Genomic DNA, 71,536 nt, shown 5'->3' on the forward strand with positions numbered 1-71,536 from the left:
TTCCCTTTCATAAATCCATGCTGACTTGGACCAATCCTATCACTGCTTTCCAAATGCGCTGCTATTTCATCTTTAATAATTGATTCCAACATTTTCCCCACCACTGATGTCAGGCTAACCAGTCTATAATTACCCGTTTTCTAACTCGCTCCTTTTTTAAAAAGTGGTGTTACATTAGCTTCCCGCCAGTCCATAGGAACTGATCCAGAGTCGATAGACTGTTGGAAAATGATCTCCAATGCATCCACTATTTCTAGGGCCACTTCCTTAAATACTCTGGGATGCAGACTATCCGGCCCCGGAGATTTATCGACCTTCAATCCCATCAATTTCCCTAACACAATTTCCCACCTCGTAAGGATTTCCTTCAGTTCCTCCTTCTCACTAGACCCTCGGTCCCCTAGTATTTCTGGAAGGTTATTTGTGTCTTCCATCGTGAAGACAGAACCAAAGTATTTGTTCAACTGGTCCACCATTTCTTTGTTCCCCATTATAAATTCACCTGAATCTGACTGCAAGGGACCTATGTTTGTCTTCACTAATCTTTTTCTCTTCACATATCTATAGAAGCTTTTGCAGTCAGTTTTTATGTTCCCAGCAAGCTTCCTCTCATACTCTATTTTACCCTTCCTATTTAAACACTTTGTCCCCCTCTGCTGGATTCTAAATTTCTCCCAGTCCTCAGGTTTTCTGCTTTTTCTGGCCAATTTATATGCCACTTCCTTGGATTTAACACTATCCTTAATTTCCCTTATTAGCCACGGTTGAGCCACCTTCCCCGTTTTATTTTTACTCCAGACAGGGATGTACAATTGTTGAAGTTCATCCATGTGATGTTTAAATGTTTGCCATTGCCTATCCACCCTCAACCCTTTAAGTATCATTCGCCAGTCTATTCTAGCCAATTCACGTCTCATACCATCGAAGTTACCTTTCCTCAAGAATTAACTGTGTCACTTTCCACCTTAATAAAGAATTCTACCATATTATGGTCACTCTTCCCAAGGGGCCTCGCACAACAAGGTTGCTAATTAGTCCTTTCTCATTACACATCACCCAGTCTAGGATGGCCAGCCCTCTAGTTGGTTCCTCGACATATTGGTCTAGAAAACTATCCCTAATGCACTCCAGGAAATTCTCCTCCACCGTATTGCTACCAATTTAGTTCACCCAATCTATATGTAGATTAAAGTCACCCATGATAACACTGGTCCGGGAGCATTTGAACCCGAAGGAAAGCATTCTGATGGCGAGGTACTGGTTCTACACCAACCAGAGGTCTGAAGGCCAGGAAGTGGCGAGTTATGTCGCCGAGCTAAGACGCCTTGCAGGACATTGCAAATTTCAAGGACATTTGGAGCACATGCTCAGAGAATTTTTCATACTTGGCATTGGCCACGAAACTATACTTTGCAAACTTTTGACTGTAGAGACCCCAACCTTGAGTAAAGCCATAGCGATAGCCTAGGCGTTCATTGCCACCAGTGACAATACTAAGCAAATATCTCAGCACACAAATGCTGCTACAAGTACTGTGAACAAAGTAATGTTGTTTTCAAATAGCAATGTACAGGGCAGGTGTCTCAGAGTCAACCATCAAGGGTGATGAATGCAAGGCCATTAACACCTTGTTGGCGCTGCGGGGGTGATCATCGTTTCCATTCATGCTGCTTCAAAGGGTACATTTGCAAAGGCTGTGGAACAATGGGACACCTTCCACGTATGTGCAGGTGAGCTGCAAATCCTGCTAAACCTGCAAACCACCATGTTGCAGAGGAGGACAGATCCATGGAGGATCACGACAAACCAGAGCCTCAGACCAAGGAGGCAGAGGTACATGGGGTGCACACATTCACCACAAATTGTCCCCCGATAATGTTGAATGTTGAACGAAATGGACTCCCCGTGTCAATGGAGCTGGACACGGGCACGAGCCAGTCCGTCATGGGCAAAAAAACTTTCAAGAAATTGTGGTGCAGCAAGGTCTCAAGGCCAGTCTTAAACCCCATTTACACGAAACTAAGAACCTACACGAAGGAACTGATTCCCGTAATCGGCAGGGCTGACGACACTTCATGTACCCAGGTCTTAAAAAAGTTCCCTTCGCTGTTCGAACCAGGCATCGGGAAATTCCAAGGAGCAAAAGTACAGATCTACCTAATTCTGGGGGCGCGACCCATCCATCACAAGGCGAAAGCAGTACCGTACATGATGAGGGAAAGGGTAGAGATCGAGCTAGACTGGCTGCAAAGAGAATGCATCATTTCACCGATCGAGTTCAACAAGTGGGCCAGCCCGATCATTCCTGTCCTCAAGGGAGACGGCACCATCAGAATCTGTGGCGATTACAAAGTAACTATCAATCGTTTCTCCCTGCAGGACCAATACTCGCTACCAAAGGCCGACGACCTCTTCTCAACGCTTGTGGGAGGAAAGACGTTCACGAAGCTAGATTTGACTTCATCCTACATGACACAGGAAATGGAGGAATTATCGAAGGGCCTCACCTGCATCAACACGTACAAAGGTCTTTTCATTTACAACAGGTGCCCGTTTGGAATTTGATCAGCGGCGGCGATATTCCAGAGAAACATGGAAAGCTTACTGAAGTTGGTCCTGCACACCGTGGTCTTCCAGGATGACATCTTGGTCACAGGTCGGAACACAGTCAAGCACCTGCAGAACCTGGAGGAGGTCCTTAGTCGACTCAACCGCATGGGGCTCAGGAGTCTGTCTAAGGCTGTCTAAGGCTCAAAGTGCATTTTCCTGGTGCCTGAAGTGGAGTTCTTGGGAAGGAGGATCACAGCGGACGGCATCAGGCCCACCGATTCGAAGATGGAGGCAATCAAGAACGCACCAAGGCCACAGAACGTGATGGAGCTGCGGTCATTTCTAGGACTCCTGAACTACTTTGGTAATTTCTTACTGGGTCTCAGCACACTGTTAGAACCACTGCATGTCTTACTGCGTAAAGGGGATGAATGGACATGGGGCAAGAGCCAAGAAAATGCCTTTGTAAAAGCTACAAAATTGTTATGCTCAAACAAATTGCTTGTGTTGTATGATCCATGTAAGCGTTTGGTACTAGCATGTGATGCATCGTCATATGGCATCGGGTGTGTATTGCAACAAGCTAATGATTTCGGGAAATTGCAACCGGTTGCTTATGCATCCAGAAGTCTGCCTAAGGCTGAGAGAGCCTACAGCATGATTGAAAAAGAAGCGTTAGCGTGTGTCTACAGGGTAAAGAAAATGTATCAATACCTGTTTGGGCTAAAATGTTAATTGGAAACTGACCATAAGCCACCTATATCCCTGTTTTCCAAGAGTAAGGGGATAAATACGAATGCATCAGCCCGCATCCAGGGATGGGTGCTCACGTTGTCCGCATACAACTACGCCATCCGCCACAGGCCAGGCACAGAAAATTGCACCGATGCTCTCAGTAGGCTGCCATTGCCCACCACGGGGGTGGAAATGGCACAGCACGCAGATTTAGTCATGGTTATGGAAGCATTTGAGAGTGAGCAATCACCCGTCACTGCCCGGCAGATCAAAACCTGGACAAGCCAAGACACCTTATTGAACCTAGTCAAAAACTGTGTGCTTCACAAGAGCTGGTCCAGTGTCCCAGTGGAAATGCAGGAAGAGATAAAACCATACCAGCAGCGCAAAGATGAAATGTCTATATGGGCAGATTGCCTTCTGTGGGGAAGTCATGTAGTGGTTCCCAAGAAGGGCAGAGACACCTTCATCAGTGACCTCCACAGTACCCACCCAGGCATCGTAATGATGAAAGCGATAGCCAGATCCCACGTGTGGTGGCCCGGTATCGATGCGGCCTTAGAGTCCTGCGTTCACAGATGTAATACATGCTCGCAGTAAAGCAATGTACCCAGGGAGGCACCGCTAAGTTTATGGTCTTGGCCCTCCAAACCGTGGTCTAGGGTACACGTCGACTATGCAGGCCTGTTCTTGGGTAAAATGTTCCTTGTGGTTGTAGATGGATTGAATGTGAGATAATGTTGGCGAGCACGTCCGTTGCCACTACTGAAAGCCTGCGGGCCATGTTTGCCACACACGGCCTACCCAATGTCCTGGTGAGTGACAACGGGCCATGTTTTACCAGTGCTAAGTTCAAAGAATTCATGACCCACAACGGGATCAAACATGTCACATCTATCCCGTTTAAACCAGCGTCCAATGGTCAGGCAGAGAGAGCAGTACAAACCATCAAGCAAGGCTTGAAGAGGGTAACTGAAGGCTCACTGCAGACTCGCCTATCCCGAGTCCTGCTTAGCTGCCGCACGAGACCCCACTCACTCACTGGGATCCCACCTGCTGAACTGCTCATGAAAAGAGCACTTAAGACAAGGCTCTCGTTAGTTCACTCTGATCTACAGGAACAGGTAGAGAGCAGGCGGCTTCAACAAAGTACATACCATGATAGCGCAAACGTGTCACGCGAGATTGAAATCAATGATCCTGTATTTGTATTGAATTATGGACAAGGTCCCAAGTGGCTTCCCGGCACTGTTGTGGCCAAAGAGGGGAGCAGGGTGTTTCAGGTCAAACTTTCAAATGGACTCATTCACCGGAAACACTTGGACCAAATCAAACTCGGACTATCCTGAGCAACCCACCTTGGACCCTACCTTTTTTGACCCCCAACACACACACCAGTGGCAACCAGTTGGCCACGAAGCGGAACCCATCATCCACAGCAGCCCAGCAAGGCCCAACACACCAGGCAGCCCAGCAAGGCCAGCTGCACAGCAGCCCAGCGAGGGCCCAAAAAATGATTCAACAACACCAGCTTTCACACTGAGACAATCAACCAGGGCAAGAAGGGCCCCAGATCGACTCACATTGTAAATAGTTACACTATTGACTTGGGGGGGTGGGGTGAGTGTTGTTATATATGTAAACTTGTATATACTCTGTACAGCCACCAGAGGGCTCATCCCCTGGAATCCCAAGTGATTCCATAATCCCTTGGGAGCACAGGTATTTAAGGAGGCTTCACAGGTTGGAGAGGCACTCAGGGGCCCTGCAATAAAAGACTGAGGTCACACTTTATTTTGAGTCCACAGTGTTCAGTCTGACTCTTTCTCCATACACAACAGCCTCAATTTCAAAATTCTCATCCTTGTTTTCAAACCCCTTCATGACCCTCGCCTCTCCCTATCTCTGTAATCTCCTCCAGCCCCACAACCCCCCGAGATCACTGCATTCCACCAATTCTCTTGCGCCTCGCCCTCATTTTAATGGCTCCACCATTGACGGCCGTGCCCTCAGCAGCCAAGGCCCTATTCTCTGGGATTTGCTCCCTAAACCTCTCTGCCTCGATAATCAAGCTTTTGGTCATCTGCCCTAATATCTTCTTATGTGACTCGAGGTCAAATTTTGTTTGAAGACGCTCCTGTGAAGCCGCTATATAAATGCAAGTTGTGGTTGCCATTGAATAGCTCTGCCCGCAATAGAGGAAGTGTGCAGTGTGCCAAAAGTTGCATTCATATGGCAGGATTCATTCCCCAGTCTGTGTTGAGTTTGGCTGGGCAGCCGGAAGAGGACACTGTGATTGGCCTGAGCATCACGTGTTAGGGCGGTCAGCCGTGGCTCAGTGGGCAGCACTCTCGCCTCAGAGTCAGAAGGTTGTGGGTTTGAGTCCCACTCCAGGAGACTTGAGCACATAAATCTAGGCCGACACTCCCAGTGCAGTGCTGAGGGAGCGTCGCACTGTCGGAGGTGCCGTCTTTCAGATGAGACGTTAAACCCAGGCCCCGTCTGCTCTCTCAGGCGGATAGAAAAGATCCCACGGGCACTATTTCGAAGAAGAGCAGGGGAGTTATCCCCAGTGTTCTGGGGCCAATATTTATCCCTCAATCAACATAAAATGAAAACAGATTATCTGGGTCATGATCACATTGCTGTGTGTGGGAGCTTGCTGTGCACAAATTGGCTGCTGTGTTTCCCACATTATATAGAAAATAGGTACAGGTGTAGGCCATTCGGTCCTTCGAGCCTGCACCACCATTCAATATGATGATCATGCAACTTCAGTACCCAATTCCTGCTTTCTCTCCATACCCCTTGATCCCTTTAGCCACAACAGTGACTACACTCTAAAAAAGTACTTCATTGGCTGTAAAACGCTCTGGGGAGTCCGGTGGTCGTGAAAGGCGCCATATAAATGCAAGTCTTTCTTATAGCGCCTTTAACGTAGCCAAACATCCCAAAGCGCTTCACAGGAGCTATCAAGCAAAAATTGGACTCCGAACCACATACGGTGACATTAGGACAGGTGACCGACAACTTGGTTGAAGAGGTCGGTTTTAAGGAGCGTCTGCAAGGCGGAGCGAGAGGCGGAGAGGCCGTGAACCCCGCCGCAGAGGCCAGGCGTCCGAACGCTGGCCCTGAACACGATCGGGTTTGGGGGGGATATACGATGCCCCCCACAGTCGAATACTCTGTCGATAATCGCGGTAGGGGCTGACAGCGCCCCGGCGAGAGCCAGTGTTGTTGGTGGGTGGGGGGGGGGGCAGAGAGATGAGCACTGCGGGAGGAGGAGAAAGAGAAAATTAAAATCAAGTGAAAAATAAACCCCACCCCCCCCCCCCCCAGATATCACCTTGACATTGTGACTGCTCCTCATGACATCAGCCCCTCCCATGTCATGAATCAGGCAGCTAAAGATGCCTTGATTGACCATTCTGCGGCAGTCATTGACACAAAATACCGGAGAAGACACGTTTTCCTATTAAAGCGGCGCATGACAATTTATTGAACATGGAGGTGTCGATTGGCCCAGCCAGGTGATGATACTGGAGGCTAGGTAAATGCAGGAGGAAAAAAAAATCCTAAATGCTTCACACATTTATGACACAATAATGACTTGCTGAAATGAGGAGATGGCTTGAGCTCCTGTTTTAAGGAGTGGGGGGGAGGAGAAGGGGGAAGAGTTTTACCAAAGTTGCTGCCTCCAGCAAAAAGTTGAGTGTCTGCAACTATTTCAGGAGAGAAGCTGCGTGACATCACAACCCGATGACGACAGAGGACTGCGTCACTGTGCAGGCTGGGTTGGGCGGGGCCGATTCCCCATTGACGTTAACAACTTGCTGACAAACTTGGTGGGTTTTAAAATTATAATAATCGGAGTTTTGTTCTCCCGCTATCACACCCGCCCCCCCCCCCCCCTGCTCACCACCCCGTTAACCCCCCCCCCCCCCAACCCCCCGCTTCCCCCTCCCCCCCACCTTGGCTCATGGCAGCAGCAACTGTCGCAAACCCGACGCTACGTGCGCCAGTCGGAGCGGCTCCTTTAAGAGCGTGTGAGTTTCCTCCGCCTTTCCGCCGGCGTTTCGTCCCCGCCGGAGTTTTTGGGGGGGGGGCGCGTGTGTATCTCTCTTTCAAACGTTCTCTGTCGGCCCAACTTTCTCTGTCCTTTTTTGTTGTTCTTGTTGCGACGTTTGAGATAAGTCGGGTGGCGGCCCCTTTAAGAATGAGGGAGGAGGAATTCGCGGGCGTAATTTCGGCGCAAAGTCCGTTTTTTTAAAGACCCTGGGAAGGGGGGGGAGGGGGGTCTTCTGCCAAATTTGCGGAGAAGCCTCGATGCAATTATTCCCCACCCCAATTATCCCTTCTCAAATTGACTCCCTTTATATGCTTTATGTGTGTGTGTGTGTGTGTGTGTGTGCGTTGCTTAATCTCAATCCCAGGACCACATTTGGGCAATGCTATGATTGATCTCAGTGCCCTTGGGCTCTGAGAGAGAGAGCGAGAGTGAGAGAGAGGGTGGATGGTTAGGATTTGGCATGCATTGCCTGATAGGGTGGTGGACACCTTCAAAAGGGATAATTACTTGAGGATTGCAGGGATATGGGGAAAGAGTGGGGGCAGTGGGACTGACTGGGTTGCTCTGCGATGGGCCGAATGGCCTCCTTCTGTGCTGTACTAGTCTACGATTCCACGATTAGATCCCCTGCTATCCCGTGTCCCCCTACTGGAATGTGCGCTTGTGGAGAAATCTGATTGTGATGCCCTCCATTGTGCAATAGCCCTTGCCAGCACTTTACCGTCTAAGTTCGGACACAGTGCACGGCCACTTGGCCAAGTGCTGCTGGGGCCTCTGCCCTCCCGAGGCAAGAGTCGTTGTCACAGGGGCGGTGGTGGGGGGGGGGGGGGTTGAGGGAGGGGGGCGGGGAGGATATGGAAGAACATTGGCCAAACTGGCAATGAATCAGTTTTATTGGGCATTGATTAACCGATCAACTTGATCGATTGTGTATAAGACTCAGGGTCTGTTGGTGCCAGCTGCCCTCTGATAACCTCGCCCACCCTTCATCCATCAGCCTCCATGGGCTATTCCACCAGGGAGGCCGTCGCAGCGAGCCCGATCCTTCCCCTCTCCCACGCACAAACTAGCCAGGGTCACTGGGCCCGTCGCAGGAACCCTGGCTATATTTTGTTTGTCCCTTAGGTGACACGAGGACAGTGTTTAGGATTAGGAACACACTGCCCGATAGGGTGGTGGATACAGATTCAATATTAGCCTTCAAAAGCGAGTTGGATAAATACTTCAAGGAGGAAAAATTGCAGGGATCTGGCGAGACTAACTGGATTGTTCTTCGAAAGAGCCGGTGCAGATTCGATGGGCCGAATGGCCTAACCTCTGTGCTGTCCTATTCGCTGATTCGGTCAGCACTCAAGCTTAACTCAGATCACAGTAGTCTGTACGGCGCAATCTGTAAGAGTACAGTCACTGAGTTGTTTCTCGGTACTGATCTGTACAACCCCGGAGTTCCAACCCCACTGTGGCCGCGATGAACTAAATCTGCCCATTTTCTCAGCTAAAAATGATCACGAAATCCGCACGGCTGTTCTTAAGAAAGACTTGCATTTATATAGCGCCTTTCACGACCACTGGACGTCTCAAAGCGCTTAACATCCAATGAAGTACTTTTTGGAGGGTAGTCTCTGTTGTAATGTGGGAAACACAGCAGACCAATTTGCGCACAGCAAGCTCCCACAAACAGCAATGTGATACTGACCAGATAATCTGTTTTTGTTATGTTTATTGAAGGATAAATATTGGCCCCAGGACACCAGGGATAATTCCGCTGCTCTTCTGTGAAATAGCACCGTGGGATCTTTTATGTCCACCTGAGAGGGCAGACGGGGCCTCGGTTTAACGTCGTGTCACGAAAGACAGCACCTCCGACAGTGCGGCACTGCCTCAGCACTGCACTGGGAGCGTCAACCGAGATTTTTGTGCTCAAGTCCCTGGAGTGGGACTTGAACCCACAACCTTCTGACTCAGAGGCGAGGGTGCTACCCACTGAGCCACGGCTGACACTAAAGGAACCCGACTGGGGAAAGGGACCGACCCAAGCGCCTCCACCTGTTCTGGTCTGCGCGTGACTCCAGTCTCACCTTGCACGGTAGGCCCTGAAACCCCTCGAGCCCTGTCGGGATTGGCCAGTGTTGTCCACAAGCACTGGGCTATGTACAGCTATGGTTCTGTAAACATAGAAACATAGAAAATAGGAGCAGGAACAGGCCATTCGGCCCCTCGAGCCTGCCCCGCCATTCAATATGATCATGGCTGATCCTCTATCTCAACACCATACTCCCGCTTTCTCCCCATACCCCTTGATGCTTTTTGTGTCTAGAAATCTATCTATCTCCCTCTTAAATCTATTCAGTGACTCTGCCTCCATTGTGGCAGATAATTCCACAGGTTCACCACCCTCTCAGTGAAAACATTTCTCCTTATCTCAGTCCTAAATTTCCTACCCCGTATCCTGAGACTGTGACCCCTTGTTCTCGACTTCCCAGCCCCGGGGAAACATCCTCCCCGCATCCAGTCTGTCCAACCCCATTGAGTCTGTTGAGCCAGTGGCCTACTGGTGGAATGGGCGAACAGTACTGAAATTGTTGCTTATTAATTAGAGGGGAAGAGTCTACAGGAACACTTCCTGTTGGGACCACTCTACACTGGTTTTATCTTAATCCGTGCATTTTTTACCTCCAGAATTGACTATTCCAACGCACTCCTGGCTGGCCTCCCACATTCTACCCGACATAAACTAAAGGTGATCCAAAACTCGGCTGCCCGTGTCCTAACTCGCACCGAGTCCCGCTCACCCATCACCCCCTGTGCTCACTGCTCCGTGTCCTAACTCGCACCAAGTCCCGCTCACCCATCACCCCCTGTGCTCGCTGCCCCGTGTCCTAACTTGCACCAAATCCCGCTCACCCATCACCCCCTGTGCTCACTGCCCCGTGTCCTAACTCGCACCGAGTCCCGCTCACCCATCACCCCCTGTGCTCACTGCCCCGTGTCCTAACTCGCACAGAGTCCCGCTCACCCATCACCCACTGTGCTCGCTGCCCCGTGTCCTAACTCGCACCGAGTCCCGCTCACCCATCACCCCCTGTGCTCGCTGCTCCGTGTCCTAACTCGCACCGAGTCCCGCTCACCCATCACCCCCTGTGCTCGCTGCCCCGTGTCCTAACTTGCACCAAATCCCGCTCACCCATCACCCCCTGTGCTCACTGCCCCGTGTCCTAACTCGCACCGAGTCCCGCTCACCCATTACCCCCTGTGCTCGCTGCCCTGTGTCCTAACTCGCACCGAGTCCCGCTCACCCATCACCCCCTGTGCTCACTGACCTACATTGGCGCCCGGTTAAGCCATGCCTCGATTTCAAAATTCTCATCCTTGTTTACAAATCCCTCCATGGCCCTCGCCCCTCCCTATCTCAGTAATCTCCTCCAGCCCCACAACCCCCCGAGATGTCTGCGCTCCTCTAATTCTGCCCTCCTGAGCATCCCTGATTATAATCGCTCAACCATTGGTGGCCGTGCCTTCTGTTGCCTGGGCCCCAAGCTCTGGAACTCCCTCCCTAAACCTCTCCGCCTCTCTACCTCGCTTTCCTCCTTCAAGACGCCCCTGAAAACCTACCCAGCTTTTGGTCACCTGTGCTAATTTCTCCTTATGCGGCTCGGTGCTAACATTTTCATCGCATAATGCTCCTGTGAAGCGCCTTGGGAGGTTGCACTGCATTAAAGGCGCTATATAAATACATATTGCGTCTGTAAGCACTCTAGTAATGACTCCATGAGGTAAGGTATTGTACTTGACCTGCGGTGACCTTAGTCCATTTATTGCAGATCCTGAGTGAGGGTACAGTATGGTGAGCTCCCTTTTATACCTGGTTTACCTGTTGTGTACAGGTGACCCCTAGGTCTCCACCAGTTGCACCCTCTGGTGGTACAGGCATAGTGTATACAGTGTGATGATGCATCCAGTAGTCTTATATAACCGTACATTGAGTGTACAGGGTATATTGTTGTTTTGTTGTTATTCACGTCGTCTATTTTGGAGAAAATAATTCATCCCTGTTCATTTTCATCACCCTGTCGGATTAGGAATCAAAATGGTCTCCCCGGATAGTGAAGGAACAAAGCTGTGCAGCCCTCTCGCCAAACAGAAGATCTGCACCGAATCCCCGACACCTGGGGCTCTCCAGCAGCACCTCTTCTACGGCGAATATGATCCCTTCAAATACGCGCCCATCTTCGAGAGCGACTTTGTGCAGGTAACATGTCACCAAATACCCTGCCCCTGCCCGCACTGAGGTGGTTACACCGAGGGTACCCCGCAGAAACAGGCCGTTCGGCCTGACAGGTCCGTGCCGGTCTTTATGCTCCACGCCATTCTCCGCCCGACCCCCGTACTTCATCTCACCTTCTCGGCATATCCCACTATTCCTTTCTCCCTCGTGCGCTTATCAAGCTTTCCCTTAGTGGCATAGGAACATAAGAAATAGGAGCAGGAGTCGGCCATTCGGCCCCTCGAGCCCGCTCTGCCATTGAATTCGATCACGGCTGATCTTCGACCTCAACTCCACTTCCCTGCCCGATCCCTTGATTCCCTTAGACTCCAAAAATCTAGCGATCTCAGCCTTGAATATACTCAAAGACTGAGCCTCCACAGCCCTCTGGGGCAGAGAATTCCAAAGATTCACCACCCTCTGAGTGAAGAAGTTTCTCCTCATCTCAGTCCTAAATGGCCGACCCCTTATCCTGAGACTGTGACCCCTGGTTCTAGACTCCCCAGCCCGGGGGAAACAACCTCTCAGCATCTACCCTGTCAATCCCCTTCAGACTCTTGTATGTTTCAATGCGATCACCTCTCATTCTTCTAAACTCCGGAGAGTATAGGCCCATTCTACACAATCTCTCGTCATAAGACAGCTCTCTCATCCCAGGAATCAATCGAGTGAACCTCCGTTGTACCGACTCCAAGGCAATTATATCCTTCCTTAGATAAAGAGAACAAAACTGTGCATTGATACGTCCTTACTATACAGTATAAATGTACACGAGGCCCATGCTTGAGAGGTCAGTCTGTGACCTGTCCTTTATTCCATAGCACTCAAGTGATGGAAGTGGGTGGAGCTTCCCCTTTTATACCTGAAGGTCCAGGTTAGGAATGTCTCCCACAAGTTCACCACCTAGTGGTCATTGTTCTCACAGTGTACAGCTTAGGTCAGATTATACATGGGTTACAATGCTGGTTGAATACATGACATGCGTAGCACTCCAGGTGTGGTCTCAGGGCCCTGTACAATTGTAGCAAGACTTCCTTACTGTTATACTCCAACCCCCTTGCAATAAAGGACAACAGGCCACTTGCATCTCTGCTACTCGCCTCAACCACTCCATGCGGTAGCAAGTTCCACATTGTCTGGGTAACAAAGTTTCTCCTGAATTCGCCATTGGATTTATTCGCGACTATCTTATATTTATGGACCCTAGTCCTGGTCTCACCCACAAGTGGCAACATCTTCTGCGTCGACCCTATCAGACCCTTCCACAATCGATCAGGTCACACCTCAGCCTTCTCTTCTCTCAAGAAAAGAGCCCCAGCCCTGTTCAGTCTGATGGGTATCACCTCTCAATTCTGGTATCACCTTTGTCAATCTTTTTTTGCACCTTCCCGAGTGCCTCGATGTCCTTGACATGGTTGCTTGGATTTAGGAACGCAGGAACAGGAGGAGGCCATTCAGCCCCTCGATCCTGTTCCACCACCCAATCACAAGATGGCTGATCTGCATCTTAACTCCATCTACCTGCCCTGGTTCCGTAATGGGGAGCGGGCGGGCAAGTGGAGCTGAGACCATGATCAGATCAGCCATGATCTTATTGAATGGCGGAGCAGGCTCGAGGGGTCAAATGGCCGACTCCCGCTCCTATTTCTTATGTTCTTATGTAACCCTTGACTAACCAAAGTTTATCAGTTTTGATATTTTTAATTGACCTCCAGCCTCAACTGCATTTTAAGATGAGAGAGAGTTCCAGATTCCCAGCACCCTTTGTGTGAAGAAGTGTTTCCTGACATCACCCCTGAATGGCCTGGCTCTAATTTTAAGGTGACGCCCCCGTGTTCTGGATTCCCCCCGCCAGAGGAAATAGTCTCTCTCTATCTACCCTATCAACATCTTTAACCATCTTAAACACCTCAATTAGGTCACCGCTTAATCTTCTATATTCCAGGGAATACAAGGCTAGTCCACGCAATGTGTCCTCTTAATTTAACCCTTTTAATGCCCGGGATCACTCTGGGGAATCTGGGCTGCTCCCACTCCAAGGCCAATATAGCAATCCTGGGGGACGGGGCCCAGAACTGGACACGGATGGGGCCTAACCAGAGCTCGATATAACTGTAGCGGCATTTCCACACCTTTACATTCCAGCCCCCTGGAGACACAGGAAACATCCCACTGGCCTCGAGCTGTCCACCGGCGTTGAGTGAATTCTGTACCTGGGCCCCTAAATCTCTCGGCTCCTCCACAGTCCTCGCTCATCGATCTTTCTTGGGTCCAAAGGGGATGAGCTCGCACTTCTCCACATTGAACCTCTGCCACAGGTTTGCCCACTCACTGAATCTATCCAACGTCCTTCATTGGTAGAGAAGCCCGAGGGTTCCTGAGGCCCTGAAAAGTGCAATATGAATCTCTCTTCCTCCCTTTCTGTCAATCTCTCCTTCTCTCTCTCTCTCTCTCTCTCTCTCAATCTTGTTTTTTCTTTCTTTCTTTCTTTCTTTCTTTCTTTCTTTCTTCTCGTTATCCTTCTCTCTTTCTCTCTTCCTCTCAATCGCTCCTCTCTCTCTCTGTCACACTCCTCTCTCTGTCAATCTCTTCCCCTCTCTCTCTCAATATCTCCTCTCTGTCAATCTCTCCTCTCTCTCTCTCCCTCAATATCGCCTCTCTCAATCGCCCCTTATCTCTCTCCCTCTCTCTCTCAATCTCTCCTCACTCTCCTCTCTGTCAATCTTTCCTCTCTCTCAATCTCTTTCTCTCTCTCTCTCTCTCAATATTTCTTTTCTCTCTCAATCTCCCCTCTCTCTCTCTCTCTCAAACTCTCCTCTCTCTCTCTCTCTCAATCGCTACTCTCTCTCCATCTCCTCCTTCCCTCCCTCCCTCGCTCGCTCCGTGTGCCGTGGAGCACCCCAGGGGTAGGTGCGGTGGGACACCCCGGGGACAGGTGCAATGGGGCAGCCCGGGGGCAGGTGCAGTGGGGCACCCCAGGGACAGGTGCAATGGGGCAGCCCGGGGGCAGGTGCAGTGGGGCACCCCAGGGACAGGTGCAATGGGGCAGCCCGGGGGCAGGTGCAGTGGGGCACCCCAGGGACAGGTGCAATGGGGCAGCCCGGGGGCAGGTGCAGTGGGGCACCCCAGGGACAGGTGCAGTGGGGCACCCCAGGGACAGGTGCAGTGGGGCACCCCAGGGACAGGTGTAGTGGGGCACCTCAGGGACAGGTGCAGTGGGGCACCCCAGGGACAGGTGTAGTGGGGCACCCCAGGGACAGGTGCAGTGGGGCACCCCAGGGACAGGTGCAGTGGGGCACCCCAGGGACAGGTGCAGTGGGGCAGCCCGGGGGCAGGTGCAGTGGGGCACCCCAGGGACAGGTGCAGTGGGGCACCCCAGGGACAGGTGCAGTGGGGCACCCCAGGGACAGGTGCAGTGGGGCACCCCAGGGACAGGTGCAATGGGGCAGCCCGGGGACAGGTGCAGTGGGGCACCCCAGGGACAGGTGCAATGGGGCAGCCCGGGGGCAGGTGCAGTGGGGCACCCCAGGGACAGGTGTAGTGGGGCACCCCAGGGACAGGTGCAGTGGGGCACCCCAGGGACAGGTGCAGTGGGGCACCCCAGGGACAGGTGCAGTGGGGCACCCCAGGGACAGGTGCAGTGGGGCAGCCCGGGGGCAGGTGCAGTGGGGCAGCCCGGGGACAGGTGCAGTGGGGCAGCCCGGGGGCAGGTGCAGTGGGGCACCCCAGGGACAGGTGCAGTGGGGCACCCCAGGGACAGGTGCAATGGGGCAGCCCGGGGGCAGGTGCAGTGGGGCACCCCAGGGACAGGTGCAATGGGGCAGCTTGGGGGCAGGTGCAGTGGGGCACCCCAGGGACAGGTGTAGTGGGGCACCCCAGGGACAGGTGCAGTGGGGCACCCCAGGGACAGGTGCAGTGGGGCACCCCAGGGACAGGTGCAGTGGGGCACCCCAGGGACAGGTGCAGTGGGGCAGCCCGGGAACAGGTGCAGTGGGGCACCCCAGGGACAGGTGCAGTGGGGCACCCCAGGGACAGGTGTAGTGGGGCACCCCAGGGACAGGTGCAGTGGGGCACCCCAGGGACAGGTGCAGTGGGGCACCCCAGGGACAGGTGTAGTGCAGGTTCCACTCACCTTGAAAGGAGCAGCGTGAGTGGGTTTTGAAAGCCAGGATTTACTGCTCGCCGTTTCTCGCAGGTTACGAAGAAGGGAGAAGTCCTGAACATCCATAACCAGGTTACCGTGGTGACGGTGGGCGTGACCTCCACAAGCCCTAACTTCACCCTCCCCAACGTCATGCTGCTGGCCCGACCCATTAACGCTTTGAAGGAGATGATGTGTAACTGCCAGGTTTCCGACGATAGATGCCCAATGGAACTCACCAGGTAAGGAAACTGGAAACCCTAGCCCCGGCCTAATGTTCGTTGTTGAGGAATCGCAGTGATGGCCAATGGCCAGTGGTGATGGGCAGGACCAAGGCTGCACGGGTTAGGAGAGAAGATGAGGAAAATTAAGACGTACTGATTAGGAACATAAGAACATAAGAATTAGGATCAGGAGTCGGCCATTCGGCCCCTCGAGCCTGCTCCGCCATTCAATGAGATCACGGCTGATCTTCGACCTCAACTCCACTTCCCTGCACTATCCCCATGCCCCATGATTCCCTTAATCTATCGCTCTCAGCCTTGAATATACTCAAAGACTGAGCCTCCACAGCCCTCTGGGGCAGAGAATTCCAAAGATTCACCACCCTCTGAGTGAAGAAATTTCTCCTCATCTCAGTCCTAAATGGCCGACCCCTTATCCTGAGACTGTGACCCCTGGTTCTCGACTCCCCAGCCCGGGGGGAAACATCCTCCCTGCATCTACCCTGTCAAGCCCTGCAAGAATATTATATGTTTCAATGAGATCACCTCTCATTCTTCTAAACTCTAGAGAATATCGGCCTAGTCTGCTCAATCTCTCCTCATAGGACAATTCCCCCATCCCAGAAATCAGTCTGGTGAACCTTTGTTGCACTCCCTCTATGGCAAGTGTATCCTTCCTTGGGTAAGGAGACCAAAACTGTGCAAAATACTCCAGGTGTGGTCTCACCAGGGCCCTGTATAATTGCAGTAAGACGTCTTTACTCTTAATACTCAAATCCTCTTGTAATAAAGGCCAATATACCATTTACTTTCTTAATTGGAGTTCAGAAGACTGATAGGTGATCTTATCGAAACATAATTGAAACATATAAGATTCTGAAGGAGCTTGTCAGGGTAGATGCAGAGAGGATGTTTCCCCTGGTGGGGGAATCTAGAACTAGGGGGGGTTTAGCTTCAGAATAAGGAGTCACCCATTTAAAATGGAAATGAGGAGGAATTTCTTCTCTCAGAGGGTCGTGACTCTGTGGAATTCTCTGCCCCAGAGAGCTGTGGAGGCTGGACCATTGAATATATTTAAGGCGGAGACAGACAGATTTTTGAGCGATAAGGGAGTCAAGGGTTATGGGGAGCGGGCGGGGAAGTGGAGCTGAGTCCATGATCAGATCAGCCACGATCTTATTAAATGGTGGAGCAGGCTCGAGGGGCCGAATGGCCTCCTTCTGTGCTGTAAGCTTCTATGATTGTACGAGGTGACAAATGTCATTCACTGGCGATGTGGGGCATCCTGAGGGTATCAGTACAACCCTTGCTCTATATGGGTTCTGGTTGCAATGCAATCAGCAGCAATGTCACAAATCAGCCACTTGGTGGCAGCAACCAACTGCTGCAGAAGCTGAAACATTAAACACTGCAAAACTCAAGGGTATGATGGGATTGTGGCTCAGGCTCATGATGTTTGTTTTGTTGCTAACTCAGACTGCGGATTTTAACAATGTGACTTCTTCAGCTCAACCAAAACTCAGCTGCCCCGTGTCCTAACTCGCACCGAGTCCCGCTCACCCATCACTCCCTGTGCTCGCTGCCCCATGTCCTAACTCGCACCGAGTCCCACTCACCCATCACCCCCTGTGCTCGCTGCCCCGTGTCCTAACTCGCACCGAGTCCCGTTCACCCATCACTCCCTGTGCTCACTGCCCCGTGTCCTAATTCGCACCGAGTCCCGCTCACCCATCACCCCCTGTGCTCGCTGTCCCGTGTCCTAACTCGCACCCAGTCCCGTTCACCCATCACCCCCTGTGCTCACTGCCCCGTGTCCTAACTCGCACCGAGTCCCGCTCACCCATCACCCCCTGTGCTCGCTGCCCCGTGTCCTAACTCACACCAAGTCCCACTCACCCATCACCCCCTGTGCTCGCTGCCCCGTGTCCTAACTCGCACCGAGTCCCACTCACCCATCACCCCCTGTGCTCGCTGACCTACATTGGTCTCGATTTCAAAATTCTCATCCTTGTTTTCAAATCCCTCCATGGCCCTCGCCCCCTCCCTATCTCTGTAATCTCCTCCAGCCCCACAACCCCCCGAGATGTCTGCGCTCCTCTAATTCTGCCCCCCTGACCATCCCTGATTATAATCGCTCCACCATCGGTGGCCGTGCCTTCTGTCGCCTGGGCCCCAAGCTCTGGAACTCCCTCCCTAAACCTCTCCGCCTCTCTACCTCTCTTTCCTCCTTTAAGACCCTCTTTAAAACCTACCTCTTTGACCAAGCTTTTGGTCCTCTGACCGAATATCTCCTTATGTGGCTCGGTGTCGAATTTTCGTTGATCATGCTCCTGTGAAGCGCCTTGGGACATTTTATTATGTTAAAGGCACTATATAAATGCAAGTTGTTGTTAAAGTAACAGTCCCTTCTCATTCTATCTTGCTGCGCGTCAGCTGCACAGTAGACCTCTTATTATTTTACCATGGGGGGCATCACGACTGAATCTGATGCTCTCTCAATTTAAAATTCTCATCCTTGTTTTCAAATCCCTCCGTGGCCTCGTCCCCTCCCTATCTCTGTAATCTCCTCCAGCCCCACAACTCCCCGAGATGTCTGCGCTCCTCCAATTCTGGCCTGGTGTACATTCCCAATGTCCTTTGCTCAACTATTGCTGGTCGTGTCTTCTGTTGCCTGGGCACCAGGTTCTGGAACTCCCTCGCTCAACCCCTCCGCCTCTCTCTCCTCCTTTAAAAATGCTCCTTAAAACCTACCTCTGTGATCAAGCTTTTGGTCACCTGGCCTAATTTCTCCTTCTGTGGCTCAGTGTCTTTTCTGCACAGTACTGGCCAGTGAGTTTTGATTCTGGGAGAATCTCAACGTTGAAGATCTGTACTCGTCGCCAGTTAGTAAGTCTCTACTTATCTGTAGAATAACTCCATGAGGCCTCGTGCTTTGCTTGAACTGCTGTGACCTTAGTCTCTTTATTGTAACTGCAGAGTGCCTTCACCCTGTGGTGACCAGCCTTTTATACAGCTCCTGTCTGGGCCTCCCACAGTTGCACCCTCTAGTGGTACCGTCATAGTATATACACAGAGTCTACTGTCAATTATTTCTCTGATTACAGTCCTGTGAAGAGCCTTGGGAGGTTTTGCTCTGTTAAAGGCGCTATATAAATGCAAGTTATAGTTCGTATCATTGGGCGCAGAGACAAACTGTGGAAAGTGAACGACTACGTTAAGAAGCTGACTGTTGAGGGTAGACATTCTGTCGGGTTAAATTGCAGTCAGTGCTTCACGCATTGGTGCTGCAGTCCCATGTGCGATACTTTTAACTCGCCTAGTTTTTTAATCTCTTATGATCTGTGCATAACTGGCCAGGCATTTATTGCCCATTCCTTATCCTCCCTGAGGTTTGACACAACTCAGCGACTTTCTAGGCCTTCATGGGGCAGTTAAGAGTCAACCGCATTGCTGTGGGTCTGGAGTCACGTATAGGCCCAGACCGGGTAAGGGCGGCGGATTTCCTCCCCTAAAGGGACATTAGTGAATCAGATGGGTTTTTACGACAATCTGACAGCTTCATGGTCCCACTCCAGGGACTTGAACACATAAATCTAGGCTGACACACCCAGTGCAGTGCTGAGGGAATGCCGCACTGTCGGAGGTGCCGTCTTTCGGATGAGATGTTAAACCAAGGCCCCCGTCTCTCTCTCGGGTGAATGAAAAAGATCCCAAGGCCACTATTTCGAAGAAGAGCAGGGGGAGTTAGCCCCGGTGTCCTGGGGCCAATATTTATCCCTCAATCGACATAACAAAAAAACAGATTATCTGGTCATTTTCACATTGCTGTGCGTGGGAGCTTGCTGTGCGCAAATTGGCTGCCGTGTTTCCCACATTACAACAGTGACTGCACTCCAAAAGTACTTCATTGGGCTGTAAAGCACTTTGGGACGTCCGGTGGTCGTGAAAGGCGCTACATAAATGCAAATATTTCTTTCTCCCCTTCCTTCCTTCCTACCTTTCTCTCCTTCCTTCCTCCCTACCTTTCTCTCCTTCCTTCCTTCCTTCCTTCCTTCCTTCCTTCCTTCCTTCCTTCCTTCCTTCCTTCCTTCCTTCCTTCCTTCCTTCCTTCCTTCCTTCCTTCCTACCTTTCTCTCCTTCCTTCCTACCTTTCTCTCCTTCCTTCCTTCCTACCTTTCTCTCCTTCCTTCCTTCCTTCCTTTCTTCCTTCCTTCCTACCTTTCTCTCCTTCCTTCCTTCCTTCCTTCCTCCCTACCTTTCTCTCCTTCCTACCTTTCTCTCCTTCCTTCCTCCCTACCTTTCTCTCCTTCCTTCCTTCCTTCCTTTCCTTCCTTCCTTCCTTCCTTCCTTCCTTCCTTCCTTCCTTCCTTCCTACCATTCTCTCCTTCCTACCTTTCTCTCCTTCCTTCCTCCCTCCCTACCTTTCTCTCCTTCCTTCCTTCCTTCCTACCTTTCTCTCCTTCCTTCCTTCCTTCCTACCTTTCTTTCCTTCCTTCCTTCCTTCCTTCCTTCCTTCCTTCCTTCCTACCTTTCTCTCCTTCCTTCCTACCTTTCTCTCCTTCCTTCCTTCCTTCCTACCTTTCTCTCCTTCCTTCCTTCCTACCTTTCTCTCCTTCCTTCCTTCCTTCCTTCCTTCCTACCTTTCTCTCCTTCCTTCCTTCCTTCCTTCCTACCTTTCTCTCCTTCCTTCCTTCCTACCTTTCTCTCCTTCCTTCCTTCCTTTCTACCTTTCTCTCCTTCCTTCCTTCCTACCTTTCTCTCCTTCCTTCCTTCCTTCCTACCTTTCTCTCCTTCTTTCCTTCCTAGCTTTCTCTCCTTCCTTCCTTCCTTCCTACCTTTCTCTCCTTCCTTCCTTCCTACCTTTCTCTCCTTCCTTCCTTCCTCCCTACCTTTCTCTCCTTCCTTCCTTCCTCCCTACCTTTCTCTCCTTCCTTCCTTCCTTCCTTCCTACCTTTCTCTCCTTCCTTCCTTCCTTCCTACCTTTCTCTCCTTCCTTCCTTCCTTCCTTCCTACCTTTCTCTCCTTCCTTCCTACCTTTCTCTCCTTCCTTCCTTCCTTCCTACCTTTCTCTCCTTCCTTCCTTCCTGCCTTTCTCTCCTTCCTTCCTTCCTTCCTACCTTTCTCTCCTTCCTTCCTTCCTTTCTATCGTCCCGGCTGCCCTTGCTCACAGTGATGATGATCTGAGTGTGTCCGTGCCAGGACTTGTCTCGAGCCCTCCGGTGCTGGGTTTGTGTGTGTGTAAGAATCGCTGATGCTGCCCGCCCCCAGACTGCTTGTATTTATTTCTCTCCCCCCCCCCCCCCACCACCCCCGCCCCGCTTTCTGTCGCAGGCTCTTCCCCCTGAGCTTTGTCAACATCTCCATCCACGACGTGTACAACCGGCGGCTACGCCTGAAGCTGGCCAACGGGCGGGCCTTCTACCTGCAGCTCTACGTGCACCCGGACTGCGAGAACGAGGTGTTTGAGCGATGGATGAAGCTGGTCACCCTGCTGCGCACCACCCCGGAGGATGTGTACGGCTACGAGGCTGTGACGCCCGAGATCGAGTGCATCCTGGAGCAGGGCAGCCGGGAGACCTCGGTCACCGAGCTCTCCGATTGGCAGCTGGAGCCGCCGGAGATGTCGCCGGTAAGTGGAGCTCGGGCCGCCGAGGGCGTCAGCACCTCATTCGCAGAGACCCCCTCCAGCCCCCGCCACCCCTCCCCTGCTTCCCCCCCCCCCACCCTCACCCTCCCCCCCCCCACGCCCCCACCTCGATCCTGTTCCACCGCCCAATCAGAACACGTCTGATCTGCATCTTAACTCCATCTACCTGCCCTGGTTCCATAACCCTGAATACTCTTGCCTAAACTCTCGCGAATATAGGCCTCGTCTACTCAATCTCTCCTCATTGACTGGCAAAGCAGGAATCAGTCTGGTGAATCTTCATTCCACTCCCTCTATGGGGAGCACTGAGATGGCAAGCCTTTAAGAAAGGATATACTTGCTTTGGAGGCAGTTCAGAGAAGGTTCACTCGGTTGATTCCGGGGATGAGGGGGTTGACTCACGAGGAAAGGTCGAGGAGGTTAACAGAGAATATAAGAACATAAGAAACGGGAGCAGGAGTAGGACAAACAGCCCCTCGAGCCTGCTCTGTCATTCCATAAGATCATGTCTGATCCGATCATGGACTCAGCTCCACTTTCCTGCCTGCCCCCCTAATCCCCTATCAGATAAGAAATTGTCTTAAATTTATTCAATGTCCCAGCTCCCACAGCTCTCTGAGGCAGCGAATTCTACAGATATACAACCCTCTGAGAGAAGAAATTTCTCCTCATTTCAGTTTTAAATGGGCGGCCCCTTATTCTAAGATGATGCCCTCTAGTTCCAGTCTCCCCCATCAGTGGAAGTATCCTCTCTGCATCCACCTTGTCAAACCCCCTCATAATCTTATACGTTTCGATAAGATCACCTCTCATTCTTCTGAACTCCAATGAGTAGAGGCCCAACCTACTCAACCTGTCCTCCATGAGTCAACCCCCTCATCCCTGGAATCAACTGAGTGAACCTTCTCTGAACTGCCTCCAAAGCAAGTATATCCTTTCTTAAGTATATCCTTGCCATCTCAGTGCTCCCCATAGAGGGAGTGGAATGAAGATTCACCAGACTGATTCCTGCTTTTCCAGTCAATGAGGAGAGATTGAGTAGACGAGGCCTATATTCGCGAGAGTTTAGGCAAGAGTATTAAAGGTTATGGAACCAGGGCAGGTAGATGGAGATCAGCCATGTTCTGATTGGGCGGTGGAACAGGATCGAGGGGCTGAATGGCCTTCTCCTGCTTCTATGTTCCTAAATCAATCCAGACATAAATATAAGATAGTCGCGAATAAAAACAATAGGGAATTCAGGAGAAACTTTGTTACCCAGACAATGTGGAACTTGCTACTACATGGAGTGGTTGAGGCGAATAGCAGAGATGCAAGTGGCCTGTTGTCCTTTATTGCAAGGGGGTTGGAGTATAAGAGTAAGGAAGTCTTGCTACAATTGTACAGGGTGGGACCACACCCGGAGTCTCCTTACCCAAGGAAGGATGTACTTGCCTTGGAGGCGGTGCAACGGAGGTTGATTAGGTTCATTCCTGGGATGAGAGGGTTGTCCTATTAGGCGAGATTGTGTAGAATGGGCCTATACATAGAAACATAGAAACATAGAAAATAGGTGCAGGAGTAGGCCATTCGGCCCTTCGAGCCTGCACCGCCATTCAATGAGTTCATGGCTGAACATTCAACTTCAGTACCCCCTACCTGCTTTCTCGCCATACCCCTTGATCCCCCTAGTAGTAAGGACTACATCCAACTCCTTTTTGAATATATTTAGTGAATTGGCCTCAACAACTTTCTGTGGTAGAGAATTCCACAGGTTCACCACTCTCTGGGTGAAGAAGTTTCTCCTCATCTCGGTCCTAAATGGCTTACCCCTTATCCTTAGACTGTGACCCCTGGTTCTGGACTTTCCCTGGATGCTCTAGAGTTTAGAAGAATGAGAGGTGATCTCATTGAAACATACACAATTCTTACAGGGCTTGACAGGGTAGATGCAGGGAGGATGTTTCCCCCCGGGCTGGGGAGTCTAGAACCAGGGGTCACAGTCTCAGGATAAGGGGTCGGCCATTTAGGACTGAGATGAGGAGACATTTCTTCACTCAGAGGGTGGTGAATCTTTGGAATTCTCTGCCCCAGAGGGCTGTGGAGGCTCAGTTGTTGAGTATATTCAAGACAGAGATCGATAGATTTTTGGATATTAAGGGAATCGGGCGGGAAAGTGGAGTTGAGGGCGAAGATCAGCCATGATCTTATTGAATGGCGCAGCAGGCTCGAGGGGCCGAATGGCCGACTCCTGCTCCTAATTCTTATGTTCTTATTTCCTCTGTCACCACCCCCACCTTCCCCGCAGCTCTGCTGAGGGCATACACTTTTCCAGAGGCCCCCTCTGCTCAACCTCCCACCCCTTCATCAGAATCATAGAATGGTTACAGCGCAGAAGAAGGCCATTCAGCCCATGCCGGCTCTCTGCAAGAGCACCTCAGTTCATCGCACTTCCTGCCTTTCGTCTACTCACCACACTCTCGGCCCTCCCCTTAAGTAATTTCTCCCAAATTACTGCTGAGGGAGCGCCGCACTGTCGGAGGAGCCGTCTTTCGGATGAGACGTTAAACCGAGGCCCCGTCTGCCCTCTCAGGCGGATATAAAAGATCCCGCGGGCACTATTTCGAAGAAGAGCAGGGGGAGTTCTCCCCGGTGTCCTGGGGTCAATATTTATCCCTCAATCAACATAAGGAATAAAACCGATTATCTGGGTCATTATCACGTTGCTGTGTGTGGGAGCTTGCTGTGCGCAAATTGGCTGCCGCGTTTACCCCCATTACAACAGTGACTACACTCCAAAAGTACTTCATTGGCTGTAAAGCGCTTCAGGACATCCAGGTTGTGAAAGGCGCTATATAAACCCTTTATTAGAATCTGATTTTAATCACTCCATCATTGGAATTCCCTCCCTAAACCTCCCGCCTCATTACTCTCTATCTTCTTTTAAGACACTCCTTGAAACCTAGCTCTTTGACCAAGCCACTGCCCTAATTTCTCCTGATGTGGTTCGGTGCCAAATTCTTTGTCTCATAACACTCCTGTGAAGCGTTCTTGGGACGTTTCGCTAAGTTAAAGGCGCTATATAAATAGAAGTTGTTGTTGTTGTTTATCAAACCCCTTCGTGATTCTGAACACCTCGATCAAATCTCCTCTCAACCGTCTCTGCTCCAAGGAGAACAACCCCAGCTTCTCCAGTCTATCCACCTAACCGAAGTCCCTCACCCCCTAGTATCACTCCAGTAAACCCCACTCCGAGACCATGAAATCTGTAATGTATTTGCTTCAGGGGTTCTTTGCTTAAGAATTCACAGCAACACATTGCTATTAAGAACTAGTTGGTTTATCAGCAAAGGTTTAACAATCACACGACACATTACCAGTTCATCCACTTGGTTCACAACTGCATGCCTCATCGTGGATGACTTAGACCCAACTGGCTGGGGTTTTATTGAGTCTTGCGAACATCACATGACTGGCTAAGCCACTCACAGTGCAACAGCTCTGCAAACTGGTGCGCATGCTCACAGGTGCGTATATTACAAGATCCACGAGGCACAAGTTTTATTTTTCAAAAGCAAAATACTGCAGATGCTGGAATCTGAAATAAAAACAGAAAATGCTGGAAATACTCAGCGGATCAGGCAGCATCTGTGGAGAGAAAAACAGAATTAAGGTTTCGGGTCTGTGACCCTTCGTCGGAACTGGCAATAATTCAAAATTTAACAGTTTCTTAAGGGGGAGGGGAGGAAAGAACAAAAGGGAAGGTCTGTGATAGGGGGGGGACGGCAGGAGAGATTAGAGAGACAAAAGGGATGATGGGCCGACTTGAGATGGTAATGGGACAAGTGAGGGAACAAAAGATGCGTCTAGATAGGGTGAGAATGGGGGAATTATCACCAGCTGCCGTGGGAAACACAGAGAGAGAGAAAATATATATAAGATCAGGGGGAGGTTTATAAAAAACAGGAGGGAACATAAGAACATAAGAAATAGGAGCAGGAGCAGGCCATACGGCCCCTCGGGCCTGCTCCACCATTCAATAAGATCATGGCTGATCCGATCATGGACTCAGCTCCACTTCCCTGCCCGCTCCCCATAACCCCTTATCCCCTTATCATTTAAGAAACTGTCTATTTCTGTCTTAAATTTATTCAATGTCCCAGCTCCCACAGCTCTCTGAGGCAGTGAATTCCTCAGATTTACAACCCTCTGAGAGAAGAATTTCTCCTCATCTCAGTTTTAAATGGACGCCCCCTTATTCTAAGATCATGACCTCTAGTTCTAGTCTCCCCCATCAGTGGAAACATCCTCTCTGCATCCACCTTGTCAAGCCCCCTCGTAATCTTATACGTTTCGATAAGATCACCTCTCATTCTTCTGAATTCCAATGAGTAGAGGCCCAACCTCCTCAACCTTTCCTCATAAGTCAACCCCCTCATCCCCAGAATCAACCGAGTGAACCTTCTCTGAACTGCCTCCACAGCAAGTATATCCTTTCGTAAATATGGAAACCAAAACTGCACACAGTATTCCAGGTGTGGCCTCACCAATACCTTATATAGCTGTAGCAAGACTTCCCTGCTTTTATACTCCATCCCCTTTGCAATAAAGGCCAAGATACCATTGGCCTTCCTGATCACTTGCCGTACCTGCATACTAACCTTTTGTGTTTCATGCGCAAGTACCCCCAGGTCCCGCTGTACTGCGGCACTTTGCAATCTGTCTCCATTGAAATAATAACTTGCTCTTTGATTTTTTTTTTCTGCCAAAGTCACACTTTCCAACATTATACTCCAGCTGCCAAATTTTTGCCCACTCACTTAGCCTGTCTATGTCCTTTTGCAGATTTTTTTTTGTGTCCTCCTCACACATTGCTTTTCCTCCCACCTTTGGATCGTCGGCAAACTGGGCGACGTGACACTCGGTCCCAAGAGAGTTATTTTTCACCGGACGACTTTTGTTACGAATATCACAGGAATCTCTTTTTTTTTTCCGCCCTTACATACGGCGCAATCATTCTTCTCCCTTTGTCTACTTTGTGTCTTCCCTCGCCCCCCCCCGCTTTAGGGCATGAGGGAGTTCTATGAGGCCAGCCATGCAAGCAGCAAGAAGAGTCGAATGAGCAAGAGCGAGGATTGCAGTGAGAGGACCCAGAGCAAAAGGAGCAAGAAAAGTGGATCCAGCAAAACGGGCGGGAGCGACGCTGACAGCGTGCCCGATTTCGACGAGGAACAAGAGCGCTGGCCTCCGGTCGAACCGTGGGTATTCCTGCTCGATACGTGGGGCGGGCTGGGGGGAGGTTCAAAGTCTCGGCCAATGGCTCGGCAGCTAGCTACTCCACGCCACTGAGTCAGCAGGTCGTGGTTTCGAGTCCCGCTCCGGAGACTCGAGCACATTGATCCAGGCTCACTCTCCGGCGGAGGGGCAGTGCTGAGGGAGCGCCGCACTGTCGGAGGGGCGGTGCTGAGGGAGCGCCGCACTGTCGGAGGGGCAGTGCTGAGGGAGCGCCGCACTGTCGGAGGGGCAGGGCTGAGGGAGCGCCGCACTGTCGGAGGGGCAGGGCTGAGGGAGCGCCGCACTGTCGGAGGGGCAGGGCTGAGGGAGCACCGCACTGTCGGAGGGGCAGTGCTGAGGGAGCGCCGCACTGTCGGAGGGGCAGGGCTGAGGGAGCACCGCACTGTCGGAGGGGCGGTGCTGAGGGAGCGCCGCACTGTCGGAGGGGCAGTGCTGAGGGAGCGCCGCACTGTCGGAGGGGCAGTGGTGAGGGAGCGCCGCACTGTCGGAGGGGCAGGACTGAGGGAGCCCCGCACTGTCAGAGGGGCAGTGCTGAGGGAGCGCCGCACTGTCGGAGATGCCGTCTTTCAGATGAGACGTTAAATCCGAGGCCCGTGTCTGCTATCTTGGGTGGACGTAAAATATCCTACGGCAGTATTTCGAAGACGAGCTCTCCCCTGTGTCCTGGGCCAATACTTAGCCCGCGCGGGGCGATTTCCCGCGGGGGATCGGAAAGGGGGTCGCCATCGGTCGGTGAGGGGTTGGAGCGTTTGCGATTCGGTGGGAAAGCGGGCAGTGCTGAAACCTGTTCCCATCGCTGCCGGCCCCGGGTGGGCCCATCCATCCGCCCCTGGTCAGTGAGGCCAATCTGCTCCGTTCCCACCTCTAATGGAGCTTATAGAGGAAGGCACTTTCAGCCCCCAAATCCCACCAATTGAAATTCAGTTAATTAAATAAATCTAAAACACAAAGCTAGTATCAGTCGTGGTGACCATGAAACTACCGGATTGTGGTAAAAATCCATCTGGTTCACTAATGTCCATCAGAGAAGGAAATCTGCCGTCCTTACCCGGTCTGGGCCGATATGTGATTCCAGACCCACAGCAATGTGGTTAACCCTTAACTGCCCCTCTGAAATGGCCCAGCGAGACACTCAGTTGTGTCCAAGAAGGCGGCTCACCACCACCTTCTCGAGGGCGATTCGGGACGGGCAATAAATGCCGGCCTTGCCAGCGACGCCCACATACCGCGAACAAAAATGATAGGTTTATAGGTTGTTGCCACATTGCAGATTTACCTCAGCTCTCGTTATGGTTTTATCCGACAGGCCGAAGAAAAAGAAGAAGGGTCGAGGTATGGCATTTGATGGACTGGCTCACGTTGTTTGGGTAAAATAGGAATGGTCAATGGGAGAGGTGGGTGGGCAAAGGGCCTTGATTCACCCGGTACTCCTGTGGCATCTCAGGCAGGATCTGACCTGTCAGCGCTGACCATGGTGGCTTAGCGGCTAACGACACAACATTAAGCCATAAAGACCACCACATCTGGCTACCATTCCGCTCGTAGCTAGCTACCCTCTAACGCTTCCCTCCAACGGCTCCCTTGGCCAGGGGAGGAGGAACGGGGGAAAACCAGCCAGATTTCTACTTGTGATCACAGCTTGCATTTATATAGCGCCTTTCACGTAGTTAAAATGTCCCATGGTGCTTCACAGGAGCAATTAATGATTCGCATTAATAGGTAGGGGGATATGGAAGCATTTTTTGACAACATTTGACACTGAACCACTTGCGATATTAGCACAGGTGAGGCAGAGCTTGGTCAAAGGGGTAGCTATGAAGGAGCATCTTAAAGGAGGAGAGAGAGGCGTCGAGTTTTAGGCTGAGTGTCATGTATTTTCTTCATGGGTTCTTTGCTTAAGAATTCATAGCTACACATTTGCTGTAAAGAGCTAGTTGCTTTAGTGGCAAGGTTTAACAATCAAATTGAACCTGACCAGTTCATCCACCAGGCTCACAACTGCATGCCTTATCGTGGAGAATCTGAACTCAACTGGCCGGGGTTTTATTGAGTCTTGTGAACATCATGTGACTGGCTGAGCCACTCACAGAGCAACAGCTCTACAACTATTTTAGTTACACCTGTAAATCAAATGCCCCCTAATTAAAGGCGGGAGGGGGGCACTAAAACTGACAATTTAAACAAACTTTAAATGGTCAAATTAAAATTTGGTTGCCGGGGGTGATGCTACTCTCCAGTCCCTCCGGCGCCCACCTCTTGCGGAAGGCTGCGAGCGTACCAGTGGACACCGCGTGCTCCATCTCCAGGGACACCCTGGCTCGATGTAACCGCGGAAGAGAGGCAGGCAGTCGGGCTGAACGACCCCCTCGACCGCCCGCTGCCTGGACTGGTTAATGACATGCTTGGCCAGGCCCAGGAGCAGGCCTACGAGGAGGCCCTCGGACCTGCCCGCTCCCCTCCGCACAGGGTGCCCAAAGATCAGGAGTGTGGGACTGAAGTGCAACCAGAATTTGAGGAGCAGCCCCTTCAAATGCAACAGCTCTACAAACCCGTGAGCATGTTCACAGATGCATGCATTACAGGAGGGAGTTCTGGAGCTTAGTTCCAAGCCAGCTGAAGGCACGGCCGCCAAAGATCAGAGTGGGGGGAGGGGAGGTGGGTGCAAGAGTACAGTATTAAAGGAGTGTGGTGATCTAGGCGGGTTGTAGGGCTGGAGAAAGAATTACAGAGATAGGGAGGGGTGAGACCATGGAGGGATTCGAACAAGCGAATGAGTACTTTAAAGTTGAGGTGCAGTAGCCGGAGCAGGAGCCAATGTAGGTCAGTGAGCACAGTGGGTGATGGATGAGCGGGACTCGGTGCAAGTTAGGGCACAGGGCAGAGAGCACAGGGGGTAATGGGTGAGCGGGACTTGGTGCGAGTTAGGATACGGGGCAGCGAGCACAGGGGGTGATGGGTGAGCGGGACTCGGTGCGAGTTAGGACACAGGGCAGAGAGCACAGGGGGTAATGGGTGAGCGGGACTTGGTGCGAGTTAGGGCACGGGGCAGCGAGCACAGGGGGTGATGGGTGAGCGGGACTCGGTGCGAGTTAGGACACAGGGCAGAGAGCACAGGGGGTAATGGGTGAGCGGGACTTGGTGCGAGTTAGGGCACGGGGCAGCGAGCACAGGGGGTGATGGGTGAGCGGGACTCGGTGCGAGTTAGGACACGGGGCAGCGAGCACAGGGAGTGATGGGTGAGCGGGACTTGGTGCGAGTTAGGGCACAGGGCAGAGAGCACAGTGGGTGATGGGTGAGTGGGACTTGGTGCGAGTTAGGACACAGGGCAGAGAGCACAGTGGGTGATGGGTGAGCGGGACTCAGTGCAAGTTAGGGCACAGGGCAGCGAGCACCGGGGGTGATGGGTGAGCGGGACTTGGTGCGATTTAGGACACGGGACAGTGAGCACAGGGGGTGATGGGTGAGCGGGACTCGATGCGAGTTAGGACACGGGGCAGCGAGCACAGGGGGTGATGGGTGAGCGGGACTCGGTGCGAGTTAGGACACGGGGCAGCGAGCACAGGGGGTGATGGGTGAGCGGGACTTGGTGCGAGTTAGGACAGGGGGTGATGGGTGAGCGGGACTCGGTGCGAGTTAGGACACGGGGCAGTGAGCACAGGGGGTGATGGGTGAGCGGGACTCGGTGCGAGTTAGGACACGGGGCAGAGAGCACAGGGGGTGATGGGTGAGCAGAACTTGGTGCGAGTTAGGACACGGGGCAGCAAAGTTTTGGATGACAGCATCCAAGATTTGTTTGGAGTTTGGAGGGATAGGAAAGATAAACTCAGAGAAGTAATAAACTTTGGAGCAGTGGTAAAGTAGAGCGAGAGACAAAACATTATTGAAGAGTGTACTGTACGCACCTGCATGCTCACGGGTTGATAGAGCTGTTGAATTTGAAGGGGCTGCTCCTCAAATTCAGTCCCACCCTCCTGATCTTTGGGCACCCTGTGCGGAGGGGAGCGGGCAGGTCGGAAGGCCTCCTCGTAGGACTGCTCCTGGGCACGGCCAAGGGGGCCATCAGCCGGTCCAGGCAGCGGGCGGTCGAGGGGGTCGTTCAGCCCGACTGCCTGCCTCTCTTCCGCGGTTACATCCGAGCCACGGTGTTGCTGGAGATGGAGCACGCGGTGTCCACTGGTACGCTCGTGGCCTTCCGCGAGAGGTGGGCGCCGGAGGGACTGGAGTGCATCATCATCCCCTGGCAACCAAATTTTAATTTGATCTGTTCAATGTCTAAAGTTTAATTTGTTCATTTGTTGGTTTTAGTGCCCCTTTAACCAAGGGGGCATTTGATTTACAGCTTCAATTAAAATAGTTGTCGAGCTGTTGAGTTGGGAGTGGCTTAGCCAGTCACATGATGTTCACAAGACTCAATAAAACCCCAGCCATTTGGGTTCGGGGGATCCACGTTGAGGCAGGTGGTTGTGAGCCTGGTGGATGAACCGATAATGTGTCGTGTGATTGTTAAACCTTTTGCTAATAAGTCAACTAGCTCTTAATAGCAACGTGTTGCTATGAATTCTTAAGCAACGAACCCATGAAGCAAATACATTACATAGAGAAAAAGAACTTGGAGGCTAGAGCTGAGAGAAGGGTTGTCTTCTGTCCGAATACAAGAAGATGCAGAACAGCTATCTCAGACCTCAGCTCCAGAATACCCTCCTTAAACTTCTCTGCTGCTCCCTGCCTCTCTGTCCACCCTTAAGACACTCCTTAAAACCTACCTCATTGACCAAGCATTTGGTCACCTGCCCTTGTCTCCTCATAGGGCTCTGTGTCACGCTTTGTCTCATTTACACTCCTGTGCACGGTTTGGGACATTTCTTTACATTCATAGACAGTCTCTCGTATCGAGGATGACTTGCTTCCACCGTCAAAAAGTTCACAGGTGTGTCAATGAAGGACCTAATATTCCGGATCCCGAACTATATGTTGAAGGGTGGAAGATGCCTGTGCGTGGATTTTTTTAATGTGGGGTGGCCGTTGCACATCAGCCACCACACGGGCTTGACAGAGCCAGGTCTTGGTCCAGTGGCAAGGGTTAACCAGGACGACTGGAGACCAGCTCTGCTGCACGGACCTAGTGCGCACACATATATCGCACAGTGTGGGCTGGGCCCGTGCTGCCCCTGGCCAGCTAGGACTGAGATGAGGAGAAATTTCTTCACTCAGAGGGTGGTGAATCTTTGGAATTCTCTGCCCCAGAGGGCCGTGGAGGCTTAGTCTTTGGGTATATTCAAGGACACCCTCAAAACCTCCTTGATAAAGTGCAACATCCCCATCGACACCTGGGAATTACATTAAAGGCACTATATAAATGAAGGCCATTGTTGATCTCCTCCCTGCTTGCTCACTGGTGAAAGAAAGGCTCATTGTACCATCTCCTCTTCTGACGCATTCTTTCCCAGCGCCTCAACACCATGGGACTCCTCTCCGTCGGTATTCGCTGCTTAAGAACATAAGAATTAGGAGCAGGAGTAGCCCCTCGAGCCTGCTCCACCATTCAATAAGATCATGGCTGATCTTCGACCTCAACTCCACTTACCCACCATGTCCCCATATCCCTTAGTACCCAAAATTCTATCGATCTCGGTCTTGAATATCATCATCCTCATCGGCAGTCCCTCGAAATCGAGGATGACTTCCTTCCAGTCTAAAAGTGAGTTCTCAGGTGACTGTACAGTCCAATACGGGAATTACAGTCTCTGTTACAGGTGGGACAGACAGTGGTTGAAGGAAAGGGGTGGGTGGGACTGGTTTGCCGCACGCTCCTTCTGCTGTCTGCGCTTGTTTTCTGCACGCTCTCGGCGACGAGACTCGAGGTGCTCAGCGCCCTCCTCCACTTATGGCGGTCTTTGGCCAGGGATTCCCAGGTGGCGATGGGGATGTTGCACTCTATCAAGGAGGCTTTGAGGGTGTCCTTGAATGTACTCAACGACTGAGCCTCCACAGCCCTCTGGGGCAGAGAATTCCAAAGATTCACCACCCTCTGAGTGAATGAATTTCTCCTCATCTCAGTCCTAAATGGCTGACCCCTTATTCTGAGACTGTGACCCCTGGTTCTAGACTCCTCAGCCAGAGGAAACATCCTCCCTGCATCTACCCTGTCAAGCCCTGTAAGAATTTTTCACCTCTCATTCTTCTAAACTCTGGAGAATATCGGCTGAATCTCTCCTCATAGGACAACCCTCTCAAATCCTGCTCCCTCTTCCAATCTACAGGCTCTTGTAACCCAAACTTGGGATGACCTTTTGTCATCTTGTCTTCCCTTTTAATAGAAACATAGAAAATAGGTGCAGGAGTAGACCATTCGGCCCTTCGAGCCTGCACCGCCATTCAATAAGATCATGGCTGATCATTCCCTCAGTACCCATTTCCTGCTTTCTCTCCATGGCCCTTGATCCCCTTAGCCGTAAGAACATAATAAGAACATAAGAATTAGGAACAGGAGTAGGCCATTTAGCCCCTCGAGCCTGCTCCACCATTCAACAAGATCATGGCTGATCAGCTCCAGTTACCCGCCCGCTCCCCATAACCCTTAATTCCCTTATTGGTTAAAAATCTATCCATCTGTGATTTGAATACATTCAATGAGCTAGCCTCAACTGCTTCCTTGGGCAGAGAATTCCACAAATTCACAACCCTCTGGGAGAAGAAATTCCTTCTCAACTCGGTTTTAAATTGGCTCCCCCATATTTTGAGGCTGTGCCCCCTAGTTCTAGTCTCCCCGACCAGTGGAAACAACCTCTCTGCCTCTATCTTGTCTATCCCTTTCATTATTTTAAATGTTTCTATAAGATCACCCCTCATCCTTCTGAACTCCAAGGAGTAAAGACCCAGTCTACTCAATCTATCATCATAAGGTAACCCCCTCATCTCCGGAATCAGCCTAGTGAGTCGTCTCTGTACCCCTTTTCATCAAACACGATGGGGGTCTTGAGCCTTGAGCTTTGGCCTGTCATTTGAGGAGTCTAGAACCAGGGGTCACAGTCTCAGGATAAGGGGTCGGCCATTTAGGACTGAGATGAGAAGAAATGTCTTCACTCAGAGGGTGGTGAATCTTTGGAATTCTCTGCCCCAGAGGGCTGTGGAGGGTCAGTCGTTGAGTATATTCAAGACAGAGATCGATAGATTTTTGGGTTCTAAGAAAATCAAGGGATATGGAGATCGGGCAGGAAAGTGGAGTTGAGGTAGAAGATCAGCCACGATCTCATTGAATGGCGGAGCAGGCTCGAGGGGCCGTATGGCCCACTCCTGCTCCTAATTCTTATGTTCTTATGTTTCTCAATTAAAACAACACACGTAAAGACGAGTTTTTCATCCTATCACTCTGGAATGGATTTAGATCCAGGCTTCAGCGTTGAGAGATGAGATTGGCAACAGACTGTGTCGACCACCTCACCCCATTCAGTTCCCCATGAAAACTCATTGAAACATACAAGATTCTGAGGGGGCTTGACAGGGTAGATGCAGGGAGGATGTTTTCCTCTGGTTGGAGAGTCTGGAACCAGGGGTCACAGTCTCAGGATAAGGGGTCGGCCATTTAGGACTGAGATGAGGAGAAATGTCTTCACTCAGAGGGTGGTGAATCTTTGGAATTCTCTGCCCCAGAGGGCTGTGGAGGCTCAGTCTTTGAGTATATTCAAGGCTGAGATCGATAGATTTTTGGACTCTCGGGGAATCGAGGGATATGGGGATCGGGCGGGAAAGTGGAGTTGAGATCGAAGGTCAGCCACGATCTCATTGAATGGCGGAGCAGGCTCGAGGGGCCGAATGGCCGACTCCTGCTCTCATTTCTTAGGAAAATGCTGAGTTAAAGGTCTTCAGAATTCTGACCGATGTCGTTGCTTGTGTTGGCAGGGTCTATTGGTTTCAATTTCTTCAATAAGGCGGAGAAGGCGGATGAGAAAGAAGAGGAAAAGGTCAAGGAGAAGCCGGCACGGCCCGTCGCCCAAGAGCCGAGGGAACGGGATGAGAAGGAGAAAGGCGGCAGGACGAGGGCGGACGTTGGGAAGAAAAAGCAGAAAGATAAATCGAAGGGCAAGGAGGACAAAGGGGAGAAGGAGATGAAGAAGCAGCGAGAGAAGGCGGAGAAGCAGAAGGTGAAAGAGGAGAGGCAGATGGAGAAGGAGAGGCAGCAGAGGGAAAAGGCGGAGAAGAAGCAGCGGGAGCGGGAAGGCCGCAAGCAGAAGCGGGGGGGGGAGGAGGACAAGCGGGGGGGCAAGGACAAGGAGAAGCGGCGGCAGCAGAAGGAGGAGAGGCAGCGGGAGAGGGAGTTCAAGCGGCGGGAGAAGGAGGAGAAGAGGCAGCGGGAGAGGGAGGACCGCAAGCAGAAGCGGGGCAAGGAGGACAAGCGGGGGGGCAAGGGCAAAGAGAAGAGGGAGCGGGGCAAAGAGGAGAGGGAGCGGGAGAAGGAGCGAGAGAAAGGGGAGAAGGAGCGAGAGAAAGGGGAGAAGGAGCGAGAGAAAGGGGAGAAGCTGCGGGGGGGTAAGGAAGACAAGAAGCAGAAGGACAAGAAGAAAGGCAAAGCGCCTGACTCCAAGCCCAAGGGCAACAAAGAGAAAATAGATGGCCAAGATATGGATGAGGCGGTGCGCGAGTTGAGAACAAGGGTGGAGAGGAGTCTGGAGCGCGATCAGATGTAACTAAAGCAACAAGGAGCACTGCCCACCATGCAAGAGCTCAGCAGAGAAAGCAGCTGTTTAAATGTATTAGAACAGGTCGAATGTGCCCAATGTGAACGGGGAATAAAATGCTTCATTGCAGTTTATTTTCGTTTTGACAAAGGTTAAAGGTCAAACTTCACTCCCCAAAATGCGCCAAAAGTACACCCACTTTTAGTTCCCCGCATCCGTTGACCGCGATCGGGATAGGCGAACAGCTAACTCTAGTATTCCCATATATCTGCTCCCTGACATTTTTTTTTCCTCCCCCCCCGCCCCCTCTCAAAGTCGCCAAATCGTTTTGTTATGTCACTTCCTGTTTCGGGAGCAGTTGGCCGACAACGTTAGATTAAAAACGAAACATCTTTCAAACCTTACTTTTTTTTCCGTTCTTATGTACAAAAATTCAACTCTGTTCAACGAGAAACGCAAGCAACATTTGATAAAAGAAAGACTTGCATTTATATAACGACCGCCGGACGTGCTCGGAGCGCTTTACAGCCAAAGAAGTACTTTTTAATGTGGGACACGCGGCAGCCAATTTGCGCACAGCAAGCTCCCACAAACAGCAATGTGATAATGACCCAGATAATCTGTTTTCGCTGTGTTGAGGGATAAATATTGGCCCAGAACACCGGGGATAACCCCTTTGCTCTTCTTCAAAATAGTGGCCGTGGGATCTTTTATGTCCACCTGAGAGAGCAGACGGGGCCTCGGTTTAAGGTCTCATCTGAAAGACAGCACCTCCGACAGTGCGGCGCTCCCTCAGTACTGCCCCTCTGACAGTGCAGTACTCCCTCAGTACTGTCCCTCCAACAGTGCGGCGCTCCCTCAGCACTGCACTGGGAGCGTCAGCCTGGATTTTTTTGTGCTCAAGTCCCTGGAGTGGGACTCGAACCCACAACCGCCTGACTCAGAGGTGAGAGTGCTGCCCACTGAGCCACAGCTGACACAATAAAATAATTTGGACCCCACCTTATTCCCCACTTGGCACTTTTCGAAAGCATTTCAAAAGGGTCCATTTACCCAGCACATCCCTCTGACATTCCAGGTGGCTCATCTTCCCTTTGCCCTCCCCCATACCCCCCACCCCCCACCATCTCCTCTCCGGTCACAAAATTCCCCCGTCCCTTTTCCGAAAGTGCTAGGGACCACGTGCACACCTATACCTCTAGTGCCGTCTCTCAGATGAGACGTTAAACCGAGGCACCCATCTGCTCTCTCCGGTGGACGTAAAAGATCCCACGGGCACTATTTCAAAGAAGAGCGGGTGGGGGTGGGGAGGGGGGCGAGGGGAGGGGTAGTGTTTCATCCCACAACCAACGTCTCTGAAAAAAAAAAACAATTGAGCCGGTCGTGATCACGGTGGTGTTTGTGGGATCTTATTTTGCACACATTGGCCTTTTCCTACATTCATTCATTCATAGGGGGCAGTCCCTCGGAACCGAGGAAGACTTGCTTCCACTCCTGAAGTGAGTTGTTTGGTGGCTGAACAGTCCAATACAGGAGCCACAGACCCTGTCACATGGTGGGGCAGATATTCGTCGGGGGAAGGCGGGGTGGTGGGACTGGTTTGCCGCACGCTCCTTCCGCCGCCTGCGCTTGACCGCTTCACGCTCGCGGCGTCGAGACTCGAAGAGCTCAGCGCCCTCCCGGATGCACTTCCTCCACCTCGGGCGGTCCTCGGCCAGGGTCTCCCAGGTGTCGGTGGGGATGTTGCACTTTATCAGGGAGGGTTTGAGGGTGTCCTTGTAACGCTTCTGCAGCGACTACGCCACCAAAGAAAAAGTACTTCACTGGCCGGAAAGCTCTTTGGAACATCCTGAGGCGGCTATATAAATGCAAGTCTTTCTGTTCACCCCCCCCCCCCCACCCCTCCCGCCCCTCCGCAGCTCACCTCGCGCACCGTGACGTTGACCTAAGTGAGGTCGGTCATGCCTCGGCAAACGGCTGCGGCTTCTCCGCCTCCCCCAAGGCCCCAAGACCAGCCGGCCTGGGGGTTTGGTCACACAGGCACCCCTCTGCTTGTGAGGGAGCTCGGAGAGCTATCAGACCACGGTGGGGGAGGGGGCATCACAGCTGGATCTTATCCCGCCTGTAAGGAAATCTTTTTAAACTCAATTAAATGATTCCTCATGATTCAGGCGCGAGCGTCTGGTCCAAATGCAAGTTTATTACTCAGACACAATCATACAATGGTGATCACCATTCTACAATAACAACAACAACTTGTATTTATATAGCGCCTTTAACGTCCCAAGGTGCTTCACAGGAGACCAAAACTTTAACACCGAGCCACATAAGGAGATGACCAAAAGCTTGGTCAAAGAGGTAGGTTTTAAGGAGCGTCTTGAAGGAGGAAAGGGAGGTAGAGAGGCGGAGAGGTTTAGGGAGGGAGTTCCAGAGCTTGGGGCCCAGGCAACAGAAGGCACAGCCACCGATGGTGAAGTAATTATAATCAGGGATGCTCAAGAGGGCAGAAATAGAGGAACGCAGACATCTTGGGATGGTTGTGGGGCTGGAGGAGATTACAGAGATAGGGAGGGGGCGAGGTCCATGGAGGGATTTGAAAATAAGGATGAGAATTTTGAAATTGAGGCGTTGCTTAACTGGGAACCAATGTAGGTCAGCGAGCACAGTGGGGTGATGGGTGAGCGGGACATGGTGCGAGTTAGGACACGGGCAGTGAGCACAGGGGGTGATGGGTGAGCGGGACATGGTGCGAGTTAGGACACGGGGCAGCGAGCACAGGGGGTGATGGGTGAGCGGGACATGGTGCGAGTTAGGACACGGGCAGTGAGCACAGGGGGTGATGGGTGAGCGGGACATGGTGCAAGTTAGGACACGGGGCAGCGAGCACAGTGGGGTGATGGGTGAGCGGGACTTGGTGCGAGTTAGGACACGGGGCAGCGAGCACAGGGGGTGATGGGTGAGCGGGACATGGTGCGAGTTAGGACACGGGCAGTGAGCACAGGGGGTGATGGGTGAGCGGGACATGGTGCAAGTTAGGACACGGGGCAGCGAGCACAGTGGGGTGATGGGTGAGCGGGACTTGGTGCGAGTTAGGACACGGGGCAGTGAGCACAGGGGGTGATGGGTGAGCGGGACTCGGTGCGAGTTAGGACACGGGCAGCCGAGTTTTGGATGACCTCTAGTTTACGTAGGGTAGAATGTGGGAGGCCGGCCAGGAATGCGTTGGACTTGTACAACCTAGTTTCCTGCAGACCCAAGCTGATCAAGTTTGGCCTCCATCGGTGTTGGACATTCGACCGCCCCTTGAGCTCCAACCACAAGACGGTACTTAATACCCGTTTCTTTGTACCTCTCTTTTGTCATTGGTCACGTGTTCAAAAACCTCCCAGTCATTCTTAAAGTATCCTCCTCTTTAATGTGAGTCATATCGCATGATGCCCAGAATGTATATTGAAGCGAGTTCCCTTCTCCGCACCTTGACATAATGGCCATCTTGATGGTTCAACTGTTAATCAGTTTAAAGAATGAACTTGCATTTATATAGCGCCTTTCATGACCTCAAGCCGTCCCAAAGCGCTCACAGCCAATTCGGTACTTTTATTTTGAAGTGTAGTCGCTGTTGTAATGTGGGAAACGCGGCAGCCAATTTGCGCACAGCAAGCTCCAACAAACAGCAGTGAGATAATGTTTCTATTAAAAGTGATGTTGGTTGAGGGATGAATATTGGATGATTTAGAACTCCTCTGCTCTTCTTCCAGTAGTGGCCGTGGGATCTTTCACGTCCACCCCGAGAGAGCAGACGGGGCCTCGCTTTAAACGTCCAAAAGACAACTCAATATGTGGCACATCCATCCACCTGGCTCTTCTTCAAGAGTGACCTTGGTCACCGAGCGATGTTCTGGCTGTTATACCATTGAGGAGATGGGGTGAGGGGGTGGGGGGGAGAATAATTTTCAGCCAATCCCCATCCCATTATGGCATTTATCCAAATGCACTTTAATCTGTCATCCTGCCTTAACATTGCAAAAGGAATGTGACGGATGCAGAGAGGATGTTTCCACTGATAGGGGAAACTAAAACTCGGGGACATAGTCTCAGAATAAGGGGCCACCCATTTGAAACTCAGATGAGAAATTTCTTCTCTGAGGGTTGTAATTCTGTGGAATTCTCTGCCCCAGAGAGCTGTGGAGGCTGGGACATTTGAATATATTTAAGGTGGAGATAGACAGATTTTTGAACGATAAGGGAGTGAAGGGTTATGGGGAGCTGAGTCCATGATCGGATCAGCCATGATCTTATTGAATGGCGGAGCAGGCTCGAGGGGCTGAATGGCCTCCTCCTGCTCCTATTTCTTATGTTCTTTGTGACCATGAGGCTTTCGAATTGTCGTAAAAACCCATTTGGCTCACTAACGTCCTTTCGGGAAGGAAATTTGCTGTCCTTACCCGGTCTGGGTCTAACTGTGTCTCCGATCCCACTCCAAACTAATTGAGTCTTAAGTGCCCTCTGAAGGAGCCTAGCAAACTGCTCAGTTGACCCACCGCCACCTTCTTAGTGCAGTTAGGGATGGCCAATCAATGGCAACCTTGCCAGCAGTGCCCACATCTCTGGAATAAAGAAAGACTGGCATTTATATAGCGCCTTTCACGAGCACCGGACGTCTCAAAGCGCTTTACAGCCAATGAAGTACTTTTTCGGAGTGTAGTCACTGCTGTAACGTAGAGAAACACAGCAGCCAATTTGCGCACAGCAAGCTCCCACAAACAGCAACATGATAATGACCCAGATCATCTGTTTTTGTTATGTCGATAAATATTGGCCCAGGACACCGGGGAGAATTCCTCTGCTCTTCTTCGAAATAGTGGCCGTGGGATCATTTACGACCACCTGAGAGAGCAGGCGGTGCCTCGGTTTAAGGTCTCATCCGAAAGAAGGATGAATATATATTATTCGTGATAATGAATATATAGTAATCAGTGGGCTAAAATATAGCACGCTGGGGATATTGAAACCACAGGAAGGCGAGGACCCTGGCTGGTTCTTCACCTCCTTGGTGCTGAGGCTAACTGCGCCCCAACTGGGATCAGTGAACTCACGACAGATCAGGCATTGAATCATCGAGGCTGTATGGTCTGGAGCGTACTGGACAGTACACATTTCCGGGAGGCCGTAACAGAAGCGCTTGTGTGGTATGGTAGTGTAGCCACCCACAGCTCATGAGTTCAAATCCTCCCGTGACAAGTTTAAAATTAATTCTCGGGATGTGCACGTCGCTATCAAGTTCGGCATTTATTGCCCATCCCCAATTGCGAAGGTGGGGAGGGGCTCCTTCTTGAACCGCTGCAGTCCCGTGTGGTGACAGTGCTCCCACAGTGCTGTCAGGGAGGGAGTTCCAGGATTTTGACCCAGCGGTGATGAAGTATCGACCGACATAGAATCAGAGAAATTTACAGCACAGAAGGAGGCCATTTCGGCCCATCGTGTCCGCGCCGGCCGACAAAGAGCTATCCGACCTAATCCCACTTTCCAGCCCTCGGTCCGTAGCCCTGTAGGTTACGGCACTTCAAGTGCACATCCAAGTACTTTTTAAATGTGGTGAGGGTTTCTGCCTCTACCACCCTTTCAGGCAGTGAGTTCCAGACCCCCACCACCCTCTGGGTGAAGGAATTTCCCCTCAAATCCCCTCTAAACCTCTTACCAATTATTTTAAATCTATGCCCCCTGATTGTTGACCCTCTCTGCTAAGGGAAATAGGTCCGTCCTATCCACTCTATTTAGGCCCCTTATAATTTTATACACCTCAATAAGGTCTTCCCTCAGCCTCCTCTGTTCCAGAGAAGACAAACCCAGCCTATCCAATCTGTCCTTATAGCTAAAATTCTCCAGTCCTGGCAACATCCTCGTCAATCTCCTCTGCACCCTCTCCAGTGCAATCACATCCTTCCTGTAATGTGGTGATCAGAAGTACACGCAGTGGCCTAACTAGTGTTTTATACAGTTCTAACATAACCTCCCTGCTCTTGTATTCTATATGCCCAAGTCAGGACGGTATGTGTGACTTGGAGGGGACCTTGGGGGTGAAGGTGTTCCCATACACCCTGCTGCCCTTGTCCTTCTAGCTGATGGAGGCTACAGGGGAAGGAAATTGAATTCAATTTGTGATACAGCCACATTATAAAAGGCCAATCGGTTCACTATATTATGGTTCAGATACAGTGGATAGGAAGGACCCATTTCCCTTAGCAGAGGGGCCAATAACCAGGGGGCATAGATTTAAAGTAATTGGGAGGAGGTTTAGAGGCGAAATGTTTTCACCCAGAGGGTGGTGGGGGTCTGGAACTCACTGCCTGAAAGGGTGATAGAGGCAGAAACCCTCACCACATTAAAAAAGTACCTGGATGTGGACGTGAAAAGCCGTAACCTACAGGGCTACGGACCGAGAGCTGGAAAGTGGGATTAGGCTGGGCGGCTCTTTGTCGGCCAGCGCAGACACGATGGGCCGAATGCCCTCAGTGGATGAACTGGTAATGTGTAGTGTGATTGTTAAACCTTTGTTAATAAGCCAACTAGTTCTTAATAGCAGTGTATCGCTACGAATCTTTAAGCAAAGAACCCATGAAACAAATACATTACAGCCTCCTCCCGTGCAGTAAATGTCTAAGATTCTATGATATCCAATGGAAGGTACACCATCACCTGGTCTGGCCTACACGTGACTCCTGCCCCACACTACACGGTCAACTCTAAACGCCCTCTGCAAGCCGCGATGTTGTAAAATGAAGTGCGGCCCACCATCACCTTCTCCGGGAAATTAGGGATGGCCAATAAACATGTCCGCATGCTGGAAACAAATTTAAAAAAAAACAATTTTGTTTGGTTAACTTTTCACCCCCCAAAAAATCACCATAGCCAAAAGTAGCCTATGAGGTGAAAGTTTAAAAGAATTACACTGTTGTTGCTCCAATTTATTGTTTCCCTTTTTTAAAAGACTAAACTCACACATTAGTCCTCTGATGTTTGCAGTCCACGTGGTTTTTAATGGGTTTTGTTCAGGTGGTGAGGCCTCTTCTCTGAGCTGCTCCTGATGTTGGTGTGTCGGGTTTGCCAGTATTACTGGTGTGACCGGGGCCTGTTCCTGGTGCTGTCTTGCAGTCTAGGCCTGTGGGCATTGGCGGAGGCAACAGGCCACCTCCTAGATGCGAAGTGACTCCTTCCACCCTTTGCACCGTCCGCTCTAATCCTCCCCTTCTCCCTCCTGCCTGGGAGACGGGCCCCATCTCCGTCGTAGCATGGAAGACTGTGGACTTTGGATGTAGCTCAGCCAGTAGTGCCTGTATCCATTCTCTCCTCTGACGATCGTGCATTGACCTAGACTGGTCATGCAAGAGTTGGTGTTCACTGACAGACCTTTCCCTGCAAGCAAACACAATTTCCTTTCAAAGTTAACCAGAACCCCCACATCTCAGTCTCCACATTCTCTACAGCAGGGCTTCTCTCAACCAATGGTCTCTTGGCCAACCCTTCCCACTTTCCACCCGCGATTTAAAAATTCTCATCTTTGTTTCCAAGTCCCTCCATGGCCTCGCACCCCTCTTCCCTGTCCCTGTATCCTCCTCCAGCGCTATAGCCCTCCGAGATCCCTCCACTCCTCCAATTCTGGCCTCTTGCCTGTCATGTTTGTAACCTTCACATAACTGTAACCTTCATGTAACAACACTGTACACTGTATACACCTGATAAATGCACACCTTGACCACAGGGGGTGAACTTGTGGGAGACACTCCTCACCTGGCCATCCAGGTATATAAAGGGAGGTCCCACGCAGGGTCAGCACTCCTTGGTCCTGGGAATAAAGGTACAGGTCACAGAGTGACCTTGTCTGCAGTATGTACCTTGTGTTGATTTGCTGTAGTGTGTAAGGACACAACATTGCCCATCCTCAATTTCCATCGGTCCACCATTGGCTACTGCGCCTTCAGCTGCCTGGGCCCCAAGCTCTGGAACTCCCTCCCTAAACCTCTCCACTTCTCCGCCTCTCTCTCTCCTCCTTTAAGACGCTCCTTAAAACCTACCTCTTTGACCAAGCTTTTGGTCGCCTGTCCTAATATCTTCTTACGTGGCTCGGTGTCAAATATTGTTTGATAATCGCTCCTGTGAAGTGCCTTGGGACATTTATGTTAAAGGCGCTATATAAATGTAATTTGTTATTGTTTTGGTCAAAACGATTCCCCAAATGCTGGAAATCCAATCTCTTGAAGTATAGGCAACTCGACCCTAGTGGCTGTAAGGATAGACTATTAAATAGAATAAGCCAGTTGGCATTAATTAGAATGAGGTCAAATTGATGTAGAATATCTGTAGGGTTATCCGGTTAAAACGCACACCAGACAGACACAAATACACAGTGTGAGGAGGAGAGTAAATCGCTGATTAGACTCCAGTGTCAATCGGGAATAAATTCCTTTTGCAATCAAGATCGGAAGAGATGAGGGATTAAAGGCTTTAAAAAAAATTTGTTCCTGGAATGTGAGCGTCGCTGGCAAGGCCGGCATTTATTGCCCATCCCTAATTGCCCCTTGAGAAGAGGGGCAGTTAAGAGTCAACCACGTTGCTGTGGGTCTGGAGTCACATATCGGCCAGACCGGGTAAGGGCAGCAGATTTCCTTCCCTAAAGGACATCAGTGAACCGGATGGGGTTTTTACAGTAATCCTGCAGTTTCATGGTCACCATTACTGACAGTAACTTTTCATTCCCAATTTTACTTAATTAACGGAATTTAAATTCCCCAGCTGCCGTGGTGGGATTTGAACTCATGTCTCTGGATCATTAGTCCAGGCTTCAGGATTACTGGCCCAAAAACATAACCACTATGCTACCATACAGAGAATCCTAACATGCGACAGTGCATGAGGAACCTATTGGCCTAGCGATAGGTCTCAGGCGGTGGCATATGATTGGCGGTAAAGGATTAGCCAACCCTTATACGCAGCGCCTGATATTCAGATCCAATGCGCTCGTTTTGCACCACGAATCTCTCGGCCACAGAGTGTGATAAACCTAAAAGATGTTCATTGAAGTGGACGGGAATGATAGCAGCGTGACCCAGCCACTACACAAGCTGACCCACCAACAGAAGGTAACGCGGTAGTTAACCCTGTAGGTACAGGCCTTGGCTACCCTGTATAGTCTGACCCGGGACAACTGCGAGCGATGGAGAGCAGCCCGCTCTCCAGACTCAGTGAAAGATGGAACCATTTCGAAGAAGATCCGGCGAGTTCTTCCCGGTGTCGTGGCCAAAAATCTATCCTTCAATCAATATCACAAAAAACACATTGTCTGGTCGTTATCACATGGCTGCTAGTGGGAGCTTGCTGTGCGCAAATTGGCTGCCGTGTTTCGGAGAAAGAATTACAGTTCTATGGCAGCTCTCACGGTCACCGAACGTCTCAATGCACTTTACAGCCAGTGCAGTACTTTTGGAGTGTGGTTACTGTTGTAATGTAGGAAACACGTTCATTAATGTCCCTTTAGGGAAGGAAATCTGCCGCCCTTACCCGGTCTGGGCCTATACGTGACTCCAGGCCCACAGCAATGTGCTTGACTCTTAACTGCCCCTCTGAAATGGCCCAGTGAGCCACTCCATTGCACCAAACAGCGGTTCAAGAAGGCGGCTCACCACCACCTTCTCAAGGGGCAATTAGGGACGGGCAATAAATGCCGGCCTTGCCAGCGACACCCACACCCCAGGAACAAATAAATAAAATGAACCTTAAAATTAGAGGTAGGAAATTCAGGAGTGATGTCAGGAAGCACTTGTTCACACAAAGGGTAGTGGGAATCTGGAACTCTCTCCCCGAAAAGGCTGTTAAGACTGCGGGGGGGTGGTCTATTGAAAATGTCAAAACTGAGATTGATGGAGGCAAAGGTACTAACGTGTATGGAACCAGGGTGGGTAGATTTAGTTGAAATACCGATCAGACATGATCTAATTGAATGGCGGAAGAGGCTCGATGGGCTGAATGGCCTACTCTTGTTCCTATGTTCCTGTCACCTGAGCTGTTGGACAATCCTGCGAGCAAGCTGTTGATTAAATTGTAAAGAGCGCTGTCAGTAAGTGATGACACAGCTGCCCCTCTCTACTGATACTCCCCACGAAGGGGATCAGTAGAAGCTTTCCCAGTGAACCCCGGCCCGTTGCAGTACCCACCAGGGCAATACTTACACCACAGCTCTGGTCTGGTGTGGGCTTGGCAGCAGTGTGACGACCATCAGGGTGACAACAGCCAGCGGCAGTCCACTCTGTGCCACGGGCATGGCCAAAGCTAGGGGGAGGGGAGAGAAAGGGAGATAAACAATATACATTACACCGAAAAATCTTCCGCGGTTTACGGTCGAGAAATTCCCGCTTGCGCCTTCAGGGCTAGAGATTCAGTCGGAGGGCTCCGATGTTGGGCGGGCGCTTAATTTAACGGCGTAAGATTTTTAGCGCCGGGCCCAGCAACATTGGGCCCGATATTGGTGGCCTTACCGCCTGCTGCCGCCGAATTCTGCTGCCATTTTCCTCTCCCAGTTTCCACTTTGGGAGGAGCGGGCGGGGGAGGGGGGGAACCTCCAGGACGGCCAAGTCGCATAAGTGGCCTCCCACCGCCGAGGTGCCAGACTGGTGCGGGCGGGAGGGAGTCGGTGGGAGTCGGCGCTAGCAGGGGGAGACTGGTCTTACCCCGACGGTAGGTATGAAGACACGAACGAAAAGGTTCCTGAACATCTTTAAAAAGTATGTTTTTAACAGCGACTTACCTGGATGGGGGGGGGGTCCTCTGAAGGTGTCCCGGTAATGTTTTTTTGGTAAAGTTTTTTAAAACTTTTCAGGGTCCCCCCCCTCCCTGGGCCCGACCCCATCCTCGGCGGTACTTGGGTGGCAAGCTTTGCTGCCGCCCAGATTGACGGCGCAAGCCGTTATTTTGCCGCCAGGCAGTACTGCCACCTTTTTTTAAGAGGAATCTTTCAGGCAAAGTACCGCCCGGTCTCTCGGTGGCCGCCGGCGGGCCTTGATGCTCAGGAAAACCGGAGCCATTGAGTTTCAGCGCCCTGAGTGGGGCGGAGCACTAAGGGAAGGGTTCCCCACCTCTCGTCGGGCACTTGGCCGGGTTAGCAACTGAATATCCCGCTGCCAAAGAGCCGACTTTGTAGTGCCCTAACAGAGGCCTCCCTGCAAACATCACACATCCAAAAGATGGCACCTCCGACACTGCAGCGCTCCCTCAGCACTGCACGGAATACATAGGATAAAACTCCATAACATCACACTAATCAACAGTCTTGCATCCGGCATAAGAACATAAGAATTAGGAGCAGGAGTAGGTCCGACGGCCCCTCGAGCCTGCTCCGCCAATCAATAAGATCATGGCTGATCTTCAACTTCAAAACACTTTCCCGCCCGATCTTCATACCCCTTGATTCCCTTAGTGTCATACATGTGTAGCTTTTGCAGTGGAGACTCTGAATCAAGAAGCTCGACACCATCCAGAACAAAGCAGCCCGCTTGATCGGCCCCCCCATCCACCACCTTCAACACTCACTCCCTCCACCACCGGCGCCCCCTGGCTGCAGTGTGTACCATCTACAAGATGCACTGCAGCAACTCGCCAAGGCTCCTTCGACAGCACCTCCCAAACCCGCGGCCTCTACCACCGAGAAGGACAAGGGCAGCAGGCGCATGGGAACACCACCACCTCCACGTTCCCCTCCCAGTCACACACAGCATCCTGACTTGGAAATATATCGGCCGTTCCTTCATCGTCGCTGGGTCAAAATCCTGGAACTCCCTCCCTAACAGCACTGTGGGAGCACCTTCACCACACGGGACTGCAGCGGTTCAAGAAGGCGGCTCACCACCACCTTCTCAAGGGTCAACTCGGGATGGGCAATAAATGCTAGCGACGCCCCTATCTCAATGATTAAAAAGACATTTTAGAAAGGATACTAAGTCTCCCTGTGCATCAGACAAAAAAAATAAGTGACCCACTACGAACACGTCCTACCACAAACTGGCATTGCCAGCGAGCAGGAGGATGTTTCCCCCTGACTGGGGAGTCTAGAACCTGGGGTCACAGTCTCAGGATAAGGGGTCGGCCATTTAGGACTGAGATGAGGAGAAATTTCTTCACTCAGAGGGTGGTGAATCTTTGGAATTCTCTACCCCAGAGGGCTGTGGAGTCTCAGTCTTTGAGTATATTCAAGACAGAGATCGCTAGATTTTTGGGCACTAAGGGAATCAAAGGATATGGGGACAGTGCAGGAAAGTGGAGTTGAGGTCGAAGATCAGCCATGATCATATTAAATGGCGGAGCAGGCTCGAGGGGCCGAATGGCCGACTCCTGCTCCTATTTCTTATGTTCTTAAGTTATGTTCACCTGTGGACAAGGCTAATGCTGTTGTCCTCAGCTAAAGCCAGATGCATGGAGGTCGGTCAGCCTCTGCGGAGAGAAAATCAACGACAGACGGGAAAGGAAATGATGGAAAGTCTTACCCACGGACGGTGAAAACGGGACGCTTGTCTAGCCTGGCATGGCTGCACAGACTCAGTTGCTCTTCTGACCGCTTGTTGACTTTCGCGGGCAGATAGAGATGCTCAAGGGATCGTAGAATGCTGTGCGCTGGGTGAACTTATAGCCAAGCAACGGCACTAAATCAGCCCCATGCCACCGGGCACATTCTTACTGAAAATTAACAAAAAAAAAAATGCTCGGATCTCCAGCATCGCAAGGCTCGACATTCCATGGCAGGCTCCGGGGCAACAAACCGTTGCTGTGTGTGGTTCCACATCGCCTCCCCAGACGTTAACCACCTCAGTTACGGACATTTCTCCCAAGTGCAAGAAGTCGACCACATCCACATGCCATCCCGTCAGGCTGGAGCGTTATTTATGTATCTTCAGAGAACTGTAAAGCAAAGCCTTCTGCTAGCTTTGCAAACATCCAATGTGGATAAATGTGAGGTTATCCACATTGGTGGCAAAAACACAAAGGCAGAATATTATCTGAATGGTGGCAGAGTAGGAAAAGGGGAGGTGCAACGAGACCTGGGTGTCATGGTACATCAGTCATTGAAAGTTGGCATGCAGGTACAGCAGGCGGTGAAGAAGGCAAATGGCATGTTGGCCTTCATAGCGAGGGGATTTGAGTATAAGAGCAGGGAAGTCTTACTACAGTTGTAAAGGGCCTTGGTGAGGCCTCACCTGGAATATTGTGTTCAGTTTTGGTCTCCTAATCTGAGGAAGGACGTTCTTGCTATTGAGGGAGTGCAGCGAAGGTTCACCAGACTGATTCCTGGGACTGACATATGAGGAGAGACTGGATTGACTGGGCCTATATTCACTGGAGTTTAGAAGGATGCGAGGGGATCTCATAGAAACGTATAAAATTCTGACGGGACTGGACAGGTTAGATAAAGGAAGAATGTTCCCGATGTTGGGGAAGTCCAGAACCAGGGAACACAGCCTAAGGATAAGGGGTAAGCCATTTAGGACCGAGATGAGGAGAAACTTCTTCACTCAGAGAATTGTGAACCTGTGGAATTCTCTACCACAGAAAGTTGTTGAGGCCAGTTCATTGGATATATTCAAGAGGGAGTTAGATATGGCCCTTACGGCTAAAGGGATCAAGGGGTATGGAGAGAAAGCAGGAAAGAGGTACTGAGGTGAATGATCAGCCATGATCTTATTGAATGGTGGAGCAGGCTCAAAGGGCCGAATGGCCTACTCCTGCACCTATTTTCTTTGTTTCTATGTTTCCCAGATTGTCTCCCCTTCCCCTCCATTACCCACGGACATTCTGCCAGTCTGCTGTGGTTGCTTGCTCCCGTCTAGCAAAGCGTGCACAGTCTGATTCAACTAGCATTCCAACCCAGAGACAATCCCTCTCACCAATTCTTTTTCATAAGGTGTATGAAATTTAGAAGAATGAGAGGGGATCTCAGAGAAACATATAAAATTCTGACGGGATTGGACAGGTTAGATGCAGGAAGAATGTTCCCGATGTTGGGGAAGTCCAGAACCAGGGGTCACAGTCTAAGGATAAGGGGTAAGCCATTTAGGACCGAGATGAGGAGAAACTTCTTCACTCAGAGAATTGTGAACCTGTGGAATTCTCTACCACAGAAAGTTGTTGGGGCCAGTTCGGTAGATATATTCAAAAGGGAGTTAGATGTGGCCCTTACGGCTAAAGGGATCAAGGGGTATGGAGAGAAAGCAGGAATGGGGTACTGAAGTTGCATGATCAGCCATGATCTTATTGAATGGTGGTGCAGGCTCGAAGGGCCAAATGGCCTACTCCTGCTCCTATTTTCTATGTCTATGTTTCTATGACAAGAATTCTTTTCAAAAAATTCGTTCATGGGATGTGGGCGTCGCTGGCAAGGCCGGCATTTATTGCCCATCTCTAATTGCCTCGAGGAGGTGGTGGTGAGTTGCCTTCTTGAATGCCAGAGGCCAGTTAAGAGTCAAACACATTGCTGTGGGTCTGGAGTCACATATAGGCCAGACCGGGTAAGGGCGGCAGATTTCCTTCCCTAAAGGGACATTAGTGAACCAGATGAGTTTTTATGACAATCCGGTAGTCACCATTACTGACACTAATTTGTTTATTCCAGATTTATTCAATTAACTGAATTTTTTAATTCCCCAGCTGCCGTGGTGGGATTTGAAGTCACGTCTCCGGATCCAGGCCTCTGAATTACTAGTACCAGTAACATAAGCACTATGCTACCGTACTCCATTAGTATTTCCATTTCAGTCGTGTTAATTATTGGATTCTGTCTTAAAACATGCAGGGTTAAAATGCGTTCCTGCTAGCTGTTTCTGCGGAGAATACACAACCCAGAGTGGCTGATTCACACACCTCAGGAATAAGCAAAGCCCTTTTCTTTTTAGGATGGCCATCATATATGCAAGTTGACTGCTGCTATTGTCCTCGGGTGCAAACAGTTTAATAAGTCTTCCAAACCATTTGGAACCAATGAAACCACTCCATTTAAATACAAACATCCGATGCCGTTTTTTTTTTGCAGTACACGTTTATTTGCTCGCTTGATTTGCGTGGGAAAAATGATGTTTTGAATTCTGTAAATGTCTGATCACCGAAGCTAGCAACTCGCCAAGGCTTCTTCGGCAGCACCTCCCAAACCCGTGACCTCCACCACCTAGAAGGACAAGGGCAGCAGGCGCATGGGAACACCACCACCTCCACGTTCCCCTCCGAGTCACACACCATCCCAAATTGGAAATATATCGGCCGTTCCTTCATCGTCGCTGGGTCAGAATCCTGGAACTCCCTCCCTAACAGCACTGTGGGAGCACCTTCACCACACGGGACTGCAGCGGTTCAAGAAGGCGGCTCACCACCACCTTCTCAAGGGGCAATTAGGGATGGGCAATAAATGCCGGCCCCGCCCACATTACGAGAATTAATTCTTTTAAATCTTCATTTATATAAATGCAAGTCCTTAAGTCCTTTCCTTTAACATTAATGGCATCTTGCATGATAGGTCTTTGGATCGTTACCGAAGTTTCTCAGTCTAAAACCCCACTGTGGTGTTGCTCATGGATAGTCCACGTACTGGCGTATGTTTTGTGGTGTTTCTTGCAATCCTACTGAAGCCTAAATGCAACAACAGTTTAGCCGTCGCTGCAATGCAGCAGATTTACTGAACTATATCACATGACTGACATAACAAAATAATCACACGCCTCACTGATACTGAACTATAGCTTTAACATCTGCAATAGAAACAGAAAATTCTGGAAATACTCAGCAGGTCAGGCAGCATCTGTGGAGAGGAAGAAAGACTAGAATATATATATTATCATCATAGGCAGTCCCTCATATTGAGGATGACTTGCTTCCACGCCAAAAAGGGATGAATTCACAGGTGTTTCAATGAAGGACCTGATATTCCGGATCCTGAACTACATGTTGAAGGGTGGAAGATGCCTGTGCGTGGATTTTTTTAACGTGGGGTGGCCGTTGCACACCAGCCACCACATAAACATAAGAACATAAGAAATAGGAACAGGAGTAAGCCATACGGCCCCTCGAGCCTGCTCTGCCATTCAATAAGATCATGGCTGATCTGATCATGGACTCAGCTCCACTTCCCTGCCTGCTCCCTATAACCCCTTATTGCTCAAGGAACTGTCTATTTCTGTCTTAAATTTATTCAATGTCCCAGCTTCCACAGCTCTCTGAGGCAGTAAATTCCACAGATTTACAACCCTCTGAGAGAAGAAATTCCTCCTCATCTCAGTTTTAAATGGGCGGCCCCTTATTCTAAGATCATGCCCTCTAGTTCTAGTCTCCCCCATCAGTGGAAACATCCTCTCTGCATCCACCTTGTCAAGCCCCCTCATAATCTTATACGTTTCAATAAGATCACCTCTCATTCTTCTGAACTCCAATGAGTAGAGGCCCAACCAACTCGACCTTTCCTCATAAGTCAACCTCCTCATCCCCGGAATCAACCGAGTGAACATTCTCTGAACTGCCTCCAAAGCAAGTATATCCTTTCGTAAATATGGAAACCAAAACTGCACGCAGTATTCCAGGTGTGACCTCACCAATACCCTGTACAGCTGTAGCTTTTATACTCCATCCCCTTTGCAATTGGCTTGACAGAGCTAGGTCTTGGTCCAGTGGCGAGGATTGACCAAGGTGACTGGAGACCAGCTCTGCTGCACGGACCTAGTGCGCGCACATATCGCACAGTGTGGGCTGGGCCCGTGCTGCCTCGGGCCCTTGCCTCTCCTGGGCCCCGACCTCTCCGCTCCTGCTGTACCTGCCCACGCTCCAATGCCGGATGATCTACTGAGCGTTTCAAGCATTTTCTGTTTTTAGTGTAGGAACATTTATATGCCGCCTTTCACGACCACCGGGTGTCTCAAAGTGCTTTATAGCCAATGAAATACTTTTGAAGTGTAGTCACTGTTGTAATGTAGGGAAATATTGTGATGCTACACTATTTATCTCGCACTTTACAAAAATTTGCAAGAGACTGTGTTTATCCCTCCTACAAAACCTTCTCTCAATTTTAAGTATATTTTATACTTCACTCCAAGATTTGATTAAGAAGTAACCACTTTATATACATATTTATTCCTCCTTGCTTCCCCAACTTATTTTTTCAATTATTTAGATGGTTATAGTATTTTTTTCGCCCACTTTGTGGCTTTATAATTTTCTTGAAGATGCTGCTGTTGGCACTTTGAGTACTTGGCACGTTGATCAGACGGTTATTGCTTGTCGTCCTGGATTGACTACGACCCCGATAAGAATGAACAGCCTTCTCGCGTCGCATCACTGAAGTCATTTTTTTTTTTTGCCTAAAAAGGTAACAGCTTTGTGGACAACAAGGCAGATCAGCCGTATGGCTGCAGGGTCTTCATTGGCCCCCCCTCAGTAACACACAAAAAAACATTGTGTTTTGACAAAAATGTTCAAACTCAAAACGGTAACAGAATCATATAGCACAGAAGGAGGCCATTGGTCCCATCGTGCCTGTGACAGAAAGATAGAAGGAAAGGTAGAAGGATAGATAGATCGATAGACAGACAGACAGACAGACAGACAGACAGGCAGGCAGACAGACAGACAGACAGATAGATAGATAGATAGAAAGAAAGAAGAAAGACTTGCATTTATATAGCGCCTTTCACGACCACCGGATGTTCCAAACCGCTTTACAGCCAATGAAGTACTATTGGAGTGTAGTCACTGTTGTAATGTAGGAAACGCAGCAGCCAATCTGCGCACAGCAAGCTCCCACAAACAGCAGTGTGATAATGACCAGATCATCTGTTTTAGTGATGTTGATTGAGCGATAAATATTGGCCCCAGGACACCGGGGATAACTCCCCCTGCTCTTCTTCGAAATAGTGCCGTGAGATCTTTTATGTCCACCTGATGGGGGGCCTCGGTTAAACGTCTCATCCGAAAGACGGCACCTCCGACAGTGCGGCACTCCCTCAGCACTACACTGGGAGTGCCGCACTGTGGTTTTTGAGCTCAAGCCCCTAAAAAATTAAGAGGAGATTTAAGAGGAAATTATGAGAGGCTTTGATGCGGTAAATAGGGATAAATTACTTCCACCAGTCTGTGAGTCAGTAACTGGAGGACATAAATTACAGATCATCAAAAGAACAAAGGCAACAGTCGGAAAGTATTTTACACAGCAGGTTGTTAGGGTATGGAATGCTCTACCAGAAATAGCGATGGAAGCAAAATTCACAATAGCTTTCAAAGCAAAGTGAGAAGAGAAAAATATTAAAGGGTATTGAGGGAGGGTTGTGGGGAATGGGACTAAAGCGACAGCTCTTTGCAATGGGACAAATGGCCTCTTGTGCTGTCAAATTCGAATGATTTGGTTTGGCTAATCAGCATGGCTAACAGATGGGGGATACTTGAGTCGCTCAGGCAAACAGGACAGACACTTGGCAAGTGACATTTTGAAGGGGGAGCCCACTTTTCACGCACACTATAAATGTGTACTAGATGCAAGAGTTTTTAATCGACAACAACTAGTATTTATATAGCGCCCTTTAACATAGTAAAACGTCCCAAGGTGCTTCACAGGAGTGTTATAAGAGTGTTATAAAAAAAAAAAATTTGACACCGAGCCACATAAGAAGAAATTAGCGCCGATGACCAAAAGCTTAGTCAAAGAGGTCGGTTTTAAGGAGCGACTTAAAGGAGGAAAGAGCAGTAGAGAGGCAGAGAGGTTTAGGGAGGGAGTTCCAGAGCTTGGGGCCCAGGCAACAGAAGGCACGGCCACCGATGGTGGAGCGATTATAATCAGGGATGCTCAAGAGGGCAGAATTAGAGGAGCGCAGATTTCTCAGGGGTTCCAAGGCTGAAGGAGATTACAGAAACAGAGAGGGGCGAGGCCATGGAGGGATTTTGTAAACAATGCTGCTTAACCGGGAGCCAGTGTAGGTCGTCAGCGAGTACTGGGGGTGATGGGTGAGCGGGACTCGGTGCGAGTTAGGACACGGGGCAGCCGGGTTTTGGATGACCTCTAGTTTTTCGTAGGCTAGAATGTGGGAGGCCAGCCAGGAGTGTGTTGGAATGGTCAAGTCTAGAGGTAGCAAAGGCACGGATGAGAGCTTCAGCAGCGGATGAGCTGAGGCAGGGGCGGAGACGGGCGATTAGACGGAGGTGGAAATAGGCGGTCTTAGTTATGCCGCGGCTAGATAATACATCGATAATCAGATAGATAATACATGCATGAAAATCTTGCTCGTGTTAGATTCAACACAATGTGTGCTCTGGTCAAACACAACAGGGTTAAGTCCAAGAATCCAAGCAGATACCTCCAGCAAATAAGTCTGCATTCTTTTGAGCAGAAAATGCTTGGCAGTGATGCTCAAGGACTATGGCAGCTGCTGTAGAAACAGGTTCGAGGCTCCAACTATCTCCCTCCAGCCCTGTTCCTGGAAAGGCAACCAGTGGAAAGATTTACTACCATTTACTCACCAGATTCTCCATGCTTTTCGAAGATTTAAGAGCAAAAAAGCGTCTAAAGCTCCGTAAGGGCTTCTATTCTCCTTTTTATTTTCCTCCTTCTCCAAAACAATGGCTCTTGCTGTGTGCTTCCATAGCTGCTGGCAGCACTGCAGTTTCTCACCTGTGCGGACTGACCGTTGGGAGACTGCTCGATCACAGAAGTCATTGCATGGTGCCCCTGTCCAACATCCACGCACAGTGTCATTGGAAGGCAGTCAGGAGCGGGAATCCTGGCTAATTATTTGGATGGCTCTTTCTCATCCAGGTCAGCGAGGCACAATTGCAGCACCGCAGGGGAGCTTGGCTAACTCAACACACAGCAGGGATTAAAACATGGGCCCTTTTTGGGCTATGTCGATTAATTGTAAAGAACCAACGACCAAAGCGCGAGAGGCCGGAGAGAGTGCGGAAAAGCGAGGCAGAGCCTGCGCACGGAGAGCAGCGAGCTGGAGCTGGAGCCCGAGGTACAGGGTCAGTATTTTAGGGACAGACTCACAAGCTGCTCCAAGATCAACGCGCTCACCTACACTGCGATCTCTGAAAACCAGGGAGAGAGGACCTGAGGGAGGGTGTCAGTAGGAATATGTGGGTGTGTGTGCTAGGCCCCATGCGGCACAGCCTGGTCTCCAATTGTCTTGGATCCCCCCGTGCCATTGGACCAAGACCTTGCTCTGTCAAGCCCGTGTCGTGTGCAACGGCCACCCCACATTAAAAGAATCTACGCACAGGCATCTTCTACCCTTCAAAATGAAGTGTGGGACCTGGCATGTCATCTTAGAACTCATTTTAGTGTGGAAGCAAGTCAGACTCGACGCCAGGGGATTGCCTAACAAGAACATGTCAATTAATAGCATACCGGGTGTTGCAGGGATGATGAGAAAGCACAGAAGGAAGCCATTCGGCCCATCATGCCTGTGCCGGCTCTTTGAAAGAGCTGTCCAATTAGTTCCACTCCCCCCTGCTCTCTCCCCTATAGCCCTGCAAAAATGTCCCCTTCAAGTATTTCTCCAATTCCCTTTTAAAAGTTATTATTGAATTTGCTCCCACCATCTTTTAATTCCGGCCATATATTACTGTTTCCAGCGACATTGAAAATAGTACCACTTTGTTCAAACTGTAACTTTCAGGAGTTACAATGACTTTAAAGGCTGCAGTGGTAAGTTAATAACTTTGGTCTCCTTACCAAAAGAAGGGTATACTTGCCATAGAGGGAGTCCAACGAAGGTTCACCAGACTGATTCCTGGGATGGGGGGATTGTCCTATGAGGAGAGATTGAGCAGACTAGGCCGATATTCTCCAGAGTTTAGAAGAATGAGAGGTGATCTCATTGAACATGCACAATTCTTACAGGACTTGACAGGGTAGATGCAGGGAGGATGTTTCTCCTGGCTGGGGAGTCTAGAACCAGGGGTCACAGTCTCAGGATAAGGGGTCGGCCATTTAGGACTGAGATGAGGAGAAATTTCTTCACTCAGAGGGTGGTGAATCTTTGGAATTCTCTACCCCAGAGGGCTATGGAGGCTCAGTCGCTGAGTATATTCAAGACAGTGATTGATAGATTTTTGAATATTAAGGGAATAAAGGGATATGGGGATAGTACAGGAAAGTGGAGTTGAGGTAGATCAGCCATGATCTCACTGAATGGCAGAGAAGGCTCGAGGGGCTGAATGGCCTACTCCTGCTCCTAATTCTTGTTTTTATAAGAACATAAGAAATAGGAATAGGAGTAGGCCATACAGCCCCTCGAGCCTGCTCTGCCATTCAATAAGATCATGGCTGATCTGATCATGGACTCAGCTCCACTTCCCCGCCCACCCCCCATAACCCATTATCGTTTAGGAAACTGTCTATCTCTGTCTTAAATTTATTCAATGTCCCAGCTTCCACAGCTCTCTGGGCAGCAAATTCCAGATTTACAACCCTCTGTGGGAAGAAATTTCTCCTCATCTCTGTTTTAAATGGGCGGCCCCTTATTCTAAGCTCATGCCCTCTAGTTCTAGTCTCCCCCATCTTCTCTGCATCCACTTTGTCAAGCCCCCTCATAATCTTATACGTTTCAATAAGATCACCTCTCATTCTTCTGAATTCCAATGAGTAGAGGCCCAACCTTTCCTTATAAGTCAACCCCCTCATCCCCGGAATCAACCTAGTGAACCTTCTCTGAACTGCCTCCTTAGCAAGTATATCCTTTCGTAAATATGGAAACCAAAACTGCACGCAGCATTCCAGGTGTGGCCTCACCAATCCCTTATATAGCTGCAGCAAAACTTTCCTGCTTTTATACTCCATCCCCTTTGCAATAAAGGCCAAGATACCATTGGTCTTCCTGATCACCTTGTGGTTTACACTTACCCCAGTGCTACTCTGCTCTGTTGCCTCCTGCCTTTTGCATTCTTTCTTGGGTTCCTGTTCATCTGAGCTCTCACCCACTCTAACTAGCTCAGAGCCCTCTCCTGGGTTCCGAATACTCCTTGCATTGAGGCACCGAGCTTTCATGCTTGCCTTTTTATTACACTTTGACCCTTTAGAATTTTGCTGTACAGTGGCCCTTTTTGTTTTTTGCCTTGGGTTTCTCTGCCCTCCACTTTTACTCATCTCCTTTCTGTCGTTTGCTTTTGTCTCCATTTTGTTTCCCTCTGTCTCCCTCCATTGGTTCCCATCCCCCTGCCATATTAGTTTAACTCCTCCCCAACAGCTCTAGCAAACACTCCCCCTAGGACATTGGTTCCGGTCCTGCCCAGGTGCAGACTGTCCGGTTTGTACTGGTCCCACCTCCCCCAGAACCGGTTCCAATGGGTGGGTGGGGTGCTTGGGTTGTCGTGCACACCTTCTACTGTTTGCGCTTGGCTTCCGCTTGATCCCGGCAAAGAGACTCGAGGTGTTTGGCGCCTTCCCGGATGCTTCCCTCCACTATGGGCGGTCTTGGGCCAGGGATTCGCAGGTGTCAGTGGGGATATTGCACTTTTTCAACAAGGCTTTGAGGGTGTCCTTGAATCGTTTCCTCTGCCCACATGGGACTCGCTTGCAGATTCAATTGTGGCTTTCAAATGGAATTGGGTAAGTACCTGAAGGAAAAAAAATTGCTGGGCTACGGGCAAAGGAGTGGGGCTGGCTGAAGTGCTCTTGCAGAGAGCCGGCAAAAGCTCGATGGGCCGAATGTCCTACTTCTGTGCTGTAACCAATCTAGAGTATGCTGTTGAATCATTTCTGTTAAGAAGTCCATGGGAATGGTGTGGGTTGACTTGTTCTAACCTCTGCCTCGGTGATGAAAGACAACCCAATGTTGTGTTGTGGTACAAGTATTAAATAAGGTATTGGGTTGTTTTAGCAGAGGAAGAGCACAAACAAGAGATTAAACTGATTGCTGGATAAGGTGTTGATATACACCAGCTTTACTGCGATGTTCAACTCTTAGATATGAGAAGAATCCAAGATGATCCCAAGTATCTCTATAGATATGTAAAAGAAAAAGGTTAGTAAAGACAAACTTAGGTCCCCTGCAGTCAGAATCAGGGGAAGTCATAACGGGGAACAAAGAAATGGCAGACCAATTGAACAAGTACTTTGGTTCGGTATTCACTGAGAAGGACACAAACAACCTTCCAGATATAAAAGGGGTCGGAGGGTCTAGTAAGGAGGAGGAACTGAGGGAAATCCTTATTAGTCGGGAAATTGTGTTGGGGAAATTGATGGGATTGAAGGCCGATAAATCCCCAGGGCCTGATGGACTGCATCCCAGAGTACTTAAGGAGGTGGCCTTGGAAATAGTGGAGGCGTTGACAGTCATTTTCCAACATTCCATTGACTCTGGATCAGTTCGTATGGAGTGGAGGATAGCCAATGTAACCCCACTTTTTAAAAAAGGAGGGAGAGAGAAAACAGGGAATTATAGACCGGTCAGCCTGACATCGGTAGTGGGTAAAATGATGGAATCAATTATTAAGGATGTCATAGCAGTGCATTTGGAAAGAGGTAATATGATAGGTCCAAGTCAGCATGGATTTGTGAAAGGGAAATCATGCTTGACAAATCTTCTGGAATTTTTTGAGGATGTTTCCAGTAGAGTGGACAAGGGAGAACCAGTTGATGTGGTATATTTGGACTTTCAGAAGGCTTTCAACAAAGTCCCACACAAGAGATTAATGTGCAAAGTTAAAGCACATGGGATTGGGGGTAGTGTGCTGACATGGATTGAGAACTGGTTGTCAGACAGGAAGCAAAGAGTAGGAGTAAATGGGGACTTTTCAGAATGGCAGGCAGTGACTTGTGGGGTACCGCAAGGTTCTGTGCTGGGGCCCCAGCTGTTTACACTGTACATTAATGATTTAGACGAGGGGATTAAATGTAGTATCTCCAAATTTGCGGATGACACTAAGTTGGGTGGCAGTGTGAGCTGCGAGGAGGATGCTATGAGTCTGCAGAGCGACTTGGATAGGTTAGGTGAGTGGGCAAATGCATGGCAGATGAAGTATAATGTGGATAAATGTGAGGTTATCCACTTTGGTGGTAAAAACAGAGAGACAGACTATTATCTGAATGGTGACAGATTAGGAAAAGGGGAGGTGCAACGAGACCTGGGTGTCATGGTACATCAGTCATTGAAGGTTGGCATGCAGGTACAGCAGGCGGTTAAGAAAGCAAATGGCATGTTGGCCTTCATAGCGAGGGGATTTGAGTACAGGGGCAGGGAGGTGTTGCTACAATTGTACAGGGCCTTGGTGAGGCCACACCTTGAGTATTGTGTACAGTTTTGGTCTCCTAACTTGAGGAAGTACGTTCTTGCTATTGAGGGAGTGCAGCGAAGGTTCACCAGACTGATTCCCGGGATGGCGGGACTGACCTATCAAGAAAGACTGGATCAACTGGGCTTGTATTCACTGGAGTTCAGAAGAATGAGAGGGGACCTCATAGAAACGTTTAAAATTCTGACGGGGTTAGACAGGTTAGATGCAGGAAGAATGTTCCCAATGTTGGGGAAGTCCAGAACCAGGGGTCACAGTCTAAGGATAAGGGGGAAGCCATTTAGGACCGAGATGAGGAGGAATTTCTTCACCCAGAGTGGTGAACCTGTGGAATTCTCTACCACAGAAAGTTGTTGAGGCCAATTCACTAAATATATTCAAAAAGGAGTTAGATGAAGTCCTTACTACTAGGGGGAATCAAGGGGTATGGTGAGAAAGCAGGAATGGGGTACTGAAGTTGCATGTTCAGCCATGAACTCATTGAATGGCGGTGCAGGCTAGAAGGGCCGAATGGCCTGCTCCTGCACCTATTTTCTATGTCTATGTTTCTATGAAAAAGTTGAACTTTTGAAAGTTATGAAGATCGACAACTTTAAATTCGGAAGTCAGGCAGAATGTAAATTTTCACACTATGGGTAAAAGGTTTGTGGAACCCGATGCCAGTGGACCCAGCAAAGCAAGCAGTATTAATGGGCTCGAATGGAATGGCCACATTATCCGCATGCCCGATACTAGACTCCTGAAACAAACGCTCTACTCTGAGCTAATTCATGGCAGGCAAGTTCCAGGAGGGCAGAGAAAACGCTGCAAGGACACCCTGAAAATCTCCTTGAAAAACATTTAACAACCCCACTGACTCTTGGGAATCCTTGGCCCAAGAACGCTCAAAGTAGGGAAGCATCCAAGAAGGCGCCGAACACGTCCGATTCTCTTCGCCGGGAGTACGCGGAAGCCAAGCACAAATAGCGGAAGGAGCGCACCGCAAATCAAGCACCCCACCCACCCATCCCTCCAACCACCGCCTGCCCCACCTAGACAGACTGTAGGTCCCGCATTGGTCTCATCAGTCACCTTAGAACTTATTTTAGTGTGGAAGCAAGTCATCCTCGACTCCGAGGGACTGCCTAAGAAGATTAATGGGCTCAAGGGACAGTTGTTTGTAATGAACCGAAGGAAGGCAGGACCGGGTCGAGATCAAACAAAAAGTGACAGGCTTATGGATTTTCCTGTTCCTATGTTTCCAAGTAACTCAGGAACTCACCGAGTAGGGAAGTGCTGGTGCAAACTTGAATCTGGAAAATGAAAGCAAATCATTCCCTTTTATCTGGTGTACTTTACACGTACAGGAGTTCATATGCAGTAAGAGTGGATTGATCCTTTATCTATTGTGTACTATGCATGTAAACTAGCAAGAGTTGGATTTATATAGTACCTTTCACGTCCACCGGATGTTTCAAAGCGCTTTACAGCCAATTAAGTACTTTTAGAGTGTAGTCACTGTTGGAATGTGGGAAACGCAGCAAATTTGCGCTCAGTGAACTCGCACAAATGTGATAATGACCAGATAGTTTTTTTTTTTTTTGTTATGTTGATTGAGGGATAAATATTGGCCAGGTCATCAGGGAGAACTCCCTTGCTTTTCTTCGAAATAATGCCATGGGATATTTTACGTCCAACGGAGAGAGCAGACGTGGCCTCGGTTTAACGTCTCACCTGAAAGTGCAGTAGAGTGTCAGCCTAGAATTTTTAGAAGAATGAGAGGGGATCTTATAGAAACATATAAAATTCTGACGGGTCTGGACAGGTTAGATGCAGGAAGAATGTTCCCGATGTTGGGGAAGTCCAGAACCAGGGGTCACAGTCTAAGGATAAGGGGTAAGCCATTTAGGACCGAGATGAGGAGAAACTTCTTCACTCAAGAGAATTGTGAACCTGTGGAATTCTCTACCACAGAACGTTGTTGAGGCCAGTTTGTTAGATATATTTAAAAGGGAGTTAGATGTGGCCCTTACGGCTAAAGGGGTCAAGGAGTATGGAGAGAAAGCAGGAATGGGGTACTAAAGTTGCAAAAGTGATCAGCCATGATCATATTGAATGGTGGTGCAGGTTTGAATGGCCGAATGGCCTACTCCTGCACCTATTTTCTATGTTTCTATGCTCAAGTCCCTGGAGTGGGACTTGAACCCACAACCTTCCAACTCAGAGGCGAGTGTGCTGCCCACTGAGCCACAGCTGACACCAAGATGTACATAAACTGTACAATGCAGGCAAGAATAATTAACTTTCTTCCAGCGTGGGTTAACTGATAAAGATGCAATTAAATGAAGATCCAATTACATTCCCCTTTTTGATTGATACCACCCACTTACAGTGCAGGAACGGGGTCATCTAGCTGCATCTTGGCTTAAGGTTATCATTCGGTCTGGTTTTGGTTATGCAGCAAATTGTGCAGAGATAAGGCAGCACGTACACATTGTACCCCCAAACACCCCAGGGATACTGAGTTAAACTTCACTCTTCCGCCAGCTGCTAATGGCAGTGTTGCTGTTTGCTCAGAGCAGAGCACAGACCTTGTATTTCACCTATGCATAGAAACATCAAAGGCATTGTTTCGACGTCTCCTGGTTACCAAGAGGTTTGAAAAAAAAACATCCAGCATTCATCAAAAACCCCCACGTAGTGTCATGACAGACACCACCTCCTTTGTAACTCTGAAGGGAACGAACGCTGTGGCCTCCAGCTCTGCCCTCATCCTTTTGGCCTCCGCTGCAGCCAGTTTGTTATTTGTGGTCTCCACATCCATCTTCTTCATAAGCTGGTCCAGGGGACATTTCTACAAGTCCGCATGTTTTTTTTCTTTGCAGGAGAGGACTGCAAACATAAGAGCTGTATGTGTTCGTTCGGCTCTGTTGGTAATGCTCTCGCCCCCGGGGTCAGATGGATGTGGGTTCAAGCCCCACTTCAGGCCAGGCACGTAATCTAGGCCGACCTGTCCATGCAGTACTGACAGGGCGCTGCCCTATCACAGGGGCTGTATTTTGGATGAGACTCATAGAATGGTGACAGCACGGAAGGCCATTCAGCCCATGCCGACTCTCAGCTAGTCCTTTCCCCGTAGCCCTTCAAATTTATTTCCTTCATACTTATCCCAACTCCCCTTTGAAAGATAAAATTGAGTCTGCCTCCACCACTCTTTCAGGCAGTGCATTAAAGACCTTAACCGCTCGCGTGTAAGAAAGATATTTATGTCACCCTTGGTTCTTTTGCTGATCACCTTAAATCTGTGTCCCCTGGTTCTCGACCCCTCCGCCAAAGTGAACAGCTTCTCTCTTATCTACTCTGTCCAGACCCCTCTTGATTTTGAACACATCGATCAAATCTCCTCACAATCTTGAGTAGTTCATCTGCTTATTCCAGTGGTGGGCGTTAAAAGATCCCATGGCATTATCTAAAGTGTTCTAGCCAACCAACACCATCAGAAAACTGATCATTCATTTAATTTACTGCTTAACATTTCCTACATTAGAACAGTAACTACACTTCAAAAAAAAGTACTTCATTGGCTGTAAAGCACTTTGGGTCACCCGGTGGTCGTGATAAGCGCTATATAAATCCAAGTCTTTCTTTAACGGACCATGCTGTGTGCAAACTGATTGCCATTTTTATCCACACAAATGATTGCAGTTCAAAAGTAATTAATTTGATTTGAGGCAGTTTGGAAGATTCTGAGAGGTGGTAATACAAATTATCATTTATATTGAAGTTTATCAAAATTGAGGGAAGGCACGATGTAGAGACGACATTCCTGTCATTGTGATTTCATCCGCAGGAATGAGAAACACTAATCTCAGCACAGCTGCAGTAACAACCTTTATTGCCGCTCGAGCTGCTAACAAGCCACTTAATCAGTATAAAAAGGTCAGTTTGTTAATTTAGCTGTACAGTGCAAAATAACTAGTAACTAATGGAATGGATCAACATCAAGTACGAAAGTGGAACTTGCCACAATACTTGAGACAAATAGCAGAGATGCTTTTAAGGGGGAAAGCCAGATAAACACATGAGGGAGACAGGAATAGAAGGATATACTAGGGGGCATAGTTTCAGAATAAGGGGTCGTCCATTTAAGACAGAATTTCTTCTCTCAGAGGGTCGTGAATCTTTGGAATTCTCTGCCCCAGGGAGCTGTGGAGGCTGGGTTATTGAATATATTTAAGGTGGAGATTGACACATTTTTGAACTACAGGGGAGTCAAGGGTTATGGGGAGCGGGCAGAAAAGTGGAGTTGAGCCCAAGATCAGATCAGTCACGGTCTTATTGAATGGCCTACTCCTGTTCCTATTTCTTATGATATGCTGATAGGGGTGAGATGAAAAGAGCTGGGCTGGTCAGGAACAAAATCAGTAAATCACACAAAGGGTGGCAGAAATCTGCAGCTCTCTCCTCTAAAAGGCTGGGATACATGGAGCTTTCAAGACTGAGATTGATAAGATTATTTGTTAGGGTAAGGGTTACGGAGCTAAGGCAGGTAAATGGAGTTGATGCAGAGATCAGCCATTCACCAGCACCCCTGACAGAGGACAACATCCATAGAATTAAACAAATTCCCAACTGTAATCACTTTTTGGTGTCTTTTATGTTGTGGCCTTTCTTTTCGTCCTTACGTTTCCACTTTTCTAACCCCTGCTACACATTCATAAAGCTGGTGCATCTTTTCTGTCGTTGCAAAATTTCTATTACCTTTCTTTGTGCCGCTTCAAACATCTTTGTGATTCCTCACCTCAAAACCCAATTTTAAAAAGAAATGCGGCTTAGATGCTACTAATTAAAGCAATTAATCTACCGGTTCTGATGCCGGTGTCACTGGAAAACAAACGGTGATTAGAGTTGCGTTCCTTTACAGTGAGGCATTTTGTGTTTACCTGCCCGACCCTTTGGGCTCCGAGGCATGTTGTCACCTTCTCCTGCTTGTGTCTTCCCTCACCTGTACCTCTCGCAGCACACGGGGCAGTGGCAAATGCGACTGGCTCCCATTCGGTCCCAACAGAACCTCACCCAGGGTAAGCAGCGTCTCAGAGTTGAGGGGACGCTATTCTTAAAAACGCACCAAAAGGTTGTTTTGAGCGTGGAGCGAAGGCAAGTTTAGGCTTTTGTTGACCCCCCCCCCCCCCCCCCCTCTCCAAATCATGGAATTTTTCTCCCTTTCTCCGTGAGATGTTGACCCATTGTGACTCCACAGGTGCTGGGCACCTCTTAATAAATAGAATTGTATTGAATATACGGCAAGGAAACAAGCTATTTGGCCCAATACTCCACTCGAGCCTCCTCCCGTCTTTCCTCATCTAAATCTATCAGTGTAACCCTCTATTCCCTTCTCCCCCATATCCTTGTCCAGCCTCCCCTTAAATACATCGATACTATTCGCCTCAACCCCTCCCTGTGGCAGCGAGTTCCACATTCTCACCGCTCTCTGGGTAAAGAAGTTTCTTCTGAATTCCCGATTGTTTTTCATGGTGATTGTCTTCTATTGATGGCCTCTAGTTATGCTCTTCCCCACAAGTGTATCCACGCTACCACAACCTTTCAGAATTTTAAAGACCTCTATTACGTCACCCCTCAGCCTTCTCCTTTCAAGAGAAGAGACCCAGCCTGTTCATCCTTTCCTGATAGGTGTAATCTTGCAGTTATTCATCCTGTGCAACCTAGACACTGAATGTTACCAGGCTACTAAACAGTAAAGGACACCATAGATTGGTGAAAACCTGCGCATGTGCATCCTTAACCGAAGAAACCCAGGGGCCCAGAGGTCACCTGCAGCACCAGACTGCTACCATCTCTTAGCACAGCAGAGTAAGCTTCAAACCTGGAATTTTCCCAGTCTGCACGCATAGCCTTGGAACAAAAACATTCTAAACAGCGCCCGCCCTTTAAATGACCGCAAACAACGCACTAAAAGACAAGACAGGATTGTAGCAACTTTTATGTTGAAATGTGACAAAAAACACAGAACAAAAAAAGTATCAAACATCAATCCAGCTCTTATCACAATAGTCATTAAAAGAAAAAGTCAGCATCGATAGTTCTGCTGCGGACGTCCACAGCTGGACAATCAAAAACCATTTTTTAAGCACATGTGTCACACATACGGGCCCGTCAACATTGTATTCTGATGCTCCTGCAACAACTTAACCTGACACCGGGGGTCTGTGGGAAAAAAAGAATCCGAATAACTGAGCAGCTTGCTCCAACAGCAAGAAACACTTGCAAACGGATAATTTGACTCTTAGGAAGCTTTTCCCGGCATGAGGCTAAGGTGTCTCAGGGTATAGGTTTGTAAATACATAAACAGTTCCAGGTACTTTCCTGTTAACTAGGGATGTCGCAGCATGCGCACCATAATCTACCCAACTTTTTGTTTTAAAGATCCATTTGCTGCGATAAACAAAAATGATGAGGTAAGCACGGCGCTCTTTTTAAAAAGCACCGCAGTAAGCGAACTCGGAAACGAGAGGGAGCGAAGCTGTGAGCAGAACTGCTCCCCATTTAACTGTGTTCTTGAACTAAAATTGCCCCCTGCGGTAACAGGCACGTCACAAGTCTTTTTCTGCAGTGCCAAGCTGCAGTAATTCTAGCCTTTCCCACCGTGACACCGCTCCTCCCACGGTACAATAAAATCGATGGTTTAGAGACAACTGGTTTACACTTCATTATTACGACATTGTCTACCTGTAGATATTTAAAAAAACGTCATGGGACCTTTTTATAGGACCTCTCCAGAGTGCTGTCTTTCGGAGCGGCTTACAAAGTCAGGCCCAATCGGGGATGGGTTTCGGTGGCTTTTCCATTAACATGAAGCTAGACACACGGTGGCCTGGGAATGTCAAGAATATGTTGCAGTGAAAACATTCTATACAGTTCTCGAACAAAGAGACACACCCTGTGTATGTCTTTATACTTAAAAATGGGCTATTGATCTTGGGGCTGACATAGTGAAACGTAGAGAGATTTAAGTGAAGGGGGTTCAAAATCATGAAGGGTGTCGGTAGAGTAACTAAGGAGAAACTGTTTCCAGTGGCAGGAGGGTTGGTAACCAGAGGACACAGGTTTTAGGTGATTGGCAAAAGAACCAGAGGCGAGACGAGGAGAATTATATTTTACGCAGTGAGTTGCTATGATCTGGAATGCACTGCCTGAAAGAGTGGTGGGAGCAGATTCAATAACTTTCAATTGGATAAAGCTTGAAGGGGAAAAAATGTCAAGGCTACGGGGGGGGGGTGGGGGAGGGAGAAGGGCAGGGGAATGGGACTAATTGGGTGGCTCTTTCAAAAAGTCGGCACAGGCACGATGGGCCGAATGGGCCGCCTTCTGTGCTGTGTCAGTCTATGAAACGTGGAAATATATATCTCAAAAAACAATACCGTAGATTCGTATGACGACGTCAATAGATGTGATCCACGTTTGTGGGACTCGATGGAATTCAGAGTTGGAAAGAGAAGGCGTTCGGGAAACAAGATTAAACTCCGACAGAGCTGCTGGAGAGGCTTGGTCTGATTGCTTCGAAAAGAAGCATCTTTTAGGTCGAGTGCGGAATCCAAGCTGCCCCCACCGTCAGCTTGTACTTTATTGGGTTCACCTACATTAGTAATCTCCGGGACAGTTTCTCCTTCAACAATTGTTCTGGTTTAGGCCATCCAAAGTCACTGCCGACACTGCAGAGCCCAACACTTCATCCAGTACTTGCTGGTAATTCTGAAATTCTATCAACTTGCGGAGGAGGAGCAACTGACTGTAGTGTCGGCTTGCGGAGTCCGTAGAGGGCTGGGAATGATGCACGGAATACTGGCAATGCTGCCGTTCCCCTATCTGATGTCTTTTAACTGATTCCAATGGGAGTATACCCCATAAAAGAGCAGGTATTTATTTGGGAGGTGGGGGGGAAGAGAAAGAGAACATTCTCCTCTTCCTACATTGCCAGATTTTGCCCACAAGAATTTTCACGTGAAGCAATAAGCGTTTGCGCACATCTGCTGGACTGAACAGGGACCTAATGTGCTCGCTCTTGTGGAGAATTAACTGGTAATTGGGCGCAATCTCCACGGGCAACAGAACAAAATCACCACAAAATTAGTCACTGCGGCAAAATTGTACGTTCATGTGCCCTTCTCCCACTCCCCCTTATTTCCTTTTGTGCTTGCATGTGGGCATATTGCTAAATTACAGGAACTCTGGTGTTAAATTCCACAGTTCTTCAGTTGTAGAATTTAAACAGTCAGAAGTCTAATTTTGAATAGAAGAGCATTTAAGATGCCAGTGAGCATTCAATGCAACCCCAGCTGGTTGTTGCAGATCTAATAATACAAGCTCTGCTGATCAGACAGCAACACACGGAGGCAGGAGGGCTTGGGCAGGGAGAACCTATTAGTCTGCGCTTTGATTAGCAGTAATGTACTCGTAGGATCAGCCCAGGATAGAACGAGCTGTGAATAATGCAGTGCTCTAACTGATCAAAGCGGCCGAACCCCCGAGTATAAATGGATGCAGATCACGGGTTGTGTTTTCCTGCATCGGGAGATTTCCTTTCTGTGTAAAATTTTTAGCGGTCCCTTCTGTCCAAGCATCATCTCCAGCACAACTCGAGCGGAAAGATAGCCTGCAGTGAGGTGCAAATGTAAGCCAAGAGTCAAATGTAAATGGAATGCTTGCGACAAAATGGTCACTCTGCAAGCCAATGATTATCGAAACCAAATTCTACTGTGTAGGGAATGGTGCAGTTGGTCAGTGACGACGTTTGTGCTTCAGTATCAGCAACAGCTGAAGGAAGGTGAAAGGTTTGGACCAGAGCACCTGTAGCTTTCGAAGCCACAAGAAAAGTGAGCACTGGCCTGTTGGAAACATTGGCTTCAGCAGTTTAACAGGCTGCGCTGGTCAGAGTGAAGTACTTGTATCAGAGCGGGGGCGCGCTCAGGGAGATGCAAGACATTGCAAGGGAAATCCAGAGATCACTGTGTGACCTCTCCCCTGCCCCTTCACCCCCGAACTCCAAACATTATCCTAGTTCTTACACAAAGATCAATTATCAGCTAACGAACAGAGCCCGCTGCTCTCCCGTTCCCCCAAACCCAGGATAATCAGCAGACCTCACCTGCCTCACTGCCCCAAGCACAATGTTCTCTGCCGACTGGGCTCAACGCAGAGACAGACCTGACACTAGCACCCTCTTTACTTCCTCGCAACTGAATGCTGTCGTTCTTTACCGTACTCAGACCTTAAGAGTTCTATGAAAAGAAAGGGTTTCCAAACTATGAAGTGCAGCACATTAGGAGGCAACTATGTCTTGCTGAAAACACCCCCTTTCCAGTTACAATACTCTTTCATTGCAATGTAAGATGTAAAGAAGTAAAAAAGAAACACAAAGGGACTCCATAAAAAGCTAGTTCATTGGGTAATTCAAAGAAACAAGTTACTCAATAGCTGAATTGCAACAAATGGAGGTTTAGTTACTGCTCTAACACTTGTCTGACCCCCCCCCGCCCCTCCCCCCCCCGGTGAGTCGTAGCATTTTTGATAGCTTTTATGCGTCGCGAGTTTTTTTTTGTCTTTGTTTTTTAAAAAAAGTTGGTCTCAAAAATTAGCGAGCTGGTAACTAAAGCTCATCCTTCAAACCAGAATAAAACAAACTGCAGCCCCCGCCCTCCCCTAAAAAACCCACCCCCTCGCTGCTGCTTTTTAATCTTCACCGGTTGTAGAACTCCAGGAGGAGTACCGCAGACATTCTTCACTGTCAAGGGGGCGGAGAGGAGAAGAGGCTGTCTCCACCGTAGCGACTACTTCCTCTCTATGGACCGGGAGCGACTGCAGGGAGGGAAAAATAAAGAGATTTCATTAATCACGAAAGCGAAAACACAGACATAATAGAGTTCACGGATTTTGTTTAAATCCCATTCTGACTTACTGCCGAGGTTTCCTGGGCTTCAAAAGGTATTATTGGGCTCTTAAGTGTTACAATCTTCACGTTACTCAAAACTCACATGGCTAGTTGTGGGGTGTAAGACGACCCTAAGATAGTTTGTAGCTGAATGAACGTGAAGGCTTCGATCCATTGGGAGACTGCGCACATTGTAAGTCAGAGTCTTGACTTGTTAATTATTGAATGACCCACGGATGGGATTGTGATGGGTAGCGGGTCACAAATAGTTTAGTACATTAGTGGTAATTAGTGTTAGCCGTGGCTCAGTGAACAGCACTCGGAGTCAGAAGGTTGTGGGTTCAAGTCCCACTCCAGTGACTTGAGCACATAAATCCAGGCTGACAGTCCCAGTACAATGCTGAGGGAGCGCGCACTGTCGGAGGTGCCATCTTTCGGATGAGATGTTAAACCGAGGCCCCATCAGCTCTCTCAGGTGGATGTAAAAGATCCTATCGTACTATTTCGAAGAAGAGCAGGGAAGTTATCCCCGGTGTCCTGGGCCAATATTTATCCCTCAATCAACATAATAAACAGATTATCGGGTCATTATCACATTGCTGTTTGTGGGAGCTTGCTGTGTGCAAATTGGCTGCTGTGTATCCCACATTACAACAGTGACTACACTTCAAAGGTACTTCATTGGCTGTAAAACGCTTTGAGATGTCCGGTGGTCATGAAAGGTGCTATAGAAATGCAAGTCTTTATTTATTTTTTAATTAACCATTGATAGATCCTGTGGTGGCCTCTCAGCACGGTAGCTGTCCATGCTGCAAGGAACCCTGGGACTACAACTTGAATTTATATAGCACCTTTAACACAGTAAAATTTCCAGCACCCTTTACAGGAGCATTATCAGACAAATTTGACACTGAGCCACACAAGGGAGATATTAGGTGACCAAAAGCTTAATCAAAGAGGCAGGTTTTAAGGAGCATCTTAAAGGAGGGGGGAAGAGAGGTTTAGGAAGGGAATTCCAGAGCTTTGGGTCGAGGCAGCTGAAGGCACAGCCGCCAATGGCAGTGCGAAGGAAGTCGGGGGCGGACAAGGGGCCAAAGGTGCAGCCACTCCTCCTTCTGGGATCCTTACAAACACAATGTCACAGACAAGTTTTGTTAATGACTCAACAGCCAAATCAATTTTCAGGCAACAGTGCTGCTAATCTGTGCTTGCATCCTCCTGTGAGAAGGTGCCCAGGTTACCACCAAGTGGGACATGTTGGCAGAAACCGCTTCTCTTTGTAAACATAACCATATAATCTTCAAGCTGTGCATTAGAAGCAAACTCTTAATTTCTTCTGCCTTCCCCACCATTGATCAATTGCTTTTAATTACAGGCCCCGTTACCATTTGCTCAATGGCATGCACTTAGCTGCTTGTTGTGACAGCCGCACTGCAAGCTACCCAGCACACTATTAGCAGCAAATTGCTCAATAATTGCATCAAACAAGTGGCGATCTTGAGATGCATTCAGTCTTCCACTGGATCAAAACCGGCACAAACATCTTGCCCCAAAGGATCGCAGAATCCCTCATAATCTAGTCCTCCGTCCCTATGTTTTGAGAAATACTGTTTTGTCACTATTCACACCCAGTAATTTAAACAATGTTTATGGGCGGAAGTGGGCATGGGATTATAGTTCATTTGTCTGCAATTACTTTTAAGATGGATAGAACACCATAGCCAACCAAGCTGAC

General features: G+C 49.6%; 2 protein-coding genes across 3 annotated transcripts in view; one reads left to right on the top strand and one right to left on the bottom strand.

Moving 5' to 3' along the window:
• The first annotated feature begins 11,441 nt into the window (after positions 1-11,441).
• On the top strand, positions 11,442-35,588 carry LOC139230288 (Golgi-associated RAB2 interactor protein 3-like). Its single transcript, XM_070862117.1, has 6 exons — positions 11,442-11,603; positions 15,814-16,001; positions 21,315-21,612; positions 26,677-26,867; positions 28,211-28,236; positions 34,804-35,588. Exons 1-6 carry the CDS (start codon positions 11,442-11,444, stop codon positions 35,586-35,588), a joined length of 1,650 nt encoding a protein of 549 aa, XP_070718218.1.
• A 30,250-nt stretch (positions 35,589-65,838) lies between these two features.
• Positions 65,839-71,536, bottom strand: part of LOC139230033 (serine/arginine-rich splicing factor 3-like) — a 23,141-nt gene continuing 17,443 nt past the window's right edge. For both annotated transcript variants that reach the window (XM_070861781.1, XM_070861780.1), the window contains exon 5: positions 65,839-69,728. In XM_070861781.1, the coding sequence (XP_070717882.1) occupies positions 69,701-69,728 (28 nt within the window). In that variant the 3' untranslated portion in view covers positions 65,839-69,700. The remainder of the gene's footprint in view (positions 69,729-71,536) is intronic.

The sequence above is a fragment of the Pristiophorus japonicus genome, chromosome 19, assembly GCF_044704955.1.
Source record: "Pristiophorus japonicus isolate sPriJap1 chromosome 19, sPriJap1.hap1, whole genome shotgun sequence".
Classification (NCBI taxonomy): domain Eukaryota; kingdom Metazoa; phylum Chordata; class Chondrichthyes; family Pristiophoridae; genus Pristiophorus; species Pristiophorus japonicus.

What these genes read in the sequence shown, in the direction of transcription:
- LOC139230288 (XM_070862117.1), top strand. Translation starts at nt 11,442, where the DNA reads ATGGTCTCCCCGGATAGTGAAGGAACAAAGCTGTGCAGCCCTCTCGCC. An exon ending in TCGAGAGCGACTTTGTGCAG is followed by an intron (nt 11,604 to 15,813) that starts GTAACATGTCAC and finishes CGTTTCTCGCAG; the next exon opens with GTTACGAAGAAGGGAGAAGT. An exon ending in GAAAAAGAAGAAGGGTCGAG is followed by an intron (nt 28,237 to 34,803) that starts GTATGGCATTTG and finishes TTGTGTTGGCAG; the next exon opens with GGTCTATTGGTTTCAATTTC.